The sequence below is a fragment of the Eutrema salsugineum genome, unplaced genomic scaffold (genome assembly GCF_000478725.1).
Source record: "Eutrema salsugineum unplaced genomic scaffold, Eutsalg1_0 scaffold_10, whole genome shotgun sequence".
Lineage (NCBI taxonomy): Eukaryota > Viridiplantae > Streptophyta > Magnoliopsida > Brassicales > Brassicaceae > Eutrema > Eutrema salsugineum.
Window position 1 is genome coordinate 3,711,960 of NW_006256908.1, and position 70,276 is coordinate 3,782,235.

A 70,276-nucleotide genomic window follows, 5' to 3' on the forward strand; every position below is an offset into this window, starting at 1 on the left:
TCCTCGGATTCTTGTATGTCCCGAAATGGTTTTCAATTCAAATTATGAAATGAAGAAAAATTGTTTGAGGAAATATAATTTTATCCTCTTGACTCAATGAATCTTTTGCCATTTATGTAATATGAGAAACTGCTTTATTGCTTCTCACTTTGAGTCAACATATTGATGAGCTAAGCTTAAAAGTTTAATTGTGAATATGGTAATTGAAATTTAGTCAATAGTCAATAGTCAATATTTCATATTTAGGTATCCTCATGCTGAATTTCGAAATTGTTCTTATGAAGTAAATTGTAAAGTCATTGAATCTAACATTCATATTCAATTGAAAACCTTTTTTTTTTAGATTCTTTTGCTTATCTCTGAAAAAATTGATACTTGTTACATGGCTTGGCTTCTTACTCTTGTGTTGCCCTATGATGTGTTTTGTCTAAGCTTAAAAGGTTAATTGTGAATATGGTAATTGAACTTTTAGTCAATAGTCAATACTTCATATTTAGGTATCCTCATGATGAATTTGTAAACTGTTCTTAGGAAGTAAATTGTGAAGTCATTGATTTTAACATTCATATTCAATTGAAAACCTTTTTTCTAAAGATTCTTTTGCTTATCTCTGAAAAAATTGATACTTGTTACATGGCTTGGCTTCTTAGTCTTGTGTTGCCCTATGATGTGTTTTGTCTAAGCTTAAAAGTTTATTTGTGAATATGGTAATTGAATTTTTAGTCAATAGTCAATAGTCAATACTTCATATTTTGGTGTCCTCATGATGAATTTGTAAACTGTTCTTATGAAGTAAATTGTAAAGTCATTGATTTTAACATTCATATTCAATTGAAAACCTTTTTTTAAGATTCTTTTGTCTATCTCTGAAAAAGTTGATACCTGTTACATGGCTTGGCTTCTTACTCTTGTGTTGCCTTATGGTGTGTTTTGTCAATGGTTTTTTTCGACAGAGGGTGACAAATGAATAACGGTTCTTGGTTACCTGAAGAGGACTTCAAGGGTTTAGGGGATAACTTCTTTGATGATCTCATCAATCATCTCGATTTTCCCCTAGAAGACATCGAAACCGGCAGTGGCGATGGAGATTGGGACGCCGAGTTTCAGAACCTCGTGCCTCCTTCATTGGATGTGCTCACGAGTTTGTCCTCTGAGTTCACTCATGGTAGCACTTGCAAGGGACAACGCGTGGGAGTCCAAAAGCCCGTGCCCGTTTTGGTGAGTTCTTGATGCTTGTGTACATTTATCTATGCTTGTCTTGTCTGTTGGATAGTTTTTGCGCTGCATGTAGGTTTGAAGCGTGTGCAAAAGAGCCATGTTTGAACAGGAAACTTAAGCATATTATTTATTAGATTATGCCACAGTCAATAGCACACATTTGATTTAGGAAAGTTGGTCATTTGCATTCAAGCTTTGGTAGCTTTTTAGTGTTGTTAGGTTAGAAAAGAGCGTAAAAAGATAATTAATCACACTTATACGCATCATCCATTCATATTACTTGAATGATTATTTTACACGATCACAGAACATGTTTGATTAGGGACACTAAGTTAGGATCGTATTTACATAATGGTTCTTTAAACCTCAATTGCTTTTTTACACATATGGTTAGAAAAATGCGAGAAAAAGAGAGTTCACTTTGCATCATTTATGCAACTTGATATGTTGTTCATAATCAATTCGCATATATGCATTGGTCAACTAATTTTGTTACACCGCAACAAAACAGTTATTTTGGATTCAAGCTTCAGATGACTTTTATTGCATCGGTTGCTAAATTGCGTTAGAAAATAATCAATCTTATCTGCATTAGGAAAGTGCATCATTTTGGATTCAAACTTCATTTGTTTACGTTTCTTGATCGATCATTCACACGATTACAATAGACATTTGTATAAGGAATAATTTGGTATATTGTACATTATCATTCTTTTGGTTTCAAGCTTTCTTTTTATTGCATCATGTTAGAAAAGTGTGTATAAGTCACAGAATCACGCTCATATACATCATTTATCCTTACTTTTTTAGTTTTTCTATGCATATTCTTATGCTTAATTTATGCATTATTTATGCATCATCTATGCCCTCGTCATGCATCATTTTCACAACAAAACGAGCATTTGTTGGAGGAAATAATTCGGTAATGTAATACATTCTTAGGACTCTGTCTGGTAGCTTAGAATTCGGTAATGTAAGAGTTCTTAGAAGTGTGCATGCAAAAAAAAAAAAACATGTTTACACATCATACACATGTTACTTTGGTAGATTATTCACATAATCACAATACACATTTGCATGAGGAAAAGATATTAGCGTATTGCTTCTATAGGGAAAGCACCTGGAAAAGAATCCCATGGTTATGGTGCAGCCGAGAGTGTATATTTCAAGTCTCTGAAGTTATGAGAATAGGACTATGCTGTGTCTTAGGTCTTTCACTATAGCCTGTTGTTTTGAGTCAAATGGCCATGTATAGGACTAGTTCCCAGCTCAGTAGCTGGAGTATATAAATGGATGTGATAAGAGAGTTAAGTGCGTCGAGTGTTTTTGTGGTGGTTTGGTGCCTTTGTGGCAGGGGGAACTTTGGGATTTTTCTTCAATAAAAGGTAAGTTACGTTGGTTAGTTTAGTGTCTGTATATGGAAATCTGTATGTGGAATTATGCTCTGCTTGTTTTGTTTGTATACTTCTTTATGGCTCTACTGTGTTGTTAAGTATGGATCTCTTAAATCTGTAGAAGTCTTCTATATCTCTTACTTAACTCGTGGGACACAAACCATAAATGGTATCATATCTTGTAAGGATAGGAACTGATAAAGATCCTGTCTTTCATTTTTACCATGGATACGCTTCCTAGTGTTTTTGAATATGTGTCTGAAATTTACATTCACTGGCTTTGTCTTCATGCGATGCAGAAGCAGTCGAGTTCTTCGGAAGTCGACAGCTCCCTTCCTGATGTCAAAGTCTCAAAGCTGTTTCAGTCTTCAAGCCCAGTCTCAGTTCTCGAGAGCGCCAATGGTTCTGTGTCGTTCCAAAACCCAAACCGAGCTCAGAGGCTGGCCCTTCCTGTGAAAGGCATCAGAAGCAAGCGCAAACGCCCCACAGAGCCGAGAATCAGGTCCCTCCTGACATTTGCATCAGGAATGTCTCAGCAGTTTGCTCCAGATGAGTCAGAATCTGAAACTTACCTCTCTTCTGAGAATTCCTCCAAGAAGAGACGCAAGAAGAGCAAGAACCGTGCGGCCCACTCGGTCTCTTACAGTCCAGAGCCGTTTAACGCAGATGGGACAGTCCGGAAATGCACTCACTGCGAGACAACCAAGACTCCACAGTGGAGGGAAGGTCCCAGTGGGCCTAAAACACTTTGCAATGCTTGTGGCGTCAGGTTCAGATCAGGCCGTCTTGTTCCAGAATACCGTCCAGCCTCGAGCCCGACCTTCATCCCAACTGTGCATTCAAACTCTCACAGGAAGATCATTGAGATGAGAAGGAAAGATGGAGACCAGTTTAAAACCGGAAGAATTTATGCGGTTAGATCCCGAGCTTAGAAACTGTGTAACTTCTGTAGACCGAATGAGTTTGGTCTATTTGTGAGGATCCGTAGAATTGGTTAACTCTCTGTAAGACTTTATGTTCTTAAAACTAGGATTTAGTGTGTCTTTGGTTTATAATCTGATGCAGAGAGTTTAGGGGTTTAACTGGAAGATTTAGGGTCTAAGTATTTGTTTGATTATGTTGTTTGGCTGACATCTGTTTTATCAGAGTAGTGTAATGCCATTTTTTCTTTTCTTTGTTGAGCTATTTAAGAAAAAACCATATTATTTTATTCCTTTTCTAAATTGTCATCGTCATATTACTCTTTCTCCTCTAATACATTAGAGCATAAACATTGCTGAGTCTCATTAGGGTCTTTTAATTATTTTTTAATATTAAAGTTGGGTTTAAGACTCATTTAAGAGATTCATTTGTTTTGAATGTCCATTGCTCAAAACCCAATAACTAAATTGAAAACTTGTGTCGAAAAAAAAAAAGAAGAAAAGAAAAAAATTGAATAACCAGTTACATGCTTCTATCTGTCTTTAACAACGGTTTCTTAGTGTTCTAATTTAAGAGACGTTTTTAACATTTTGTTTTTTTTTAAGAATGTAAAATTTTATTCATCAAAAAATCATCTTTACAATGAATGCTTCATAAAATCAGAAAGAAAACATAAAGATTATGCTTTTTTGCTCTATACTATCGAGTATCACTTTTGTAAGCTATCCCCATGTTTGCTTACCCCAAGCTGACGAAGAGAAGATAAGCGGTTTCGAATGCATTTGTCCAGGAACTTAGTGAGGAGATGTGTGGTGGACGGGTCATCACCGTGACATCTCCTATTCCGTTCCCTCCAAATGCAGTGAACTAAAGCCTGAAACGAGTATCACAGAATGAACAGAGTAGTTGCGTCTTGCGCAGACTGTTGAAGGATAGTAATAAGGTTGTTCCACTCTGTTGTAAATCGCCCTCCCATCAGCTTCCTCACTAAATTGGACCAGATTTCACCTGTAAAACCGCAAGAGAAGAAGAGATGGTCTCTTGTCTCTAATGGGTGGTTACAGAAGACACAATTCATGGTGATGGTGTTACTCCAAGAAGCCATGTAGTTAGCCTGTTGAGAATAGCCAGCCACACAAGAAACGAATACTTTGGAGTTGAATACGTAAACCAGACTCCTCCAAACCAGTTCACTTTAGGCCAAACTGTCCGAATGTGATTCTAAGTGTCTTTTGCAGAGAATGAAGGTTTGTATTTATCACTTCGCCCCTTCCACAGAATTCTGTCTTCAGACTCTTTACGCCGAGTTCTCTGATCATGAATGAGCTCCTCCAACTCATTAAAGATGCTACAGCGGTGATTTCGCCTACGATGTGTGTCAAGCACCGAGCCGACTGTTTCCTGAAGCCGAATACCAATGCCAATTCTACCTCCAGCCCCGATTTTTTTTTCAATAAAATCCCTTGAGGAGACCATTGGTCGAACCAGAAAGAAGTCTCGTATCCATTTCCCAACTCAACTCTGTAAAAAGCCCTCGCCATATCTCGATGCTTCAAAATCTTTTTCCACATCCATGACTCCGCCAGACTTTTCTCAGAGATCGACCAGAAGGATAAACCTCGCATCAAATACTGGCGAACCCATGTTACCCAGAGTGACGACTGAGGGTTGAGGATTCTCCATATGAGCTTTAAGCAGCTTACTTTATTGATGTCTTTGGTTGAGCGAATGCCTAAACCTCCTTCATCTTTAGGCCTGCACACTTCTGTCCAAGCAACTTTAGCTTTATGTGAGTTAAGATCGGGACCGGACCAGAGAAATGCAGAGCAGAGCTGCTCCACACTGTCCAGATACTCTCGCGGAAGGCAAAACGCGGCTGACCAGAAATTGATCAAGCTCATAATGACCGATTTAAGTAGTTGCAGTCTACCTGCAAAAGACAAAAATCGGGCTCTCCAAGATCGGATCCGCGAGCGAACCTTCTCCAACAAAAGCAGGTAGTCAGCGCTTGTCATTCTTCGTGTTGTTAACGGCAAACCGAGATATCGGACTGGTAGAGAGCCAACTGCAAAAAGGAAGCGTTCTGCAATCGTTTGTCGTATCGATGGCTGAACCCCTGCCATGAACAGAGTCGACTTTTCCAAGCTGATTTTTATACCGGAAATCTTAGCAAATTCCTCAAAGGTTTCGATAATCCCCTCCATAGGACTAGGCTTTCCATCAGCAAAAACCATTAAATCATCAGCAAAACACATATGAGTGAACCCCAAGGTTTTGCAGGATGGATGGTAACCAACTCGCCAATCTGCACTAGCTTTGTCAAGCAGATTCGACAACACATTCATGCAAATAACAAAGACGTAAAGAGAGAGTGAACAGCCCTGTCTCAAACCTCTTTTACTTTGAAAAAAACTCGTCAATTCACCATTTACTTGCACTGAGAAGGAAGTTGTTGTGATACAGAGCCGAATCCAATGAATAAACTTTGCCGGAAAGTCTAAAGCAGAGAGGGTGTTTAATAGGAAAGACCATTGGACTGAGTCGAAAGCTTTCGAAATATCAATCTGCATCGCACATCTGGGAGACACTTTATCCTTATGATAATCTTTCACCAGCTCTGTAGCTAATAAAAGATTCTCCAGTAACAGCTGGTTCTTTACAAACGCTGTTTGATTCAGAGCAATAAACTTCGGGAGAATCACCTTTAATCGATTCGCTAAGATTTTAGATATCACCTTATAAATCACATTACAGCAAGATATAGGGCGATAATCTTTCATCTGTTTAGCCCCTTCCTTTTTCGGAACCAATGCTAATATTGTTGAGTTCAGTCCCTTAGGAAGAAATTCCTTCGTAAAGAAGGATTGAATTGCCACCGTGAAATCACCAATGACTATGGGCCAAGCCACTTTGAAAAATTCTGTTGTAAAGCCATCGGGACCAGGAGATTTGTCCGATGGCATTTTAAATAAGACCTCTTTCACCTCCGCCTCAGAAACATCCTGTATCAGACAATCCTGGTCTAGTTCCGAACATCTAAATCCAAGTAAATTCCGTAAACTCTCCTCTGATATGCCTTCGAAATCATTCGGCTCATGTTGCAAGAAATCCTGAAAAAACCGGACGGCTTCAGCTTTAATCGCTTCATTACTTGACGTTATATTCCCATCTGAACATTCAATCTCCCGTATAGAATTTCGCATCTGCCTTTCCTTAGCTGCCAAGTGAAAAACCTTGTTATTGCCATCTCCTTTCTTAAGCCAATGTAGCTTTGATCGTTGTTTCAGGAATTTCTCCTCCAAACCAGCAACACGCTCCCATCTTCTGAAAGCTTCAGCCTCCTCCCGAATGGATTGCGGTGATGGATCAGAGAGAGTTGCAGACTGCTTTTCGCATAAGGTAGAATAGGCCTCTGTCGATCTCTTTTGCAAATCTCCCACCTGTTTCTTTCGGAGATCTCTCAGATTTGGTTTAAGCGTCTTCAACTTCTTTGAGAGACGAAACAGAGCAGACGTAGATTGAAACAGAGCAGGACTTCCTTTCCAATGATCTGATACCGTAGGCGTGAAGTCATCCAGCTCAGTTAGAATATTTATGAACTTAAATGGCTTTCTTGTTGATTCTCTCGGAACATCAAGAGCGAAGCGACATCTAAGGTGATCCGAGCACCCTCCAGGCTCAAACACCAAGTACGATCGTGGATAGTGTTGAGTCTAATTATCATTGACTAACACCCTATCCAGCTTTTTACTAATACTCATCCCTCTTGTTACACCATGTGTGTAACGAGCCATGGTAGTTGAGATCCATAAGAGAACAGTAATCCGTTATCCGCTGAAAATCCCTCATACCCGCAGATATACTTGGAGAACTTGCAAACTCCGAGTGCTCGTCGGCATCCAGAAATCTCATTGTAATCCCTTATTAGAACCCACGGTTTGTTTCAAATAATAGGGGAATCTTGGTGAGCTTTTATGTCTGCCCATAACTCTTGGCGCTCAGACACAAAATTTGAAGCATATATGAAAGAGCATATAAACTCTTCCTCCTCTCCTTCGAGCTGAACCGAACAAGTAATCAGCTGTGCACTTTTAAACATAGGAGTAAGTCGTACAGAGGGACTCCACACAATCCATATACGACCTAATCTATGAGTTTCATAATTAGAAAGAAAGGACCACCCTTGAAAAACCGATGTTGCAATCTAAAATGCTCTACTCTCCTTGACTCGCGTCTCAAGTAAACACCCAAACTGTAACGAACTATCCCTTACCCACTTCTTCACCACGGAATGTTTAATAGTTTTATTGAATCCGCGAACATTCCAGAAGAACCCTGTCATCTATTGTTTGAGTTGGGATTTCTTCTTTGCTACAACACTCGGAGAAATATGTGGGATGCTTTGGACGCCCTGTGGAGAGGTGCCCTTGTCGATGTTTCCACATCTTTCTCTTGACTTGTGTTTTGAATATCAGATGTCGAAATTTCACAATCCTCTGGTTCTGTATCGCCTGCTACCGTTGATGGGATTGCAAGAATGGTCTCTGTTTCATCTTGCACATCAGAGATGGTAAAGCCCTCCATGTCAACCTTAGACAAAATATCAAAACGAGATGGAGAGGAAATGTTTCCCCACTGTCTTTCCGCTCGAGAATCCAGCTGACTGCTGGCTTTGTTTGGCGAAACAGTACACCACGCAGCTTCCTCTGATTGCTGATTTGTTTGAATAGCTATTTCGGACACCTTAGACTGTTCTTTCAAAATTATTTGTCCCTGCTGTAAACCCTGTTGCTCCTCACTGCACTGAATTTGTTTTGAAGACTTACTGCCCTGACAAGTCTCAGAGACATCGTCCGCTACCTTTTCCTCCTTTGTAGCTGATTGTCGCACTAGAGTTGCTTTGGTTGGAGTTTTCTGATTTCTCTGTCCCTTAGAACAGACCCTAGATTTCTTTGCAATATTGTTTTCTGCCCTGTCTTAGCAACACAGACTTCCACCAGATGTCCCCATTTCTCGCAGTGAGAGCATTTTGGTGGTAACCAAGGGTATGAAAAGTCCACAACGACCTTCTTCCCCTCTTTCAGTTCAAATTGATGACTTTTGGGTAATTCTTTCGACATATCAGCCTCCACAAAGACCATTGCTTCATTGAAGTTCTTACATAACTCTGTGTCAGGGTGTAGTCTTTTGGGAACTCCTACGACACTCGCAAAAAACCCCAACCCTTTCCAAGAGTACATCGAGTATGGAACGTTCTTCAGAATTACCCACATCGGGATAGTTTTAATTTTAGGTTGAGTCTCCTCTATGATCGGAGAACACTTCGTGACGATCATGGGAATATCAGCAATATTCCACATGCCTCTCCTTAGAACACGAGATCGAACTGTTTCATCTTTGATACAAAACTTCATAGTTGTTGAGTTAACCTCAAACACATCAACTTTGAATGATTTGTCTCCCAACGGCCAAATCTTGTTAACTATCATATGCACATTAGCGATGTGGGGCGCAGTAGATAGAAAACGACCTTCGATTAGATTTTCCCACAGTGGAGTGTCCTTTATAACTTCCATCGGAACCACTACCGTATCCACCCCATCAACCACAGAAACTTGATAATCATGTTTCGACAAACCCTGAACTTTTTTGACGACGTTTGTCCAAGATGGTTGAGAACCTGATTCCTGAGACTTGAGTGTATCATTCGGAATACCCCCCTCCGTCTCCGACGCTGTCATGATGCCGGAGGCGGCTCCCTGAGAGCTAACTTGGCCGAGAATTCTGTAGAAACCCTAATCGCACTTTCTATCGCCCTGACAATGCTCGCTCTTTTGCTATGGTAAAGACACACGTTACATTCTGTCTTTAACTTTCAGTTAATAAAATAATGCTTTTGAATCATAAGAGACGCAGGTGGAGACCGCAATGTTCAGGTCTTATCACACAACAAGCTTTTACAAAAGAGATCTAACTTTTTTTAAAAATACGAATACGATGTTGAATACTTGCACTAATATGTCTTTATTTCACAAAAAGTGTCATTTTAAGATGTGTCATTTTAAAATTTTATTTGTTTTGTAAAAAGTGTCCTTTCGTATTTCCAATGCAAAATATCAAACAAAAATCTAATTTTAAACTTATTGTTTTAGTTTATTAATTAGAAATAATATTTTGTTATGTGTATTGATAAGGGGTAATATGGAATTTTTACTAATTTTTTTATGTGTCAAATGTGTCAAAATGAGACAATCTTTGTGAAATAGAGAAAATACTTCTTAATAACTGAAACAAAACTAAATACACTTCTTTTGTTTTTTTTCCTTATTTTTTTAAGTCAATATGCTCGATAACTGATAACCCATATAATCATGCATTTGGAAGAATAAAACAAGTAGCCATTACATTGCATTTTGGGCAAGAGAGGTCTTTCTTCATTTTTGTACTATTTTTGTTTTGTATGTGTAAAACAAATTATCTGCCCCATTTTCTCTAATTATCAATTGATCAAATATTGCAACCCTACTAAAAACATATATTTCTAGATCTGGCATGATTTGAATTTTTTTTAAAATAGATATCATAGTGGTGATTTTTTTTGTTCCTTAGTGGTGAATATTTAGTCATAAGGAAAGAGAAGGAAAGCACTCTTTAATATTAAGATAATTAAATAAAAAAATTCGGTTGAAAGCTTAGGATGCAAGGAATTGAAGAGAATTTTATAGGAGCAACGAATATACGGCAAAGTTTACCTACTAGGCCGAATTGGAAAGCCAAATTGAAAGCTCTTGTCTAGACTATGCATTGCATGCTTGCAAATCAAAAGTTTGAAGTAGCTTTTACAACAAACTTGGTGAAGATAGTGCCAACAGCAATTGTTTGCCAACATTCCATATACATTTGGATGAATTCATGAAAAGTAAGGAGATTTTTACCTTTTTTATCATTTATCCTACACGCAAAGAACAAAAAAGCATTCAACTTAGCATTTAATTCACTCTCAAAATATATGTAAATCGTTCTAAGTATCTAGGTTGTTGACAGTAAAAAATATAATTAAGTAAAATTTACTTAATATATTTTTGATTGATATTTTAGTCTTTAAAAAAATGAAACGCTCTTTAATATCAACAAAAATTAAGTAAAATCTATATGTAATATATTGTTAATCAATATTTTAGTCTGTTAACAAAAATTCTGAAAAAAAATCTTAATATCATCTCAAAGATTATTTAACAATCATGTTTTTGAAACTTTATATAGGCGAAGAGAATTTATCGCTGAATTTTATATTGACGAAGTGGATATATAGAGATAAGAGCGTACTATTGAAAAATACACAATGTTTGAATAGTTGCACTCCCCTGTTTCCTAATTATGAATAGTGCTAAGACTATCTCGCACATTTTATTTTATACAAAGTAAAAATATCTAATTTTATGTTATAGTATTAAAAATTAATATTTTGTTTTTTTTTAAATAAAAACAAAAAAATTGCTAGATCAATCTTTTATGTCTCGCTTTCATATGAAAATTTAGAAGGTCCCAAATATTTTCTTGGGATCGAAGTTCCTTATAGATCAGAGAAAATATACTACGTCAAAAACAATATGTCTTTGATATTATTTCGGAGCAGAGGTTGGTCTACTTGGTTTTAAACCAGTTAAATTCTATTTGATCAGAATTATTGGTCTTCATCTGCAGTTCTTCCTCATGATCCTATGATATTAACATTTGGTATGACTGTTGGTTTATCTTGTTGAGACATAACCTAATTTTATCTTTAGTGTTCATATCCTATCTTTAATTTATACACGCGCCAAGATAGACGCATTGAAATGTTATTACTAAAGCTTTGTGAAGTTGGCATTATTCATTACCAATTGAGTATTCGAGATTTCCATGCTCTGAAGGGAGGTATTAAGATATATAGAAATATACTATTTAAATCTTATTTGTTAATGTCATTTTTGTGTCATATTCCTTTGTATAAGGGTTCTCACCGTTAATACATGTGAAATAAATACCTTACAATCGCTTGACTTAATCAATACAGAAAACAATCCAAATTCTTGTTTTCGAACATTTTGGCTACCGCTACATCCGAGAAAGAGTGGCTTTTGGTAAAACTTTTTTAACACGTTCTACTCCACTCCAACTTGCACACATCATAAAATTAATGGGAAAATGTGAACTTGGGCATGGTTAATAGACAGATTTAGAGAAATGAGTTGGGCTCAAGGAATGAAGCCCATCTACCGTATAAATCACATGTATCACACGAGCGACAAGGGAGGAGAGACGATCCTGTGATCCTAGGAAATCAATTTTAGAGCCATAAACCAAGAATAGCCAACACGTGTTGGTTGCTCATCTGTAAAGTTTCTCTATAAGCCAATATGTAAATGTAATCGTGGCCGAAACAATAAAGAAAAGGAATAGTAAAATAAAATATCAAGATAAAATATCATATTCTTGTTTTTGCATTCACCATAATCTTTTTTTTGTCATATGAATCACAAACCAACATTCCAATACATAGATTTATTAAATTGAATAATTATACTAATAAACGAGGTTTTAACTTTTAAGGTAAGTAAATGAGTAATCGAGGAGTGGAAGAAAAATACAAATTAAAGAGGAAATAAATTTTTATAATGAAAAAGAAAAGAGGAGAAAAGACAAATGAAACAGAAGGTGTCATCTGAATCTGAAGACATAACGACACAGATTCCTCAGACTCCGTTGTCTTTCTCTTCTTGTGGGTCCCTTCACCCCCACTTACACATCCCTTACCTTCTTTTGTCCTCATCCATTTCTTTTTTTTTTTTTTGCTTTTTTATTTAAATTATTGTTAATGGACGAAAAACAAAATCATTCGAGAGTTGAGTGAAAACAAAAACATCATTGAAGAAAACAAACATCAATTATTATGACCCAACTTATCCTCAATTATTTGAATTGTTTTTCTATATCATCGATTCTTGTTGAGAGCTATTCAACTAATTAGTTTTTTTTTTGTTTGGTAAAAAGAAAATCCATTCAAGCAGTTTCATGCGATTGATCAATTTTTTTTAAAAAAATGCTAACAGAAGTATAAGAAATCACAATTTATTTCTGCATAAAATGGTTTAGATATTTACAAAACATATAAAATGAAATCATCTAAAATAAAGAATACATTTATGTTTATGGTAGAGCAAACATAATGGTTCTTTGAAGATATATATTTTTTTTTTTTGCCAACAATGGTTCTTTGAAGATATGGAAGATAGTTGAGTGTTTTATTCGATGAGCTTCAAAGTTTTTACTAGGTGATGTCTTTTGAAATCTGACTTTTTCCCAGTGCAGAAGTTGTTCGTTAACATTTTTGGCTTTTTGCATGGATATTTTCCTTTGACATATGCTAGTATACAAAAAGTGGATATGTTCAAAACTTATGCTGCTAAAGTTGAAGAAATCTTCAACGATTCACTATTTACAAGGTATAAATTTCACATCAAACATAAATGTTCCAGTGACGAGAATTTGTACAAGCCAGAAGTTAAAAAATAGTAGGTTTATTTGTTTCAGTATCGTTGCGACAGAAAAATTAATAGTAAATGCAATATCTATATACTGCAAGGGATGAAGAAATAGGGATGCAGATGTCGTTTAAATTGGCTCCTGCAAAGAAGCGACACCTATAACAAAAAAAAAAAGTGATGAATAAATAGTCGAGGGAATGTATTACAGTAGTTTTAGAAAAGAAAAAAAATGTAATTTATGATCGCAGAAAGGTGTCTCCGTAACACTTAAACGAACAGATCTATTAAATTATATATGTCAAGTTAAAAGATAATCTATCATATTATTTTAATTTTATGATATGTCTAAATAAATATATATATTTATTAGGAAATAATCATGATATTAAAAAAAAAAAGTTTGTAAATTTTTACCTTACTTGAAAAATATTTTACAAAAAAAAAGTAGTCATATTGTCATTTTTTAATATTAGCGAAGAAAGAAGCTTATTTCATTATTCATATTTCTAGAGACTTGGAATCTTTTTAATCATCATTGGTTGAAACAAAAATAATAGATCAATAGATGAGTTGACAAAAAACATAAAAACAAAAATGTAAATGATATAAATGGAATCAGTTGGCCAATCATGTTTCAGTTTATAAGGTAAAATAGAGAAAGGACATAACGTGGGCGACAAAGCTAGCCGTCACGATTATGCCACGTGTAGATCAAAGTGGTGCCAGATCAGCAATTGCATGTCAACTTTCGTACAAAAACAGACCCACTCGAGACTCGACTCTAATAAAGCATTACAGTTAGTTGTCTTTTGCTGTCACGAGCGTAAGTTAACGACTCGTCAACTTCAAGTGTTGTGTTTCTTAGTCCCGCGTAAGTTAACAAGTCGTCGAACTGTGTATTTTAAGTGCGCGTCTGGCGCAATATAGCCCCGCTATGTCCATGTCTTTTGGGCCCAGATACTTTTCGTTTTGGCCCACTTATATAAATAAGCTACGAGTTTTTATTTTATTTTTTCCCTGTCGAGCGGGAAATAGTTCTTTTCTTCAATGTCCCTAAAGGCCAAAATATGTTATGTACATGTAATACGTATTAATTCTAATATTCCAAAATCTACTTTGTTTATAATCTATATACGGATCGTGATACGTGGTCTTAATGAAAAAGAAAATAGCATCTCGAACTAAGGTTAGTTTAACAAACAGTTTTAATCGTCTCTTGTCTAAGACTAAGATCAGAAAATTTATATCCTTTTTCTACTTTTTAGTTATTGAACCGTATATAAATTATATGGAAAGAACAAAATTTTGCATTTCAGATCCATCTCTTCGCCAACCTTAGACAAGCTGTTGGACACATTTATTTGGGATCGCTTCATATCTCTCAAACCTTATCGAAAGACTCAAAATCCTTACATATATTGTGTGGTCAATATTATGAAGGGTCTAGTTTAACATAAATGTTTTTTCACAGAGATTTATCTAGATATCTATGGATTGCGATTTTTTATTTTTTGCACCCATAGATTATAATATCACTACTTTTTGAAAATGAATGCATGCAATCCAAGAACCAACATCATGGCTGAGGTTCAAACGTTTGCAAGTGAGAAAAAAAAAATCAGATTTTTTATGTTATTGCCGAAGAGACTTCTTTATTTTTTTTTGGGACCAAAACCGAAAAAGAGAGAAATAACCATGCATGCGTTTCGAGTATATAATCTAAATGAATGAAGTATCTTTGAGCAAAAAAAAAAAAACAAGAAAGAAAGAAAATGAAGTAAGTAAATAACATTTAAGAAAAAATGGTGGTCACGACTATGCACATGCAGTTCTTTTTAACTTTTCCTATGCATGATATAGCTTAAATTATATGATTTGATATGTCTCTTGTTTTCATTTGCTTAAAGATAAACGACGAAGGTTAATCATTTAGGGAAAGGTTTTCAATATTCCAATTTTATGTAATGGCCCTCACAAACATTTACTTTGTTTCTTATGGAATTTGTTGGCCAAGAAAGGAATTGTGAGGTAGGCAGGCCACTAATACCCGTTCTCGACTGATTTTCCGAAACATATGCGCCTTGAAAAAAATGTATATGCAAATTTTTAGTCACATAATAGGTATCATCACTTTTTCACTCATGGCCATGGCCATGGGGAAAGGTTATATTACGAATCGACTCTTTTTTTTCATTTCTTTTAACTATATGCCTCTTAACTCGAAAGCACATTCTTATGATATCATCCAACTCATATATATATACCTGTTTTAGAATAATATATATTATTACATGATCAATTTTGACATCATTACATATAATTTTTTAAAAATAAAATCTAATGTAAGAGGAATTGACAACAAATACAACTTTTTGAAGTATCAAATTAATTAACTTACAATATGTGTCTGAATTTTGTAGCTTTTGTATATTTCGATTCTTGGTTAAATATTTTTGATACTATGATTATGCAAGTATTCAATTATTTTAGATGTTTGGATATTAATTAAAATATAAACTTCTGAATTTCGACTCAGGTAACAAGTCGTATTAGGTAACCAGCATAGAGTAAAGTAGTAAACGTTCATTCTTGAGTCGAGTATGGATACCAAAATTCTATGACCCGTAAAAATCGAGTCAGTTTAACAGATATTTCAAATTCTAAGGATATATGGCTTGTGATTGATGGTTGAGGAATTAATTTTATGTTTTGTTTTTTTGTCGTCCGGAAAATCAATTTAAAAACGGGGAAGAAGGAGTTAATGGTTGTATAAGCAGTTGATGGTAAAACATCGAAAGGGACGTTTGGGTGGTTTGGTTTGGTTGTCTGAACGGTGACGCTTCTATTTGATTTGGAAGGTTTGGCGGACAGTGACACAACAACTTAACTACACACCCATCTTCCCTTTTGTCACATCTCATGTCTTTCAACCATCTCTCTCCCTCCCTCTCTCTCTCTCTCTATCTATGTATATATATATATATAGATATAGATAGATATACTCTTTTCAGATTTTCGTAAAATGAGTTATTTAATCGGTGAAATAAAGACTTTGAGTAAGAAACTAATCACAGATTTGTTAGTACTGAAACATAATCATACATAATTAAAATCGTCTGAACTTTGGTTTACTAGCTTTGACATATGCACTGTCTTCTAGTGGCCAATAGACATGACACAGCAGTTCTAAGTTCTAACACAAATATAACTCAAAAAATTAATTTGAGTTTACATTTTTTAAGAGTTTAGAACAGCATGTTATTCCACAATAATAGTATGAGTGTATGACATGAAATGTAATCAATATATAAAACATCTTGCTCAACAATATATTCTGCTATGAAGTACTTCATACAAATCTCTACTTTTAATCATGGAAACGTTTATCTAGAAAGATTTTTGAATAGTAAGTTGACAAATATGTTTGAATGTTACATATATCTATATTTTTATTGTGTACTCTCTGAATCCAGCAAAGATTGTGGTCGTACAAATTGCTTTATAGGTCTACATATAGTATTCATATATTATAATAAAAATGTCTGGAAATTTTCTCATTTTACAATAGTGTGTAGAGTTTGTATAGCCATTCAACATGATGTTTTTTAAAAGTAGTTTCCTTCAAAGTTGCAGGTTTGTGGTGATTAATCGGTCAGAAAAATGTTGACAAAAAACGGGTCAGATAAATATACTCCTGTATGATCCAGTGTCTAATGTTTTCTCTGAGAAGTGTACTAGTCAATCCTGTCTTTATTAAATTCCTATTTAAATACAAATCCGTCAACATATCAAATAATCCCTCAAAAAAGTTCTCTACAAACTTGGGTTTAGAGTAACTTGTATGAGTGATTATTTTACTGTGAGAAATGATAATTTTCTTATGCAGAGACAACTTATAAAATAAGTACGTAGACTGTTGAGAACAAATAAAAAAAAAACTAATGTGTAGAGTTTTTGAAGAAGACATTAAGATATTAACAAAGGGAGAAAAAAGAAGAGAGGAGTTATAAGATAGGATAGGACCATTCATAAATAATAATGTAAGACAACCCACCAACACATTATTTACCCATTCTAATTTTCTGTTGCTTCTTTTTGGCCATGTCAAGTCTATTTATGAATTATATTTTCATTTTATATTGATGTTTATTTATACCTATATAGTGTATATCAGTGTGTAACTCGAGATAAGAAGAACAAAAAAATATATGGCTGAAATACACTAGAAAGACAAAGAAACTGGGTGTCTTGTCGATGGTTTTATGTTTTGTTTCAGAAGTCATGCATTAATTGATCTCTTTGTTTTCTTCTTTCTTCCTCTCCATTTATTCTCTATTAAATATTTTTTGTTTGCTCGTTCCTATTTTCAACTTTGTTTGGTCCTTCTTTGAAAAATGAACTTACTTGACATTTATTTACATTTTATATTAGGATTTTCCTGTGAAGTTTCCCTTAACTAATAAATACAAGTCGGCAAAAAATAGTTTCTTTGATTTATAATCCTATAAGGTTACAAGAAGTTAAGAAAAAAAAATATAATCCCATGTATATGACTTCTGTCTTGAATCTTTGTATAAAATTCAAGGTAGCTATTAAAACGGTAGATCCCGTACTACTGTATCAAGGGTTTTTACCAAATCAAACTCTATATCTGTTCAACTTAAATGAAAAACTTAAGAGGAAAACTAGTTTCAAAAAGTAAGATAAAAAAAACTACTTTTCTAGATTTTAGGAAACTATACTTTGTAAATACAATAATAGCAATATATACCCACAGATAATTATATAATTGTTATAAATAAATGGATTTCTAATAACCAGCCCATTAACCATCAGGTTAATGTCTCATGGCCCATTAGGATTTCTGATACATTAGTTATGTAATGTATATATACATTGCTTGTGGAAACAATAAGATAAGAGTTTTTCCCTTAATACGTTATCAGCACGAAGCTCAACTTCAAACGATCATATCTCTCAAAATACAAGGAGTTAGAAGGCGATCTACATATCATTTTGAAGCCCTGGAAGAGAAGAATCTAGTGGTGAAAACCGCTCCTCAATCCGACACCAGACGCGCCCTCAAGACTCAAAACAATCGGCGCTGTCCCACCTTAGCAGGTGATTCTTTCCAAGCGGTGGTTCCTCCATTGTAGCAGCTGTTCGTCCTCCCTTCTGGCCATCATTCTCAGGAGTTTCCAGTAGATATCTGTGGTCTTTAGCTCCCAGATCATAAGCCGGTCAGAAATCCATTTGGCGAAAAGGTATTATCTAAAACTATAGATCCTAATCAAAGTTTTGGTTTTTTTTTGAAAACCCTAATATGGATCGGTTCTTTTCATGATTCTTCATCGTCTTTTTCGTTTTTAAAACCATAACCAAACCGATCCTCTTTCTTCTTGTCAAAACCCTAATTGGTTTTATTTTTCCTAATCGGCTTTATCATATAAAACCTAAACCCTAATGCTTTGTTCAAACCCTATACCGATCGGTCCTAGCATCATCTAAACCAAACACTAAAATTCCTTGCAAACCGAAACCTAAATCTTTGCAAAACCCTAGATCTAAAATCGTTTTGGTTTGTCTATCGTTAAACCGAGATCGATCGGTTTAAATCCTAAACCGATCGGTTATTTATCTTAGATCCGATCCTTGAAAACCCTAAAACCGGTCCATGCAAGCTCCTAAATCCTAAACCAATCGACCCCTTAAACTCTAAACCAATCGATCCACCTAAACCGTTTATAAACAGATAAATTCTAATCCTAAATCGATAGGGTTTAAGTTTAAACCGATCGGTTTTTCCTAATAAAAATTAAACCCTAGCAAATCCGTTTAGTTTAATCCCTTAACCGATTAATAACCTTAATAACCGGTTTCAAAATTAAATCTAATTTAACTGGTTTTTTTGTTTAATCGATCAATCCGATCGGTTTAAGCTTAATCGGTTAATTTCAAATTAGTTTCTAAAATCAATCTCTAGATTGCCTAAACCCTAAACCCTTTTAAAAAAAAAAAAAAAAAAAAAAAAAAAAACCAATGTTTATCTATTAGAGCTAAATTTGGAAACCCTAGTAAACCGGCTAGGTTATAAACCCTAAGGTTCGATTTTAGAGTTCCCTTATATAGCAAGTTTCCTAAAATAGTAAGTTTCCTGAAATGGAAAGTTTTCCCAAGAATACCTTATATCCCTTATTCCAATGATCATAGTCTCATACTATTGATTATTTAACATAAATTATTATATGTTTCAGATGTCAAACATTCAGAAGGTCGAATATGAGGCACTCACTGTCTCCGGAGATAACTACCTCAAATGGGCCCTTGACACCAAGATCTACCTCAACTCAAAAAGTCTGGGTGAATGCATCAAAGATCCCAACACCGCGACTCAAACAGAACGGTACTCGGCGATATTTATTATCCGCCATCACCTCGCTGAGTCTCTCAAGCAACAATACCTCACTCTTGAGGATCCACTCGAACTTTGGGTGGCACTGAAAAAGCGATATGACCATCAGAAAACGGTCATACTGCCCCAAGCCAAGTTCGTATGGAAGAACCTACGGTTCGAAGATTTCAAATCCGTCGAAGAATTCAATTCCGAACTCTTTCGGATAGTTGCACTCATAAAACTATGTGGCGAGGAGGTCAGTGATAAGGATATGCTAGAGAAAACATTCTCTACTTTTGGCACTCCCAATGTTGTTCTCCAACAACAATACCGTGCCATGAATCATAGCACCTATGAGGATTTGATATCTTGCTTACTGCTTGCTGAGAAGAACAATCAGCTTCTGTTGAGGAACAGTGCCATGCGGCCTCCAGGATCAGCCCCATTGCCAGAAGGAACCAGAAAAGAGTCAAACTTCGTCCAACGTAACAGATCCTCAGATCGTGGACGTGGACGTGGAAATGGACATGGACTGCGCGGCAGAGGGCGCGGTAGACCGAACCAAGATAACCGACCTAACCTCAGTTTTGGTCGGGGTAAGGGTCGTGGTATCAACAAACCGACCCAAAGAGGCAGTTCATCTAGACCAACTCCTTGCTCAAGATGCGGAATGACTAATCATTGGGTCAAGATCTGCCGTACTCCCAAATATCTTGCTGAGCTCTACCAGAAGTATGGGAAAGATAATCATGAGGCTAACCTGGTTCATCAAGTCAATGAAGATGACTCAAAGGATGATAAGATTGATGGCATGGATTATGAGCTCTCCGACCTCCTTGATTGATCTCAAAAATCTGAATTTGTTTTTCATTACTCCTTAAACTTTTATCTTTTGTTTTTTGGGATTTATTGTCTTTACTTTGGATTTTAAAACCTTTTGCTTTTACATTTTAATTTATGGAGTAATGTTTTATTTACATCTCATTTTTGCATGTTATTGAATTATAATTCTTGTTTAATAAAGATATGCAAGACAATATGGATATCATTGTGGATAGTGGATCGAGCCACACCATTCTAAAAGACAAGAATTACTTCATAAATTTAGTAATCAAAACCGCAAACATTAGCACTATAGCGGGTAGTTCGAGCCTAATAGAGGGCCATGGCCAAGCTAATGTGCTGTTATCAAATGGCACATATCTAGACATCTCTGATGCCTTATACTCACCCAGTTCTAAGAGAAACCTATTGAGTTTCAAAGACATAAGATTGAATGGTTTCCATATCGAAACTCAGGATGAAGGGAAAAAAGAGTTTTTAATTATCACTAAAATGATAAATGGCCATAAACAAGTTTTTGAAACTATACCCGCCGTATCTACTGGCATTTACCATGCTAAAATCAGTATGATTAAGGCTAATGCTGCTATAAAAGCACGGTTTTTAGATTACACTATTTGGCATGATCGCATGGGTCATCCCGGTGCGAACATGATGCGTAAATTAGTCCAGAATTCTAAAGGGCACAGCCTTAAACCAAATGGTATTTTTCCTCAGCACCTCAAGTGCACAGCTTGCTCACAAGGGAAACTGATTACCCGACCTTCACCAGTCAAAGTGTCTAAAGAGACCTTGAACTTTCTGGAAAGAATCCAAGGAGACATATGTGGACCAATTCACCCACCTTGTGGGACATTCAGATATTTCATGGTCCTCATTGACGCATCAACCCGCTGGTCGCATGTCTGTCTGCTCTCTTCTAGGAACCAGGCTTTTGCTAGGTTATTGGCCCAAATCATCAGATTACGAGCCTATTTTCTAGACTTCCCATTAAAGACTATACGTCTTGATAATGCTGGTGAATTCACTTCCCAAGCGTTTAATGAATATTGTATGTCCATGGGGGTAAGTGTTGAACATCCCGTTCCACATGTCCATACACAAAATTGATTAGTTGAATCCTTCATTAAACGAATTCAATGGGTTGCTAGACCATTACTCATGAGGTCACAACTCCCGGTCTCAGCTTGGGGACATGCAGTCTTACATGCCGCTGAACTAATACGCATACGACCATCTAGTGAGCACAAATATTCACCATCCCAATTGCTAACGGGTCATGAGCCAGACGTCTCCCATATTAAAACATTTGGGTGTTCAGTCTATGTACCCATTGCACCACCACAGAGGACTAAAATGGGACCTCAAAGGAGGATGGGAATATATGTTGGTTTTGATTCTCCCACCATTATAAAATATCTCGAGCCAACTACAGGAGATCTGTTTAAAGCCAGATATGCAGATTGCCGATTTGATGAATCGGTATATCCTAGATTAGGTGGTGAGACAGACAAGCTGGTAAAAGAACTTTCATGGAATCAAACATCCACACAATGACAAGATCCTCGGACTCTAGAATGTGATTCAGAAGTCCAAAGAATTATACATTTACAAAAGCTAGCTAATCAATTGCCAGATTCCTTTGCTGACCCGAACAAAGTTACCAAATCGTACATACCAGCTTGTAATGCACCAGTACGAATAGATGTCCCCTCAGGGAAAAGTCAAGTTGCTACAGAGTCTGACGCACGTAAGAAACGTGGCAGACCACCAGGTTCCAAAGATAAGAATCCCCGGAAATCAAAGAAAGGTGCAATGATTGAAACCGGGATTCAAGAGAACACGGATACAGCCTCAGCTGATACTTACCCTATCGAACCATCTCAAGAGGTTTGGGACGCCAAAACTCAAGGTTCTGAAGGGATTGATAATAATGAGATCTCAATCAATTTTATCATATTCGGTTCTCTATGGAACAGAAAAGATGTCGACATCAATGAAACTTTTGCATACAAGGTAGCACTTGAGATTGCGCACACGCAAGAGGATCTAGAACCCACGTCTATAATTGAGTGCACTCGTAGATCAGATTGGCTGAAATGGAAAGAAGCCATAAACGTGGAGTTGAATAGTTTAAAGAAACGGAATGTGTTTGGTCCGATCTTAAGGACACCATTCGATGTTAAACCAGTGGGAAACAAATGGGTCTTTGTGCGTAAAAGAAACGAACTCGGCGAAGTCGTTAGATACAAGGCACGCCTTGTAGCACAAGGATTCTCACAGAGACCCGGAATCGATTATGAGGAGACTTATTCTCCAGTGGTGGATGCAACTACATTTTGATTCCTCATAAGTCTGGCCATAAGAGAAAACTTAGATTTGCGGTTAATGGATGTTGTAACCACATATCTTTATGGACTACTGGACAGTGAAATCTATATGAGATTACCAGATGGTATTGAGCTCAAAGATAAGCATGCATCTCGTGATAAACACTGCATTAGGCTGAACAAATCCTTATATGGACTGAAACAAAGCGGACGTATGTGGTATAACTGGTTAAGCGAATATCTCACCAGAGAAGGCTACGAAAACGATCCGATCAGTCCATGTATCTTCATCAGAAAATATCAAAACAATGGATTTGTAATCATAGCAGTATACGTGGATGACTTGAACATCCTCGGAACATCTGGTGAAATCGCCCAAACAGTTGAATGCTTAAAAGCAGAGTTTGAAATGAAAGACCTAGGCAAAACTAAATCTGTTTGGGATTACACTTGAGTACGTCATGACGGATCCTTGTGCATCAATTGGCATACACTGAAAAGGTACTCAGAGATTCATATGGACCAGGCCCACCTATTGACCAGCCCAATGGTTGTGAGGAGCCTTGGATTGGATAGTGATCCATTCGGTCCAAAGAAGGACGATGAAGAAATCCTCGGTCCTGAAATGCCATACCTCAGTGCCATAGGAGCATTAATGTACTTGGCTAGTCACACTAGACCAGACATCTGCTTTGCCGTGAGCCTCTTAGCTCGCTTTAGTTCGTGTCCAACTCAAAGGCACTGGAACGGTATTAAGCACATCCTTAGATACCTTCAAGGTACTAAGGACTTGGGATTATTTTATTCTAACCATAACAAGGATGGTCTAGTTGGTTTTGCTGATGCAGGATATTTGTCAGATCCGCACTGTGCCCGGTCTCAAACCGGTTATGTTTTCACGCATGGAGGAACAGCCATATCTTGGAGATCCATGAAGCAGACTATTGCCGCTACCTCATCCAACCATGCGGAAATCTTGGCCATTCACGAAGCTGTAGAGAGTGTGTTTGGTTGCGGTCCATGACTCAGCATATCCGATCAGATTGTGGTATGGACGAAGATAAGGAGCCTACGGTGATGTATGAAGACAATGCAGCTTGTATCGCTCAACTCAAGGACGGCTACATCAAAGGTGACCGGACGAAGCATATTCTGCCCAAATTCTTCTTCACTCATGAGCTACAGAAGGATGGTCAGGTCAAGGTTCAGCAAGTCCGATCAAGCAAAAATTCAGCCGATCTATTCACTAAATCATTACCGACTTCTACACTCCGGAAGCTCATTCATCAGATAGGAATGCGTAGACTTAGAGATCTACAATGATGCCTAAACCAGGGGGAGTAATGCGTGTTGTACTCTTTTTCCTTCACCATGGTTTTTCCCACTGGGTTTTCCTGGTAAGGTTTTAATGAGGCAACGTTCCCCAGCGCATTATAGAGATCCCGATTTTGTGACAGGAACGGTTACCTTGTCCAAGGGGGAGTGTTATAAACAAATGGATTTCTAGTAACCGGCCCATTAACCATCAGGTTAATGTCTCATGGCCCATTAGGGTTTCTGATACATTAGTTATGTAATGTATATATACACTGCTTGTGGAAACAATAAGATAAGAGTTTTTCCCTTAATAATAATTAGTTTTCTCTCCTAAACACTGTTTGTCATTCATTGTTCATGTGGAAAATCCCATTTAACCCTTTTCTTTTTTATTTAATTACATATCTCATTTTCTCTTCCTTCAATTATTTTCCGAGGAAAGAAAATGAGAAAAAAAAAGAAGAAAGGAAAGAAGAAGAAGGACGATGGAGGATGGGGAAGGTTGAAGTATAAATTGGTGATATTGACAATGAAAACAATAGTAAAGTGGTAACGGCTATAACGACGGCGACTGTAATGAAACAACGGCGACAAACATGACTCCACCATCATGTTGGTTATGCTGGTAGACGATGGTGATGGTGCAGTACCGGTGACATTGGTGATGGTACGATGGTCACCGTATCGTTATAAAGTATTGGTTTTTGTTATTAGCAAAAAATATTTTTATTACCACGTTAACATGTATTAATTTTATTGTTAGCATGTTACAAAATATCATATATTATTTGTTAGCACGTTAACAAATAACAAATAATATTGTTAACACCTTAATAATTAAGCCTCATATCTTATTGTTATCACGTTAACAAATCTCATATATTATTGTTAACATGTTATAGGTATCAGATATTAGTGTTAACATGTTAACAAATAGTTATTTATTAAAAGTTAACATCTTATCTAAATGTAAGCTCGTTGTTGTATTATTCTATATCATATGTATATATAATTGTTATCATGTCAATTATATAAATTTATCGTGATATACTAGTTATCATGTTAAACGAATAGTTAACCATCATATTTTCAAAATGTATATAATTTTTTGATGATAAACAATATATGTCGATAAAAAAAAATGATGAATAGTATCATCAGAAGCTAGTGATGAACAGTATTACCGACATATCTTGTCGGAAAACAAAAATCTCAGATAAATGGCATTTGTGTAAATATGCAATAGAAGAAGGATTTTTTTGTTGTTTTTTGTTTTCTCTTTCCTATATATTTAATTTTTTAGTTATCCATTGTGTTTAGTTAAATTTTTAGTTATCCATTGGTATTGAATTAATTAACTCTTGTAAATAATTGAAATACTTGACTAGAGTTTTTGAATTTTAAACAAAAAAATGGGGCAAAAACTAAAACAGAAACCTTGGCTATCTACACTCAATGTTTTCAAATGTTTTGAGTAATATTTTGTTGGTAAATTAAAAAAAAAGAAAAACAAAAGATACTAGTAAAAAAAAAGGATCAATATTTGAGCTGGGGCATGTCGTGTCAGGTTATAATTGGCTGATGTAAGCCCGACAAAACAAACGAACGAGTACAACTCAAAAATCCGTTTTAACAGTCGCGTATGCATCTGCGGGTCAACCCCTCGCCTTACTCGATGCACCACGTACGTTATATTCCTATTTATGACGTCATTAAGACAACTACTAATAGAGATTCTTGGTTAAATTTTTTTTTGACTTAACATTTTATTAAGGTACAAGTAATTTTTTTCTTGTAACATGTTCTTTTTTTTTGTAGAAATTTATCAAATTATGTTAAAAGATATCTGTTTCACAATTTAGAAGGGAGTCAATTTGATGATTAAAAGAATTGTCTTAACAGTTTAATAAAAATAAAAATGACAAAATATTTACTTTATCCTGTTTGCTAGTTGCTAGTTATAATTAGATGTCTACCAATTACCATTTCCTAATTTTGTATGCAAGTTTTTAACCATTTATCAGTTGAACTCTTTACCTAAAATTTTACCCCAGTGTAGGTAATATGAACTATTCATTTTACCATGGATTTAACATTTTGTAGACTCAATCGCATTTTGGATTCATCGTTGAGATGGGTAAAACCAAAAAGTTTTAAAAAAATAAACAGAGGATAGGTAAATGGTTTAACCAGGGGTAGGTTTGTATATGATTTTTTTAGAGTAGAATTTGTTGGTAATAAATATATCGTGGGTAAAAAACTTATAATCTCGTGATACGATAAATTGCTAATTTTATATAACTCACTTGTTCTGGACCTGATTACTGAGCAATGAAACAAACAAGTTAGTTGCAATATATATTTTGATACTAATAAAATATAAGTTCGAATTTAAAATTTATAAAGTTAAAAAAGATAGTTTAAAAAGTTTGTGTTGAGATAATCTCTCGGGTTGTTTTGGTTCTTGTTCTTATACATTCATTAATATTTTAGAAGGAAACAAAAGAAAAAAAACTGTTTAATTATTATTACTGTGGTCTTGTCCGTACCTGATTATTGCTCTTCTGCGATCTGATCGGCCATTAAAGCTTTTTCTCCCTTCACTATGATACCTCTTTTGAAGTGAAAGAAAGAAGCTTTACTGTTTCTCTGCAAATTTATCACTAAAACCATTAATCTCTATCTCTCTCTGTCTCTTTCACTTCCCTCTTTTTTCCCCTGGAACGGTTTTTTTGTCTTCCTCTTCTCTCTCATCTTCTTCTTCTTCTTCTTGTGTTTGCTTCTTCTCTGGTTTCAGTATCTTCATGCATTGAAGAAACTTTAAATTCTCTTGTCCGAAAAAAGAAGACGAAAGGATTAATTTTTTTTTAATCAGTAAGGAACAAAATTATTGGGATTATTATATTTCTTTCTTCGTCTTCCCTCATTTTCACAAAACTGAATTTTGAATCTTTTTGCTCTGTTTTTTTCTTAGCAGTAAAGAAAAAAAGAAAATGGAGCAAGAGAAAAGCTTGGATCCACAACTATGGCATGCTTGTGCAGGATCAATGGTACAAATCCCTTCAGTGAATTCAACGGTCTTCTACTTCGCTCAAGGCCACACCGAACACGCTCACGCGCCTCCCGATTTCCACGCGCCGCGCGTCCCTCCTTTGATCCTCTGCCGCGTCGTCGCCGTTAAGTTCCTCGCCGACGCAGAAACGGACGAGGTCTTCTCCAAAATTACGCTCCTGCCACTCCCGGGAAACGACCTGGATCTAGAAAACGACGCCGTTCTCGGTCTAACTCCGTCTCCTGACGGTAACGGACCTAACGGTAACGAGAAACCGGCGTCTTTCGCCAAAACGCTGACGCAATCCGACGCTAATAACGGCGGCGGTTTCTCCGTCCCGCGTTACTGCGCCGAGACGATTTTCCCGCGGCTTGATTACACGGCGGAGCCACCGGTACAGACCGTAATCGCCAAAGATATCCACGGCGAGACATGGAAATTCCGGCATATCTACAGAGGAACGCCTCGCCGTCATCTCTTGACCACCGGTTGGAGCACTTTCGTCAACCAGAAGAAATTAATCGCCGGCGACTCAATCGTCTTCCTCCGCTCCGAATCCGGCGACCTCTGCGTCGGGATCCGCCGCGCTAAACGCGGAGGTCTCGGATCTAACGGCGTAGGATCCGACAACAATAACATTCCTTACCCTGGATTCTCCGGTTTCCTCCGCGACGACGAGACAACAACCTCGAAGCTGATGATGATGAAACGCAGCGGCGGAAACGGGAACGACGCGAACGCGGCGGCGGGAGGAGGGAGGGTTAGAGTCGAGGCAGTGGCGGAAGCGGTGGCGCGTGCGGCGCGTGGACAAGCTTTCGAGGTGGTTTACTACCCTAGAGCTAGCACGCCGGAGTTTTGCGTGAAAGCTTCCGATGTGAGATCAGCAATGAGGATAAGATGGTGTAGTGGCATGCGTTTTAAAATGGCGTTTGAAACAGAGGATTCTTCAAGAATCAGTTGGTTCATGGGAACCGTCTCCGCCGTTCAAGTCGCTGATCCAATTCGTTGGCCTAATTCCCCTTGGCGTCTCCTTCAGGTTAGCCACCACAAAACCCAACACAAAAAAAGTCTCTTCCTTTACAAAAACCCGCGTTTGCAAAACGCTCCAAAAAGTCTCTTCCTTTACAAAAACCCGCGTTTTCAAAACGCTAAAAAAAAGTCTCTTCCTTTACAAAAACCCGCGTTTTCTAAACGCTCAAAAAAGTTTCCTCTTTTACAAAAACCCGCGTTTTCAAATCAAAAAAGTTTCCTCCTTTACAAAAACCCGCGTTTACAAATTTGCGGTTTAATGGTTGTTATATACATAGGTAGCTTGGGACGAACCGGATTTGTTGCAAAACGTGAAACGCGTAAGCCCATGGCTAGTGGAATTGGTATCGAACATGCCAACAATCCATCTCTCTCCTTTCTCACCAAGAAAGAAGCTGAGGATTCCACAGCCTTTCGAGTTCCCATTCGACGGTACAAAGTTCCCGTTTTTCGCCAATAACAATGGCGAATCAATGTGTTATCTGTCAAACGACAACAACAACAATGCTCCTGCAGGGATACAGGGAGCCAGGCAAGCTCAACAACTCTTCGGATCACCATCTCCGTCTTTGTTGTCTGATCTCAACAATCTCAATAGTTACTCTGCTGTTAACAAGTTACACCAATCTTCTTCTCCGGCGATGTTTCTCTCCGGTTTTAACCCGAGGCATCATCATTACGATAACATTGTTTTGTCTCGTCAGGGTCGGGATACAGAGTTTAACAACAACAACAACATTTCTTGTTCTTTGACGATGGGGAATCCTGGTTTAGTTCATGACAAGAAGAAGTCCGGTTCGGTTAAGACTCATCAGTTCTTGCTGTTTGGTCAACCTATTTTGACTGAACAGCAAGTTATGAACCGGAAACGGTCTTTGGAAGAAGAGGCGGAAGCGGCGCAGGAGGAGAAAACTGGTTCATGGAATTACGGTTTGCAAGGACTCGAGACCGGTCATTGTAAAGTTTTCATGGAATCTGAGGATGTTGGACGCACGCTTGATCTCTCGGTTATTGGTTCGTACCAAGAGCTATACCGGAAATTAGCTGAGATGTTTTGTATAGAAGAGAGGTCTGATTTGTTGACCCATGTTGTGTACCGGGATGCAAATGGTGTTATCAAACGCATTGGAGACGAACCTTTCAGGTATATATCTCAAAAGAACTATTATTTGAGCTTTAACGGTTAGTTTTTCGATTTTCTCTCATTGATTAAATTGTATGTTTTTAAAAATGCAGTGATTTTATGAGAGCGACGAAGCGGCTAACGATTAAGATGGACATTGGTGGTGACAATGTGAGAAAGTAAGTCTCCCTCAAGTCTCTAAGCATATTTCGGTTTTGTTTTATGTAGTGATTGGAATACCAATTTTCGGTTTGGTTTCTGGTTTATGCGCAGGACGTGGATAACCGGGATTAGGAATGGTGAAAATGGTATAGACTCTTCTACTAAGACCGGTCCTCTCAGCATCTTCGCCTGAAGCATTGAATGGCCTTTGTTTTGATACTAGTTTTATTTTCTTGTCTTCTAATCTCTTTTTCCCTATTTTATCTCTTTTTTTTTGCTTGTATTTTGGGTTCTAATCTTCTGCGTGGAACAAACTATTTCCAAGTTTCAAGAAATTCCTCAAATTGGTATTTGAGTTATTTGTTTGGGTTTGTAAGTTGTATATGTTAATCAAAGAACCTGCCATATCATTTGGGAATACCTAACATAAGCTTAATTTGTTTGAAGAGGATACTATTATAAGCAAAATGTGTGTAAAATGGCTATGGCATTTTGTTTAATAGAAATTATTTTTCTGTTAAATTGGCTTGTTATTGATTCATGACGAAAAGCTTATTTATACATGTGGTACCTTGTAATATCAAATCTTGAAAACTGATTTTTATGAAACAACTTTTTTCTAGTTAGCTAACTTTTTGTGATACGGTTAGCATTTTTTGTGTGTGTTACTGTGCTACTGTTAACAAAGTTATTGTATTTCAAAGCTTCCTTAAATTGTAGCCTATTTTTAATTTGTTTTTCAAATGTTCTTGTAAGATAAAACTCACATATGAATTTTTCAAAGAGATATGTGATCCAATCCAACGGAATTTTCCTGCAAGGAAAAAAAAGAATTAAATTAAACATAAGATTTATTGTCAGTCGGATCTACATGAATTTCATAATTTGGTCTCCCCGCACTCCATATTTAATTAGTTGAATGAACAGCAAAGGAAGATCTATTAAATATTTGGTTTAAGATACCTTCAATTGTACTTAAAGTTAGTTGCTTTGAAAATGAACCACAAATATTTTATTCAACAGTGTTACACACACACGTACGTATGTTTATAACTTTTTGCTGAGATCAAGAAATTGAATCTTTAAAAATCGACAGATGATTAAAATTTATACAATGTTCCATGGGATAATGTTTTAATCTTGATCAATTCTCTTTTTCTTTTATTCAGTTCTTACCAAATCTCGATGGCTGGATATCTAATTCAAACAATACTCTTCTTTTGATCGTTATTTTACAGTTCAATTCGCTGAGACAACATAAGTAGAAGAAAACAAGAAAGTGCCAATGTTATAAGTTTTATTGTTTTTGTTTATAAGTTTAATTATGCGAATAAAAATAAGGTTAAAAAAACAATTAGAAAATAAAAGGCATAGGGATCTGGAATGCGGAAAACATGACAGCAAAAACTTGACTGTCCCAGCGAAGTTGTCGAAAAAGTCAAAGCAAAAGTCATGAGTTCGAACACAGATTAGCCACTGGGTCCCGCAACATGACACTGTCTAGGTCCATCTCACGTGCGGTCCCATTTCTGCCGCCGTTTTGGTGCTTGTGCCCTCTCTCTCTTTCTCTCTACTAATTCAACATTATTATGAGTAGCTTTTTTTTTCCCCTCTTAAAAACACATTTTCTTGCCAATAGCTATTGGCGGCGAGAACTCAAGTTGTCAATGAACGAAGAAGATCTTGTGAACGTGGTTACTCAGATTGAATGGATTCGGCATAGAGGAATCACAATTGAGTAGTTACTTAAAATGGATTTGGGAATCACAAAAGTAGCATACGTTTTAGGAAACAGGGATTACAACCGTTTGTATTGTTGAGTGGTTATACGTTTTATGAAACAGGGATTACAACCGTTTTTGCAAAACAAGTTGAATCAAAGGTCCCTCAAATCTGGTGCCAAGTCTAGTCGAAAATTTGATGGACCAATCTTTTCCCTTTCAAATCATTTAAGGTTTAGTCGAACGGGTTAAGTTGGCTGTGGTTGGACCATATTCTAATCCTAAATCTACTGTTGCTGATCTAGATCACGCAAAATTAGAAATAAAAATAAACAAATTAAATATTTTTTAAACATGTAATTATAGTATTTTGTTTGTTAAAGGACATTTGGTTTTGACAAAAAAAAAAAAGGACATTTGATTTATTGTTATTGGTGTATAGAAATTTTTTACCAACGGTTATTGTTGAAAACCAGGATGCAAAATAAAAAGAAAATGGTGGCTTAGATTTCTGATATCTTTAAAAGTTCTCTCGATCCTATCTAAAAAACTTAAGGAGAATCGTTGGTAATGTTCATAGGAAAGTGGTGAGAACTTAGTTCTAGTAGAAGGTAAAATGTTACTCCACATCTCGGACGAGATTTGTCTTTGTGGTGCCTAAGTTAATTTACCTTACTACTGATGAAGATGTACGTATGACAAGTGACAACTATATATATAGCTCATCAGTGTAATCATCAGATGTGCAAAAGGTTATAGTTCAAGGAAAGAAATGGTTGATTTTTGGACTTAGATCAGAGAGTGATCCCAAGTCAAATATGCTTTTAGTGAAAGCACCTTGAAGCATTTGCTTTAAGTCTGAGACGTTTAGAAATTGTGAATATTCCAATAAAATTCATTCCAATTTGTGGATTTCTAAAAAAAAAATCAAAAACTTTTATAAATTAAAATATATATCATATTTATTTCTGCCATAAAATCACAAATCTGAAAATAAAATAATAATAAGTTGAAAACTTTCCGATTTTCTGTATATACAACACAAAGAAAAACAAACAAGCGAGACCAAAAAAAATATTTATATTGATATTATAAAATGACATCTAAAGCTTTTTTTTGACATATGTATTTGGAACTTAGGCCTCTTTTACCTATATAAGAATTGGTTTTAAATAATTTTATACCTATTTAAGAATTTGTTTTCTTCTAAATAATTTTAGATAGTATCAGAGACGTAACTAAAAACCTAAGTACAACTATACAACCGCTAGGGCATGATAACTCTTTGCACTCTTTCTTTCTTTTCTGATTGTTGCATTTCCTTCGCAGTTGCCTCCTTTAATCTTCTCTACTCTCACCTTCATCCTTTCTTCTTACAATGATCATTCTCGACTTGGACAAGCTAAATATAACACATGGATGGTGAGCGAATATCTCTAAAATGTACTGTATCAGCTTTGGTGTGGTCGGACCTTGATGATTAGGAGATTCAACCACCAGCCATTGAGAGACAGCGTCATGTAAAAGAACATGACCCACAATAGAAAGAACGTGAGGGCTTGGTAAAGATATGGATCTATGGCACAATGTCTGATGATTTACTCGACATGATTTTGAAAGCCAAATCCACTTCACGTAATATTTATGCATACCCATTTCCATGACAACAAAGAAGCACAAGCACTTCAGTTTGAGAACGAACTTCATACTTTCTTGTTTTTTTATATTATTTTTTGCCAAGGGTCCTCCTATCTTGTTCAGCTATTTTGTAAGTATTTGCAAACCTTCTCATTTTAATGAAATTCACATGCCTAAAAGTGAATCTACGTCCACCTATGCTCAGTGAATCCACGTCCACCTATGCTCAGTTACATTTCTCAGCTCATTTTAGTAAGGTCATTTTAGTTATCTTTATCACCAGAAACAACAAAATGGATTAGCTTTGTTATTAATTGAGACAGATATATTTAAAAAACTCGACTACAACAGTTTAATGAACGATTTTACATGGAAAAATGCAAAAATATCTATATTTAAAAAAAACTATATGTTTATTAGATTTTTTTCTTTTCTTATAAACCGTTTATGAAGTTTGATTGTTTTATAAAGTTTTTGTTTCATTTTATTTTAATTTTAATTTCTTTTTAAAATATAAAAAAATATATTTAAAAAAGTTAGACGCGGGTATCCAAATGGATTGACCCGGCATTGCTGAGGAATTAGATATTAGCCAGTACAATAAACTGGTGACATAATAAATAAAATTACACTGATATTTGAAGAAGTCAAATGGTCAAAACATACATGGAGAATAGTGACGAAGAAGAAATACATTAGCAGAAAAGACAACAAAGGGCGAAGTTTTTCGAATCAAACAAAACAAGTTCCCTTATTTTGCTCTCTTCTCTTTCAGTTCCAATCCGATTGCCGTGGGATCTGTTTTGTTTTTACTTCAATTCATTAGGATAATACTAAATTTATGTATGATAGTTTTTTTTAAAAAGTATGTATATTATATGTATTCTTAGGCTTATCCATTTATTTACTTTTTGTTAAAGGCTTATCCATTTATTTATAGAAAATAACAAGAAATTGAACAGCGAGATTGGATCATTGGATTATATTTTGAAACATTAATATTTAGATATATTAAAAAAAATATGATGTAAGAAAATTATCTGAATTTTAACCTTTGGTAAATACTTTTATCTAATTACTAATGTTTTTCTTTTTATAAACATAATAATAATATATGTGTTTTTTTTAGTATAAGTATATTAATAAGTAGATTTATCATCTATTTCAATAACTATTTTAACTGGATATATTAGTTGGTTTTACTACTCCTTCCGTTTCACAAAAAGTGTCATTCTGACATTTTTCATACTTATTAATAAAATTATTAAAAATACTACTTTACTCTTTATTAATGCATTAAATAAATTTTTTTCTCTAATTAATACATTAAATCAATAGGGTCAAAACTGGAAAATTATTTAAAATTCTGCATTGAAAATATAAAACGACACTCTTTGTGAAACAAAAATAAAATCTTAAAACGACACTCTTTATGAAACGGAGAAAGTATTATCATAAGAATACATGCTTAAAAGGTTAGTTAGGCCGATCGAATTTTCTGTTCTTTCACAGTAAAAAAGTGCGAAAAGTTTGTTCAAAACTACTTACATGTTTCACACACATTAAAATCATGATTAATGATTCATTAATTGGTTAAGGTCCCGATAGATCAGATGGTCCCGAATAGTTAATTAAGACATTGAAAACTAGAACAATTGAATGAGTCAAAAATGTAGACACATAGGGTGGCGAACCCAGCAAACTCTGTTAATGACAAATGTTAATTATATATATTTAATTAACCAAAGTGTAGACAGAAAGAAAGCACTCACACAAGATCCAAGACCAATTATCATTACAGTATTAGAAAAAAAAACATTTCGAGTCTCTGTCAATAACATCAAATTCACCAACCATTTAAATTATTTAACATACATAATTCGGTTGGTGACTTCTTCTACTTTCATACAGTATCTGGTTGGTGATTTTGTGGATACACACTTAATTATTCTTTTTTTTTTCTTTGTCAACATGCAATAGTTATTGTTTGATCGTTATAAACTTGGATTTTTCAATTTCAAAGATAAAGTTAGAAGAATATAGGATCGGTCGTAGTGAAGTACTTATTAACCACATGTGAAATATAAAACTAAATGAAAGAATTATCACGGCGATATAGTAGGTTATCTTAAAGAAGCCATATTCTAGATCAAAATTAATAACAACATTTTAAAACTAAACTTTAAATTTAAAAATTAATGAATCGTAAATCCGAATTCATAAACTCTAAACTAATAAATTGAATTCCAAACCCTGTAAACTAAACTTTAGATCTGAAAATATTTTTTGGTTCATGGTAGAAACAACATAATAAGATAATTAAAAAAAAAAAGTAAAGATTGAAACAAAAGCGAAAGAGACAGAGATCTTTGATAATGTTGCACAGACGTCGCGTTCGTGCGGTAGGACCCACATATGTGTTTTGTTTATTGTTTTTTTTTTCTTTTCTTTTTTTGGTGTGGAGCGTCTAAACCGGTCTTGTTAGGTTGACATGGCAGTTACGTGTATGCGTGAGTGTCGCCGATTCTGTGCCACGTGTACGGTAGATTCTACATTTGTGTGAATCGTTCGATGGAGATTCTCTCATTCATCTCTTGATCCGCTTTTACCGGTTTGTCGAAAGATTTTGCGGGCAAGCTAGTTGGGTTTGGTCAACGATATTTTCTAACTTTAGTTTCTCGTATTTTAAATCCCGTTTGAGTGAATATATCGTATCGTGTGTTGTAATAGGCCAATTGGTAAAAACTGTAGGAAGAGTTTTTTTTTTCCCATATAAGCTCCAATTTTTGGATGACGATTATTTAAATACTTTTAATAGAAGTTATAAAAGACAAAAAAATTCTTAGATGTACACAAATAAAATGGAAATATTAAATACAAAAATTTAACTACGACTGGTCTATAAAGTAATATTTTTTCTGTTTAAATTATTTGATGTTTAAAGTTTTGCATACATATTAAAAATTTATTTAATTTTTATTCTTTTTATATTAAAAATATTATTTATAATTTATTTAAATATAATTCAGCCAATAAAATATTTTTTTTAAATATAAAAATAAAAAACAATAAAAATTTATTGAATTTTATATTAAAAAGTAAAAACATCAAATAATTATGAACGAAAAAAATCTTCTATAACATCAAATAATTCTAAACAGAAGGAATATTAATTTAAATTGATTCTTTTGCTTCCATTTATTTGTTTTGCTTCCATTCCTCTTCATGCTGATTAGTTTTTCTTGAGCCGGTCATGCAAATTTTTATCTTTTTTCTGCTGAGCCAATCACGATTTATTTTCAAAATTTGTTTTTAATTGGCTACATGTATTATACGATATTATTGAAGACTAACTCTGCAAACAAAACAAAAAAATTCGAAAACAAAAAGATGTTAAAAGAAAGTGTTTATGACGATATATTCCAACCATAACAGAGAAAATTGCTAAGTTAAATAAAATTATTCGGAGTGGGCAGAGGAGTGGGAATAAAAGGAATGATGGCATGCAACATGAGGTGAAACTACAACTACAATGTCATTAAAAAAGTGTATCAAGTGTTAACAATTAATATAAATCAGATTTTTTTTCTTCAAAAAAAAAGGTGACCAAAGTGGGATGTTTACTTATTTTCTAAAGAGCAAATGACGATTCGTCTTGAATTGTTGTATCGCTATTTGGAATCTTCTTATTATATAAAGTTGAATCAGGACCTTGGTTGTTTGCTTTTATTTTATTTTGTCAATTATCAGGACCTTGTTATTACTGTCATATTATAAACGGTTTCAGTTTTAAAAGCTAATTTCGATTGAAATGTATTTATATATAAAAAAACTGTAATCCGCTGAATAATGTAGCTGAACGATGAAGATGTATGTTCCAAAGTACTCCTTCCGTTTCACAAAGAGTGTCGTTCTGACATTTTTCACACAAATTAAGAAATAAGATAAAATGTCTCTTATACCCTTATTAATTTGCAGAAAATAATTTTTGAAATCATATTTATAATTAATTTTCTAAATTTATTGAGGTTAAAAATGATATTTTATGTTAAAAATTACATTAAAATTTTAAAACGACATTCTTTTTGAAACAAAAAAAATGTCAGAATAACACTTTTTGTGAAACGGAGAGAGTAGTATAATAGCCAAACGAGTAAGTTTGAGACATTTTAAAATTTATAATAATTAGACAAACAAAAAAACAGAAACAGAGCATCATCAAAAACTCTATAAAAAAAAAAAAACAGACTTTCTTTCTTCAGGCTCTCTCTTTGTATTGTTGTTTTTATTGTATACCTTTATATATTTTACTCAAGAACCGTAACTTCTTGATCAACCCTCCAATAATTCGAATCGTTAAACTCTTCCACTCCCGAATTCTCCTTCTCCTGGTTTTCGTTTTCCGCAACTTTATGAACGATACTCCGCTTCAATGGTCCAGCTTCACCGACGATTCCTTCTTTCAAAGCTTGCTCCATTGCTTTCTCTGTCCCTTGTGGTTCCACTCCAACAAACTCCACATCCTCTTCGAACAACGCTCTCACCGCCGGAGGCGATTTCTGACCCGGAGAACCGTTTGGAATCACCGGTTCGGTTTTGACATCGACCATTGGTACGTCGATGATCAATGGGTTTAGACCGGAGCTAGTGACTTCCATTTCAGATGGTTCATCGTTGTTCTTCTCTGATGCGTTGATGGTTGTTGAGTCTGATGTTGATAAAGTTTCGGCAGAGATATTCGGTTTCTCGTCGGTTAAGTCATCGTCTTCTTCTCCGACCAGAACTTCATCGTCACTGCTGCTGCTATTGTTGGCACTTGAGTTTCCGTTCATGTTCACGTCTTCGATCGTTGTGTCTGAGGTCGCGTCGCTGAATCTCTCGTCTTGGAATGAGAACCAGTTCGAGTTTGTGAGCAAACTGCGGCAAATAGTTATCATGATTTCAGATTACATATGAGTCAAAGAACCGATATGAGAACAAAGAAAGAAAGTTTAAGCAGAAACAAAAAAAAAGATATTAAAACGTACCTTCCTTGGTCATCACCAAGTCTCAAGGATGAAATCACTACCTCAGCAGATTCATCGTCGAAGTAAGCATCCTGAAGACAAAATCAGTTTATCATAAAACTGTTTCCGAGAGGGAAAATGCTTTCAGGCTTTTACATTTTATCATAGTAATGTGAAACATGATAAGAAAAGTACTTAAATTCGATTTACAAGGAAGAGTGAAGGACTTACACTATCGTCTCTGTCAAGAGTATTTTGGTCCTGAAACCAGAGAAAACGAAAGGACTTAGTTTGTGTTGAGTTAAATAGTTTTCATAAATAGAAGAACAGTTTATAAAAGCAGAAAAATTACCTCTTCATTATCGTCGTTTCCATAGATTCTATAGTTAAATGCTTGGCTCAAATTATTGGCCAGAGCTGCAACATCGTAATCCCTGTCTTCCTCGTCGCTATCCCTTGTTCTATCTTGTACTGTAGTTGGGCGCCTGTATGCGACATTGCTTTAAAATCATGTATCAAGTGAAATAACGTCACAATGCAAACTACTTCGTTTGCTCATCATGAGAACGGAGAAGTTATAAGACTGACTATGACCAAACGAGATCTATTAACTCTACTCCCATACAAGCACATCAATACGTCTTATATAGAGAACTTTAAGTTAGCAGGTCCTCATGAGCATAGTGCAGAAAAAGAATTAGAAGACTCCAGATTCATCCATCATTATGTACCAATCTTTATGAGGGTTTAAACTAACTATCCTATTAGCATCTGAAAGTATGCAATGACAGAAAATTTGTTGGTGACTATATATAGTGATAAGGGAGAAAATTTTAATGAAAGTACCCGCATGCCCATCTGTACACATTCTCAACAGTGTTGCGCTCCTGCAGAACACTACTTTGCCACTCCTTCCATTCACTGTTTTCCTAATGATTTGAGAGAATAAAGTCTCGTCAGCAACACGCCGAAAAGTAGAAAGAAGAGCACTCTTGCGCTAAAGCCTTATGCGTGCAATTGATGAATCTATTTTAAGAACAAATTACTGCGGAAGATTGTTTGGTTGTAATACCAACCTGAAGAGATGCCTTTATCAGGCCATTGCTATCACTCAGCTGGACAAGTTTATTCAACAGTCTTGTGATATGTCCAACATATCCAACCCGTGGTGGTTTTTTCCCAGTGGCAACCACGGTAGGCTACAACACAGAGAACAAGTGGCACACGAATTTGTTCAATAATGATCATCCGAACAAGAAGACTACAGCTCTAATTTGAGTTTTTTTAGATGATAGCAAAACATATATCGAGAATCATTTAAATCCGTTGTAAGAAAAAACGCAGATGGTATACCAGGTTATCACCGGAAAGAACCGAGTCTTTGTCTGATGAAAGAATTTTGGAAATCAGATTGCATTCTTGAAGGATATGGTTAACCATTGTTTCGCTCTTATTTTCCAAACAAGAAAGTATTATACTCTCCACTTGGTGATGCAGAGCGTTATTGTATGGGTACCTTCATAAGTTGAAAGTATTTGGTTATTTAAAATCTCAAGGAAAATGCAACATCCAGATGAAGAGTTCGAAGTTTAGTTAAACCTTACTCGAAAAATAGTTCAAGGATCCTTTTAATTGTTCCAGAGCTCGCTAATTCTTTACCAGCAGCTTCATTTCCAGATTTCAACAGAACTGCAAAGAATTCTACGATCTGGAAAAAATGATCAGACTGAGTCCAACATTCATAAAAGATTTACCATATAAAACACAGTACACATCCCAAAGTCTACAATTCCTTCTCAGAAATGCTTAAATTTAGGATCTGACCTTCAGACGATGCTTTCCAAGAGGCGGCCTCAGCTCTCCATACGATGTTGGTAAAACTTTGCTGTCAGACGCTACACTGAGAAGCATAAGCATGTCACCTGCAGCAGACGACATAAAATCTTGTTCATATGAGGACTATGAAGAGACAAACCTTGATTTGACAAAACTTGCAATAAGACATAAATCCTACATATGCAAGGAAGTCTGGGAAGGAATTCCAACAACCATGGAATTCACGAACTCCCCAATTTCTCATTATCCACATAAATCAAAATGGAACAGACCAAATAGATACAATAGAATCATTAGTCAGCAGAAACTGAAAAAGGAATCACAAAAATGCGAGCATTGCCCGTGTGATAACTTGATGTGCATCTAGCACAAAGTAAAATCGAAGAAGAATAAAGATCATGTTGTTTCATGGGAAGATTATATTACAGGAAACCAGCTTACCAAGTTTAGGTAGCATAGCACCAATAGTCTCCTGGGTAACTGGTATAGGAGACTCAAACATATGTTGACCTCTATAAGAATTGAAGAAAGGCGATGACACAGCAGATCTCCTCGGATCTAACAGAGAGATGCATACAGTAAGTGAATGAACTAGGCCAGATTTTGAATGTGAATCTTCTATAGCATGACCAAATATCCTAGAAACAAAGCTGCAGAAAGAATATAGAAGTTTTACCATGTCAGACTATTGCATATATCCGCAACCAGTGAAACTCAATTATGAAAGCAAAGGTGACAAACCCATGGCTAGAGAGTTTTGTAGCTAAAGCTGAAGGCGCATTTCGAGTGATTGCACATAATGTTTCTGCTGCATTTGCCTGAACCTCAGGAGGACTCTGATTCAAGTCACAGAAGATTGTAAGACAATGGGAGCATAAAAAAAAGACTGTAAATGGTAACGACAATATTGTCAATGACAATGATAAATCCCTGTAACCACCTTTTTCATTTGGTAGCCTCGCACTATACTAAAATTATAGACAGCCGAGATTTATCAAAAATAAAGCATTTTTTTTATTGGGAACAATCTAAACTTTTATTACTTACAGATGGATTTAGCTTGTCCACAATCATTTCAAGTAAATCGCTATCAGCCAAGTATTGCATCACATCCAGAAAGTTGGGATAGACATGATCGTCAGCCCCAACCAAGCGAACCAAAACCTACACAACGTCACAAGAAATTCATTTATAAAGATGAACGATGAAGTCACACCAAGTTGCACCGGGTCTCAGACAACCATTTACCTCCATAATGGATGTAATTCCAATTAGATCAACCAATTGGCTAAAAAAATTTTCATGCCCCTGAAATCATCAAAAGCAATCTTTAGAAACATAGCCGGTGCAAATATCTCAAATTAATCCAGATTTTGACGATAAAACCTCAATTGGAAGGTGATTCAAATGGACTATTTTCAAAAGTTGATTTAAACCATTTAGTCACATCAAACTGATCTCATCACAATGTACTTACAACAGAAACAACCATCGTTTCAAGATTACAATAAAGAGTATGTTCTAAAAAACTACTGACTAGCTAGAAAGAATCATTTCAGAGAATTCCATAATAATAATTATAAAAAATTGTTCCTTGATCTAAGTTTCAAATCAGAACTCCCATTAGATATAAATCATGGGGAAATAAGATTTGCAATAATGCAAAAAGATAATCTAAATGCTGATAAGGAAAGAGAAAAGAGAAAAATGTTATAAGCAATTTTACAATAAAGTGGCATTACTTACTTTTATATAGTTCATAAGTGCTGCAGTCTTTCTGACCATAAGACATATGACAACCTAAATCAAACAGAGAAAATGTAAGATCACATCTGGCAGACGCTAAAATCAGTTGGCTTTTACACATACTTCTTATCACTAAAAAAGAGACCTTGCCGAAATAGCCTGCCAGCAACGCACTATGAGGACGATTCGGTTCTAAGAAGGCGAATAGCAAATCCATCAGCTGCAAAATAATATTAGACCCAACAACTGAGATCAGCTATATTGATTAAATTTATCAAATATCCAAATAATGTAGGTAACACAATGAATGAAAAATTACCTTCTCATCCTCCACCAAAGTCTTAAGAATAACATCAATTTCACATGTGAAAATCTCGCAAGAGATGAATGGAAACCTAAGAGAGGAAGAAGAAGAATCCATCACTAGCTGGAAATAAAGCCTTGCCAGAAACATTCAACAGCTAAAAGCAAGGGCAATGAAAAGACAATTAAAGGAGAAATGCAGGACAAACGAAAGGCCATGGAAGCACATATTACTTGAAAGCACGTTTGCTATCAGCATCGTCCTGAGGTTCTTCAACAACATACCGCAACAGTTGCTCCACTTGAGCTTTATCCCTCAGACTGCAAAACACCAAGAGATACGAATGATTTTTATTTTTATTTTGTTGACTACAAGGAAATCAGCAAGATATACAAGATGAAGCCCCTACAAATTTATGAGTCGGCTATTCAAAGCTTTGCATTCTTGGATAATCTCTTCCTCGTCAAGAAGCTCTTCCAACGTGAAATGCTCTTTGTCTAGTATCGACTCCACCTACATTAGCAACAAAAGGTAAGAACATCAACTCACAGAATATGTCTCACGAGATAGGATCTCTCTTCACCACAAAATCAGCTGAAAAATCGCAACAGTGACACAAGTTTTCAACAAAACGCAATCCAAAACAACGATAAATTCTCCAAGTAATTTCCCCGAAACCTTCCTCACAGCTAATCTATTTCAGGTCAATCTCGTCTTTCTAGACAATCAACAAAATGCAAACGAAGAGACATTCCAACTTTCTTAATCACGGAGGATCAACAGAAATCGTGTTTTCGAAAGGAAAAGCAGAAGGCAAGACTAGATACACTGAGAAAAGTAAAGGAACCTCTTAAAAACTCACAGGAGACGATGCCGAGAGAGACGCAAGCTTCCAGAACATGGTGGCGAAAATGGAGAGGTGAGGAAGGAGGGAAAGTGTGGGTAGATCCTCCAAAGATTTCAGAGCCCTAAGCAAGCGGAATCAAGATACTGGCGATGGAAGAGTGGCGATTTTGGGTGGGAGCTGCGAAAATCGATCAGTCAATGGTGATTTTGGAGATCCAGAGAAGAGAGAAAGAGAGAATGGGATCGGTGTGTTTCTCAGATATTTTTTATTTTTTTGAAAAATTGCAATGTAAGGACAAAAGTTTTAAATATCTAAAATAAAATACCTAAGAAAAACAAATAAAGATTTGGTTTGGTGGGTTTAATTAAGGTTAATAACGTTTTCGTTTGGTTAATTGTTAAGCCAAATTTCGTCGAGTTCGGTATATTCCTCCTTCTGATCGAATGACTCACTCTCGCATAGACCTTCACTTTTCCACGATCTTCTTCTTCTTCTTCCCCGTAACAGCTTAGGGTTTCCTATTTTCCTCTACTCAAGCTCCATGGCTTCCTGCGATTTCTTCCTCTCTGCTTGATTCTCAGGTAACAACACAAACACACACAAATCTCTTACCTTGCGCCACTCGATCTGCTTGCTCATTTTATTGGATCTCGTTCTCTCTTTGAACAAATCTAGTTGAAATCAAACCATAGAATCTGCCTTTCGAGACCTTAAATTAGATTCTAAGTCTGTAAAAATAGTGGATTCGAAAGTTTTAGTTTAGTTGGTTTTCGCCAAATTTTTAATTAGAGAAAGCTTCTCGAGAGCGTTAATTTGATTCATACATATACGTTTCTCCATTTCCATCGATTCCGGGTAATATAATTTGATTCATGAAGCATTTTAATCTCTCCTTGAGCTGTTTACTGAGAAGAACCTAATAGCATTAATTTTGATTATCATTAATTTTGGTATGAATTGAAGCTAATTTGGTTTTATCTGGTGAATGATTTACATTACAGGAGGTGGATATTAGCAGCTATATTGTAAGATTTTGTAAATCAATCCATTGGTAAAGAGAGAAGAAATGTGTTGAGTTTGAGTGGTGGAGGAGAGAAGAGAAATGAATGTGAGCCATGCATCGGTTCATCCTGTGGAGGATCCTCCAGCTACGGAAGTGGATAATCCGCCTCGTGTGAGGATGGATGATATTGAAGGCATGCCTGGAACTTTACTCGGCCTTGCGCTTCGTTTTTTCCAGTTCTTGTTTGCAGCTGCAGCACTGTGTGTCATGGCTAGTACTAGCGATTTCCCTTCCGTTACCGCCTTCTGGTAATAGACTTTTCGAAATCTAGTGCTTTTGAATTCGATGGACATGAATGCTTCGATAACCTTTCTTAAGCTTTGGACATAATGTGATGGGTAGTATATTGGGTTATATTTGTATGCTTTTATATGATTAAACCAAAGTGTGATGACTATAAGATTTTGCTAAAGACGGTTTACTGTTTTTGTTTTTTTTGCTTAATCAGCTACCTAGTTGCAGCTACTGGTCTGCAGAGCTTGTGGAGTCTTGCACTAGTAATAGTTGATGTCTATGCCATTATGGTCAAACGGTCGCTACAGAACCGTCGACTTGTGAGCTTGTTTGCAATTGGTGATGGGGTGAGAAGATTACCACACACTCTATGAATCATCCATCCTTTTCAATTTATCAAAATCGTATAAGAAAAGATGTATATATTTAGCATAATTTTTTTCTATCTTCAGGTGACATCGACGCTAACTTTTGCAGCGGCTTGTGCATCAGCAGGCATAACGGTTCTGATAGACAACGATCTGAATAGCTGCGCACAAAACCACTGTGTTCAGTTTGAAACATCAACAGCATTAGCCTTCATTAGCTGGTTTGCTGCTTTACCTTCTTTTCTCTTCAACTTCTGGTCTCTCGCATCCCGTTGAAACAAAAAGACTGAATAGAAGAAGATGCGTTTCCATGGTGTGTTAAAAATTTGTGGGGTTTCTTTCGGTGTATAGTGACTTGTTTTTTTCTTCTTCGTCTTTCTTATTTGGGGTTTTGGATCCAACTTCATTCAAACCCCAATACCGGGAAACTGGGAATTGTTTTGTAGACCGACCTTATTCATTTTGTTGAACACTGAACAAGATTCGTCGGCTTTTGGATCTATTATTGAAAAAAAATTTCAGTTCTTGTAGCTTTTACCATTGTTACTATAACACATATGGTTTAAACTTTATATGCAAGTGGTTATTAAAGGAATTTGATTCTGATGGAACAACGAGATGTATAGAAGAGAGACAAAAAGGTAAGAAGAGGACACAAACAAACTGAATATGAAAGTGAAACAGATACAAACTCTAGAATTCGCCAGTGCCATCTTCTCCTAAAATCTCCCAATATATTACAAATCCTTCTCATTATCATCAAACTACTCGATCCACCGAGTATAATAACGATTACTACAAGTAACAAATTCTTTCAGAAACCAACCCTCAAAAAAATAACTAAACCACAGAGAAATTTTCTTAGCAGATTTTGAGATTCTCAAGCCGCTCTTTTGCCGTCTCTGGTTCTCCTCCTTTCGTATCCTTTAATGCTGCTCCTCTCTCGGTTTCCTTCTCACTCTCTGAAGTTGTTTTAACACTTTTTTCTTCTCCGATTTCAAGAGTATCAGGCAAAACTAGAGCACTCTCTTCCTTTTTCCGGGTTTCTTCTACTTGAGTCACAGGGGTTTGGATATTCACTTTTCTAACCGGCGGAGCAGAAGCAAAAACGGGAACAGCGGTTCTGATCGTGACAGGAGGAGCGATTCTGACCGGTGCAGCACGCATCATCGATGGAACATACACAGAAGGTATCTGAGTAGTGTTTGAAGCTTGTGTAGGAGGAGGAGGCATTGGAGGTGCAGAGAATACAGGTACAGAGGTTCTGATCGTGACAGGTGGAGCCATCCCGTGACACTGCGATCTTAAATGCCTCATCATAGGAACATAAGGAGGAGGAACTGCTGTTCCTGTTCCTGTTCCTGTTCCTCCTGGAGTTGCAAATCTCTGCTGTGGCCTGTAGCTACGGTTTTCCATGGCTCTTTCAACGGAAGTTGCTGCTAAGGATCTGGTTCTTGAAGAAGGCTTTGTGCAAATAAAAGGTAAGATTCTTGATGTGGTTGCAGGGGAAGGCTGTGGACTTGTTGGTCTAGGGTTCTGCATGAAAAACTTCTTTGCAAATGGAACCGGACCACTCGAGGAGCTTCCCATGCCGATGTTTTCCTTGATACGATAGTTTATCAAGGCTCTTGCTATAATCACTTGTTCTAGCTCGTCAATGTTCTCAGGCTCAGGCATTGAACTTGAAGTCTCTTTTGCCACTAGAAAAAGCACAATAAAAGATCGAAACAAGTCGCGCACTGTGAGCCAGAGAGTTACATTTTGGATAAAAACCATTGAAACAAATTGACTCACATTGTTTTAAGGAAGACCAAGCAGCCATAGCAGCATTCTTCTCTGCTTGCTTCTTGTTCTTAGCCGGATCTCCGGTGAATGTGATTCCAGCTAATTCCACTGTACCAGTGAACACGGGCTGGTGGCCAAGACCAGACCTGAAGGTAGTGTATCTCGGTAATGGAGCTCCTACTCTTTGAGCTATTTCTTGCAACAGATTCTTGTACACACCCGTCTCATCCTACACAAAACAGAGCCGGGACAAGTATGATCAATCATGCAAACAAGAAGAATCTGAGTAGTTCAATGCTCTACTCAATGTCCCTGATCAATCAGAGGCCAAGAACAAGGTCTCAAACTCTAGATCAATAGATCATTTCACTAATCTAAAAGCATCCAAAATCCCAAATAACCTAAACCACAGACTAAAACTCTGAAAATTCACATGCAGATTCTGACACAAGACCAAAATCCAAAGCTCATAAGCTCAGAGTATAACGCAAGAAGTGAGAAAGTCCTAAGAGAAAGGTGAAACTAACCAAGATCCTAGCGGCAAGAGAGTGAGAAGGGCCACGATTAGAGAGAGCATTGAGAGCGACTTCAGCAGCAGAGTGCTCAGCTTGACGGAGAGTAGAACAGTACTGAGGACTCTCGAAGATCTCGCCGTTGAAGTTAACCGTAGCCTTGAATCGCGGCGCGTGGTCTGGACCTTCTCTTATACAAGTATACGAAGGGAGATTGAAGCAGCTCCTCTGCGCAAGCTCCTGTAGCTGATTCTTGTACATTATTTTGCTCTTCTTCAAAATCGAAACAAACAGCTTCTCTTCCTCCTCTCTCGATTTTTCCAAAACTCCGATTTCGGAGAGATCAAAGCTTCGTTTTTAGGGTTTTGTTTCCATCGTTTGGCTTATCTTTCTTCCAATCATTGAAAAAATCCCAAACTGGGTTCTGGGTTCTGCTTGGTATGGCCAGATATGGCCGGAATGGAGATGAGGAAGGCGAAATCGGAGGAAATTTAGGGTTTTTGCAGAGAAAGAGGAGAGAGAGAAGAGGGAGAGGAAGGAGAGAGAGAGAGACAGAGGTGTGTGTGGGGTTTTTGTTTTAATGAAATATAATTAATGGAGAATTTATTATCTGCTTTATTTGCTGGTAGTCAACTGAACGTTAGCCTGCATGGATGTGATATTTTTTAAATTATATATATATTTCTTTATGTTTTACTTGTAGGAATGTATGTATCTCAAATTAGTAATTGTACATTACTTAAAAAAGGATGTTACCGATAAAATACGAATTTTAATTCCGGACTAGTCCAAGTCCAATGTTTTAGATCGGTGGTTAGATTTGGTTTCTATAAATACAAATGTTGTTAAACCAGATAAAATTTTATAAAAAAATGAACAGCTACTACTATAAATGGGATAATTCAGATAAACTGGTTAATTCTAGTTCAATTAATTCTGCTAAATTTTTAAGTGGTATTTTTCAAAGTTTCTCTCTTTCGAATCTAAAAAGTTGCTAAAAAATTGAAACATTATAGGACTTCAAATTTGAGGTTGGCCAAACTTCAAGTTTAAGGTTTGATGGTCTATCACAAAATTTAAAATATTGTATTATAGTCCTTACTTTTAATTATTATTAATAAAAATCATATAACTTTATAAATAACAAAAAAATATATTAAAAGTATCATTTACTAAAATTACATTATAAACTTTATAATAAAATAAAAATTACATTATAAAATAAATTTACATAAACAGAATTGTTTAGATTAAAATGATAAACATAAAAAATAAAGTAATTATTTATAAAATATATAATTATAAGGACTAAAATATAAATAAAAACTGTAAACCTCAAATTTGAGGTTTTAAGGTTGCTTTTGGAATGAACAAAACCTCATATTTGAAGATTTAAGGTTACTTTTAGAGATGTCCTTACAAATTATATATCTATAGTGATCGAGTTTTTTTTTCAATGTAAATTATATTTAAATATAATTTGAAACAAAAATATTTTGATTACATTATTATATTTTTTGTATGTTTTGTCTAGGATTATACTATATTATCATATTGTATGATAAATATATTTATTATTACAATTCATATCGACTGAAGCATTGGAAAAAAATTCTCAATGACCTGACAGGCTCCTGAGAACATTTTGCTTATTAACAAGATAGATAGTTATAATTCGTTTAATTTTTTTTCCCAATGATTGTAATTGATAGTTGAAACATTGGAACAAATTTGCCTAATGCACAGAAAATCGATGTACATTTTGACTCGTCCAATGTCTTTGATGATCTTTCAATAAGATTTAATTATACAATTTGACACTTTCTATTACAACAAAAGGACTCTCACCAAAATTAGATATGTTTTTTAAAGCATTTTAACGGTAATATTGTTTTCGACCAATATTACAGTCTGCACTACAGAGCTAGTGGAAAGCGGTACTCCAATAAAAAGGAATATGAAAAAACTCAGCAAAAAAAAAAAATTAGGAAGAAAAAAACATACAAAAACAGCTGCGAACCTAGAAGAAGTAGTGCGTGCTTTATTTTTCTCTGGTATTAAATTAATATGTTCACACATCTCTAAAGAATAATTTTTGTTTTTCTAAAGAATACTTTATAGCTTTTGATTTAATTTTGAAATATGTCCACACAAGTCAATGCGGTGAACAAATGAGTGAATCTTGAAATTACCATAAAGGCCTACTTCGTTTAAAGAGAAATAAGGGGTAGTCTCGTAATAAACAGTCTGAGTGTTTTGCAGTAATAAAAGGTGGGATTCATAATCATAGTTAAGCTTAGTGGCCAACATTAACTTTTTAATTTGTTTTTGTTATTAATTTTAATCTTCTAAAGTTGATGAAGTTTGACTGATCATTTATCACTTCACCACTCGGCATTAATTTGTACGAATTAGTCTTTTTCCTTATATTGAGTAGTTTTATTGTCACGCAATGCACATAACTTAGGGGATAATGGATACTAGAATTTAAGAGAATGTAAATGAATTTAAAATTGTTGTGAAAACTTAGAAACTTTATTAATCACTGGAATGTATATATAGAGTACATAGGGAATCTAGGTTAAGTACAATGCCCTGATGGGCCTAATGGGCCGGTATAAGAGTCCATATATGATATGTGTTATAACACTCCCCCTTGGACGAGTGAACCGGGTCAGCTACTCAATCGGGATCTCGATAATGCGCTGGGGAATGTTGCCTCATTAAAACCTTACCAGGAAAAACCCAGTGGGACAAAACCATGGTGAAGGAAAAAGAGTACAACACGCATTACTCCCCCTGATTGTAGCATCACTGCAGATCTCTAAGTCTATACATTCCTATCTATTTGACGAGCTTCCGGTGTGTTGAAGTAGGCAATGATTTGGTGAAGAGGTCAGCTGAATTCTCACTGGATCGGACCTGCTGAACGCTGAGAGTGCCGTCCTTCTGCCAGTCTGAGGTTGAGAAGAACTTCGGTAGAATGTGCTTCGTCTGATCTCCTTTGATATATCCTTCCTTGAGCTGAGCTATGCATGCCGCGTTGTCTTCATACATCACCGTGGGTTGTGTGTCTTCGTCCATACCACAATCTCTGCGGATGTGCTGAGTCATGGAGCGCAGCCAGACGCATTCCCTACTAGCCTCATGAATGGCTAGGATTTCAGCATGGTTTGATGAAGTGGCAGTGAGTGTCTGCTTCATTGATCTCCAAGAGATGGCTGTTCCTCCATGCGTAAAAACGTAGCCAGTTTGAGACTTGGCAGTGTGCGGATCTGATAGATATCCTGCATCGGCGAAGCCGACTAACCCATCTTTATTTTGGTTAGTATAGAAGAGTCCTAAGTCTTGAGTACCTCGAAGGTATCTTAGGAGATGTTTTATACCGTTCCAGTGCCTCTGAGTTGGAGATGAACTATATCGAGCGAGGAGGTTCACGGCGAAACATATGTCTGGTCTAGTGTGACTAGCCAGGTACATTAACGCTCCTACAGCACTGAGGTATGGCTTTTCAGGACCAAGGATTTCTTCATCATCCTTTTTGGGACCAAGAGGGTCATCACTTAAGCTTCTAACTACCATTGGGCTGGTCAATGGGTGAGCTTGGTCCATATTAAATCGCTTGAGTACCTTTTCGATATAAGCCGATTGATGCACAAGGATTCCTCCTTTGATGTACTCAAGTTGTAATCCCAAACAGTACTTTGTTTTGCCTAGGTCTTTCATTTTGAATTCTGCTTTTAAGCAGTCGACTGTTTGGGAGATCTCACCAGATGTTCCGAGGATGTTTAGATCATCCACGTATACTGCTATGATTACAAATCCTTTGTTTGAGTACTTCTTGATGAAGATGCATGGACTGATGGGGTCATTTTTGTAGCCTTCTTTGATGAGGTAATCGCTGAGGCGGTGGTACCACATACGCCCACTTTGTTTCAGTCCATACAAGGATTTGTTCAGCCTGATGCAGTATTGATCTCGAGATGCTTTTGTCTTTTAGTTCAATGCCATCTGGGAGTCTCATATATATTTCGTTGTCCAGGGGCCCATAGAGATATGCGGTTACAACATCCATTAACCGCAGATCAAGATTTTCTCTTATGGCCAGACTTATGAGGAATCGGAATGTTGTTGCATCCACCACTGGAGAATAAGTCTCCTCATAATCGATTCCGGGTCTCTGTGAGAATCCTTGTGCTACAAGCCGTGCTTTGTATCGAACGACTTCACCGAGTTCGTTCCTTTTGCGCACAAAGACCCATTTGTGGCCCACTGGCTTGATGTGTGATGGGGTCCGGATGATCGGACCGAACACGTTTCTGAGTTTGAGACTCTTTAACTCCACGTTTATGGCTTCTTTCCATTTTAGCCAATCTGTTCGATGTGTACACTGTGTTATTGACGTGGGTTCTAGATCCTCTTGCGTGAGCGCAACATCAAGTGCTACTTTGTATGCAAAGAGTGCATTTAAGTCGACTTCTTTTCGATTCCATTGTATTCCGGACATATTGTAATTGATGGAGATCTCATTGTTATCTTCTGAACCTGGAGATTCGGCGTCCCGAACTTCCATTGAGGGTTCATTAGATTGACTCTCAGCCGCGGCTATGTCTGATATTGCAGGAATCCCGGTTTCGGTTATTGCACCTTTCTTTGATTTCCGGGGATTCTTATCTTTGGAACCGAGAGGTCTGCCCCGTTTGAGACGTGGTGCAGACTCTGTAGCAACTTGGGTCTGTCCCGTTGGGACAGCTATTCGTACTGGTGCATTACAAGCTGGGATGTACGATTTGGTTACTTTGGTCGGGTCAGCAAAGGAATCTGGCAATTGATTAGCTAGCTTTTGATAATGAATAATCTTTTGGATCTCTGAATCACATTCTAGAGTCCGAGGATCTTGCCAATTTAATGATGTTTGATTCCATGAAAGATCTTTGACCAGCTTGTTTGTCTCACCACCTAAAGAGGGATATACCGATTCATCGAATTGGCAATCCGCATATCTGGCCTTGAAGAGATCTCCAGTGGTTGGCTCGAAATATCTTATGATGGTGGGAGAGTCAAAACCAACATATATTCTCATCCTTCTTTGAGGTCCCATTTTGGTTCGATGTGGTGGAGCAATGGGTACATATACTGAACACCCAAATGTTTTGAGATGGGAGATGTCTGGCTCATGACCCGAGAGTAGTTGGGATGGGGAATATTTGTGTTCACTAGATGGCCGGATGCGTATGAGTTCAGCAGCATGTAATACTGCATGTCCCCATGCTGAGGCCGGGAGCTTTGATCTCATGAGTAATGGTCGGGCTATCCATTGAATGCGTTTAATGAATGATTCAGCCAATCCATTTTGAGTATGGACATGTGCTACAGGATGTTCCACGGTTACCCCCATGGCCATACAGTAGTCATTAAACGCTTGTGAGGTAAATTCACCAGCATTGTCAAGGCGGATAGTCTTTAGTGGGAAGTCAGGGAAATGGGCCCGCAATTTTATGATTTGGGCCAAGAACCTAGCGAAGGCTTGGTTCCGAGAGGACAAGAGACAAACATATGACCAACGGGTCGATGCGTCTATAAGGACCATGAAGTACCGGAATGGTCCGGAAGATGGATGTATAGGTCCACAGATATCGCCCTGGATTCTTTCTAGGAAATGAAGTGTTTGTTTAGAGATTTTAACTGGTGAGGGCCGAGTGATCAATTTGCCTTGAGAACAAGCTGTGCACATGAGGTGTTGAGGATAAGCTCGGTTTTCTTTGAGGGTATGCCCTTGAGAGTTTTGAATTAGTTTACGCATCATATTTGCACCGGGATGACCGAGCCGGTCGTGCCAAATAGTATAATCAGTAAACCGGGCTTTGAGAGTGGTATTAGCTTCAATCATACTGACTTTAGCATGGTAAAGTCCAGTAGAGAGCGCGGGTATGGTTTCGAGGATTTGTTTATGGCCGTCTACGGTTTTAGTGACTAGGAGGGATTCTTTGTTCCCTTGACCTTGGGTTTTTATGTGGAAACCATTCTGTCTTATATCCTTGAAGCTCAGAAGATTTCTCTTCGAACTAAGAGAATATAGAGCATCTGGTATTTCAAGTTGTGTGCCATTTGATAGCAACACATAGGCATGGCCATATCCTTCGATAAGGTTTGAGGGACCCGCGATGGTGCTAATATTTGCGGTTTGATAGGTTAGGTTTATGAAGTAACTTTTGTTTCTTAAGATAGTGTGGCTGGATCCACTATCTACGACTATGGTTTCCAGTTGCTGGTGTACTTCATTATGAATAGAAGATAGAATTCAGTATTGAGGAATTCAGAAAATGTGATAAATCATAAAGTAAAGCAGTGTCTGAGAATAAAGGCAAATGGAAAAAAAAAAAATGAAACAAATCCCAAAATGAAAAAAATAAAGAACAAAATCAAATTGTATCAGAGTTTCAGATGATTGAATTAATCGAGGAGATCAGCTGTTTCATAGTCCATGGGGTCGGTCTGCTTGTTTGTGGTGTTCTCATCATCAAGGAGGTCGTCACCTTCCAGGTTAGCAGCATCGACTGGCTGAGTCATGTTGGCTTCAGCAGGAGCTTTTCTGTACTTCTGGTATAGATCGCAGTGGATTTTGGGGGTGCGACATTGCTTTGTTGGGTGGTTGAACATCCCACATCTGGTACAAGCAGAGTGATCGGGGTTGGTGTGGCGGGTCGGCTTGGTGATGCCTCGACCACGACCAGGACCATAACTGAGGTTAGGTCGGTTGCCACGACCATGTCCGCGTCCACGTCTTCCACGTCTATGTCCTCGGCCATTACCACGTCCATTACCACGTCCACGGCGGTGATCTGAGGATCTATCGGGTTGAACATGGTAGGACTCTTGACGAGAAGCTGGGACAGGAGCCGATTCCGGGGGCCTCATAGCACTGTTCCTCATAAGCAGCTGGTTATTCTTCTCAGCGAGGAGAAGACAGGACAACAAGTCTTCGTACAATGTGTGTTTCATTGCACGGTATTGTTGTTGGAGCACAACATTCTCTGTGCTGAATGTGGATAATGTTTTCTCGAGGAGATCATTATCTGTCACATCCTCGCCACAGAGTTTCCGGATGGCAACAATACGAAAGAGTTCGTTGTTGTAATCATCTACGGATTTGTAGTCCTGGAACCGAAGGTTCTTCCAGTCGAAATCTGCCTGAGGCAACTGGACCATTTTCTGATGGTCATATCGCTTTTTCAGCGCTTGCCACAATTCAAGTGGATTCTCAAGAGTGAGATATTGCTGCTTAAGGCTCGGGGCCAGATGATGGCGTATGTGACATATCGCCTGAGACTGTCCCTTACGGGATGCGGTGTTACCGTCGGTAATACACGCATCGAGTTCTTTCGATGCAAGGAACAAGCGCATGTCTAGGGCCCACTCGAGGTAGTTATCCCCGGAGACGTGAAGGGCCTCGAATTCACATTTCTGAATGTTTGACATCTGAAACATGAGATTGATTTTGTTAGGGATTGTTTTGAGAAAATTTTGAATGCTGATGATGAAACTTTCTATTTTGAGAATATTTCTATTTTAGGAAAGTTTCTAAATTTGGAAAGTTTCTAATTTGGGTAATTTTCTAAATGAGGAAAGTTTCTATGTCGGGAAAATTTCTATATGAGGAAAGTTTTTATATGAGGAAACTTTCTATTAGAGGGAACTTTTTCGGAAATAGTAAATTTTAAAGGGTATGGTTTTAGTTACCTCGAACATGATGTCGGTTTAATAGCTGTGATTTAATCGGTTAAAGCCGAATATAATTTCGGTTAATGAGAACCAGGTTTAGCCGGTTTTAGGCGGTTTAGGAGGAACCCTAGGGGAGCCGAATATGATTAGGGTTTTATCTAGGGTTTTAACGGTTTGGAAAACATATTTTGGATGTGATTTCGAGATCTATAGGATCTGTGGTCGATGGTTTTAATAATTTCACAAAGACAACAAAGAAATCACGTGAAAAGGACTAGGGTTTAAGCATTATGACTTACGATTTTGAAGATTACAAAATCGTGAATCAAGCTTAGGATTTAGGGTTGATTTTCTTAGTTTATTCAATCAAGTGTTTCAAGCAAGAGAATCAACAATCAAAATAAGCTGCAACAAGCTTATTAAACATGAAGAAAATCGAATAGGTTTATGCCATAAACATGACCAAAAACGGTTGTTAGGTTTTTGTAGATTAGGGTTTTATAAAACGAGTTTAAAACCTTTGAACATGCATAAACTTGTAATTTAAACAATCAATCAACAAGTTATCAATCAATCATCAGAGTATCAAACACTTTCAATCAATTAGAGATCGATTTTTTTTTTTTTTTTTATAGGGTTTTGAAGTGTTTAACAACAGGTTCTATGGCTCTCAGTTTTAGAAGATACCTTTTCCACCTTTGGATTTCTGACAGGCTAATGAAACTAGGAGCTAATAGACCTCAGTTAGCCGCTACAAATTCCAAGGATTGATCACCAAAACTGGAGAAGCTGCTGGTTGAAGAAGGAAAAACTCGGATCTGGTTTTTTTTTTTTCGGTTGATCGTCGTGTACTGTAAGTGTGCGTGAGGGCGCGTCCGACGTTGGATCGACAAACGGTTTTCACCAGTAGATTCGTCTCGTCGAGGGCTTCGATTTGATATGTAGATCGTCTTCTGGTTCCTCACGGTTTGGAAGATATGCGTCTTTTAAGTTTCGACTTGCTTTTAGGGTTTTGGTGGTGACCGGATTTATTAGGGTTTTTCGCTCAGAGAGTCTTATCGTGCTGATAACGTGTTGTGAAAACTTAGAAACTTTATTAATCACTAGAATGTATATATAGAGTACATAGGGAATCTAGGTTAAGTACAATGCCCTGATGGGCCTAATAGGCCGGTATAAGAGTCCATATATGATATGTGTTATAACAAAAATCAATTAATTTAAAATTTTTGTTGGGATTTTACTGAATTCTATCAAAATAACAGTAAAAATGTTTGGAATTGGTTTTTTGTATTTTTTAGAGTAATTCTATTAAATTGTTATCAAATGATGACAATATCATAAATACTGTTACAAAATTGAATAACACAAACATTTGATAGAATTAAGAAATCAATAAATTGAATAACACTAGAATTTAAAGTAATTTGAAAGAATGATTAGAAATATATAATCCAATAACACATGAATTTAAAAGAATTCATGACATACAACTTTGAATACAGTAGAATTTTATAAAAAGTCTAATTCATTCTAATTCAATTAAATTCAATACCTCCCCCCAAACTTTTCTTAAATTATGAGTATTGTGCTAAACTTAAAAGATTATAAAATCAAGAAAAAAATGATTTTTAATCGAACTACGAAAGATCTTTGTGTTGTTTATCAAAAAAAAAATCTTTGTGTTATGTTGTTACATACTCATATTTAACTTATGTCATTATTTGAAGTCTACGTTTAAAAATTTATTAGGTGCTAATCAAATGATCAAACATAGGTCTAAGACCTAAAAAAATTGGTTTCCAACATAACCAATTGACCACTTAAAACGCGTTTTCCAAATTTGGGTAATGCATTTTTTCTGTAAACACTCATTCACTACTTGAAGATGGACAAAAAGATAAAACTAATGAATGAAAATTAGATGATCAAGGCCTTAGAAATCGAAAGATCGCAATAGTTAAGTCATCCAAATGCTAATTAATGTGTTCTTGATTTCTGATTGAGGCCTATTTGTTTTGTCTACAAAACTATAGCTCATAGCCACACGTATTATAAAACCGAATATGGATCGATGATAGAACTAATAGAAATCAGCAAACTACAAATCCTAGTTATTCAGATAAATTTTTGATTAAAAAGAACAACGATGCTAACAATGTGTAATACAACTACGACGATAAATAATGACAAATGTGAAAACAAACAGATATAGGAAGAGCATAAAGAGGGTCAATTAATTTCTAATGCGAACCCCAACGCTCTAATCTCGCTAACCTATTTAATGACGAATTAAAATATCAGTTTACTTCGTTATTAACGTGTAAAACTATATGTATACACTATATTAATGGATGTAATAAAGAAAAACAGGTGCATTTAAGCAGAGCATTTAATTACAAACACTGTATTAACCCTACTCCATCGGCAATGTCTAGATAAGATAAAACAAATTCAATTTTTGTTGTCCGAAGGGCATTTATCTGACTTTCTTGGATTCGTTTAAGAGTTACAGTAAAATCATAAAGAATTAACAGCATATCTACGGATAAAGATTTGCTGTTAATTTTGGTGATGAACCCAACACTCTCTACAGAAGAGGATGTTGATTCTTCTAAAAAGTAAATTAATTTACTATCATTCGTTACAGTATAAACCAGTAACTAATGTTTTCAAATTTACTGACAGAGATGTTAAGGTAATAATTTGTCATTAAAAGAGGAAAATAAACATTTTATATTTAAGATGTATAATTAAATTGATGGGGGCATTTAAATTGAAAACCACACAAACATAAACAACCCACACACTTGACTACCGACTCCAGTCTCCATCCAAACCTTAAAAGGCTTTAAACTAGTAACCTCTGTCTTCGATTATCAATTTTGTCAACATCATCTTAATAATATTTGACTATTCAGTCTGATAATTAAAACATCATTAAAGAATAGAAGCATCACAAACAGCTTTCTTTCTCAAGGGTTTTCTGGGTACACAACACACCAATGGAAAAATTACATTATTGCCTTTTATTATTTAAGAGTGAAAACAGTAAACAAATATTCACCAAGAGAAAGGGCTAGCTCCTTGCAAGAACACTTCATTCTCCAATTCTTTTACCCTTTGGCAAACCTGATTGCACATCTTTATCGCCATCGCCTGCCAATTTCATCAACTTCACCATCAAAAACTGAAACCTTGTAAGAGTATAACAAAGTCAAAAAAAGAATCTCACCTTGTCTGCAAGTGGATCAAATGCTGCATAGAGTTCAAAATCTGGTGTAACCCAACATAGAAGAGCTGCATTTATATCACAAAAAGGCCTATTTTCATCATTTTGCAGCAAAATAGTTTTTAAATCTTTCGTCAAGATGTGCAAATTCGAACTTACAGTAATTTTCATCTCTTCTATATTGAGTCTTGTGAGGTCCCAATCCTTTCTCGTGCATTGAAGCATAAAGTTTCTGGTACGCTCGATATAAACTGCGACACAAAGTAAATCATTATCATCATTTTGGGTTACGTATCCCATGAAGATTCATGAGCTTTTTTTTACCTTTTCTGCTGTCTGTGAGTAGTTACTGGAGGTGAAAATTCAGAGGAAATGTATTGATCCAAGTATATACTACGGTACATGAAATGCCAAAGCCCAAAGGGACCTCCAGTTCCCACAGACACGTCCCTTAATCTCTCGGGACCAGATGTATCTTGTCCCTGGTTAGATGTAGATGACGGTTTCTGTCTAAGCCTACGGTCTATTGGCAAATCCTCAACACGCATTCCACCTTCCGCGATTGATCTTTGAACCGTACTTAGAATATTCGACTTGAGAAGAACAGCCTCAATGCGAATCCTAACGGATACAAAGTTTGTGGACTTCAAAGATCAAAACAGTATTTGGTATTTCATCATGTAAAAAAACAAAAGTATCTTTAATACCTGCAATCTTTGAGATGATAGAAGGCATCTGAACGTGTGGTAAGCAACATAACGTATGTATCATCCTACATCACCGAGAGTAAGTTAAAATTTTACTAACTTTGGATGAGCTTAATAAGCTCTTTGCAAAGTTTTACGTTATGACTCACATCGAAAAAGTGGACATAGGCATGCAAAAAGGCCTGAGGGTTGTATCTTGGTAGGCAGATTGGTGAGAAAGACTCTGATGTCCTGTTAGCACAAAGGAGGTAGTGAGATTAAGCAACACAAAACAAATGTATGGTTCAATGTATTTAGATGGGCAAAACATTTAGCACTTGCCTGAATGATTCTGATGACATGACAAAATTTGAGAGTAGAAGCAAGTCATCGGGATGAAGTGAAGCTTTTTGTGCACCGGAAAGACTGACAACCTGCAAGTAAACATACGCTCATTCAACTACGATGGATTTCCAGGCTGAAAAACTTTGATCTTTTGAACGAGGGCTTTTACCTTGTGTCTGCACATTAGTAGTGCGAACAAGACACCAGACGCGCAAACGTCTTGCAATATTGACCCTGTAGATTGTCTTAACGCAAACGGAAGGGGAAGACACGTGTAGGCATGAAGAAATGTAGCTGGATTCCTAAAATCGGGAAAATCATCTCGAAGATTGTCAGAACTTTTTCTACCTGAAGCTTAGAGGTAGATCGAAAAGAGAGATGTAAGGTGTAGAACAACAGTTCTACAGCTGTGGGAAGGACAATAAACACACTTCAACATTCCACTAAATTTTAGAGGCTTGTATGTTAAACGTATATATTGTACTATGTATACTTCGATAATAACTAGAGTATAGACTTTTTGTTAAACTATGTCTATCTTCAATTGTATTGTGGGTTTTTAACAGTCAAAACTGATCCGTGAAACGTGCTCATTATCCTAAATTTTCTAGGGATCAGATCATAACTTCTAACATAAAGATAGATTAGTATACATTTCCCTCTAGATTAGGAAGCCATGAAGTTCAGGAGACAAGTAGAACTTCAGCAGTCTCAATCTCCATTTTAAATATTCAGAAACAAGATAAGAGAAAAGCAATGTGAAAGGCGGTAGAGTAAAAGAGTTGCAAATCAGAGACAAACCAGCTAAATGAATGGACAAGAGATGAGAAGACAGCCTCTGTCCCTCCAAGCAAGGGTGTCATATCGAACTTTGCATTCTTCTCGAAACATCTGTCTATTGACTTTGTTAAAATTAGTATCATCTGCATCGCCAATATTGCATTTTCGTTATTTAAACTGTTTACCAGAACATGAAAAAGTTCAAAAGAAAGGTCACAGAGAAGCAGTCTCTAGTTACCTGACCATATAGAAGATCCAACTGCCCCCTCAAATATTCATATGTTTCATCTGTACAGCTGATGCAGACCAGGTATATTGGCCCCTTCACGAGAAAGACAACCTGAATTTGACCAGGGAAATCATATTTAATACTCTTGTAATCTTCTTATCAGAAAATGACTTTTAATCATAATTATACACGACATATCTCTCTAATCAATATCTCCAATGATAATGTAGATGAACAAAACACATATCTCATTTCTATGCCAAACAATATAATTGATAGCACACGGGAATATTAATCACCTGGTGTTTTCCTGCCTTGACTAAATTCACACGGTCACCACTAAACCCAAAAAAAAAAAAAACAATAGGTTAAGCGATCAAACATTAAAGACAATAATAACCATTAAAAGGAACCAACAAGCAGACAAAGCTAGTGCATTTTACCCATTCTCCACAAAAGAAATTATAGCTTGAAGAGTAGCTGAAAATCCAGCAAGCTTATGTTCATCTCCATATCTGAAAGATTCAAGAATTGAAAAGAAGAAAAAAAGAATGCAACAACAGTAAATCAACTAAAAGGATAAAACCTGGTGATTCAATATAAGGAAACGGCCAAAAACCTGGAATATATCGGTTTGCCGGAGTTACTCAATATGAAGAAATGCTTCTTCCTCTTCCTCCATGAGATAGAAGCATCATCCTGCGTTTTCATATTCAAAAGTGTGTTCTCAGAGTTCCATTGATGAGAATATATTATACTGATCACACTCACCTCGTCGACGTGGCGTTTTCCGGGAAGCCACGCGGCTTCATGCTGCGAGGCGGTGTCACCGTCAACATTGGCTTCCCTAATCTCATCCTCGCTCGCGTCATCAGCTTTGTAAGTAGAAGTAGCTCCGCCGCTGCTCCCTCTCTCCCCGTCGTAACCACTGCTCGTCGGACTCGGCGGCTCCTCCCCTGCCTCCATTTCCACCGGATGCTCCGCCCTTGACGACGACGGCTCTACTTCCTCTTCTCCGCTAGCTCCCGCAAGGCCGTCTTCACGCACTGAAATTCCATTGCTGACTCCGCCTTCGTTTCCGTTGGCCGATGCAACCTCCTCCTCCTCCTCCGCGTCGTCATCGCCGCCGCCGTAATCGGTGTGACTTCCATCAGAGACTTCGCTTGGTTGAGACAAATTCATTGACTCCAATTGACTTTGAACACGCTCCGAATTCGTCCCCGGATCGGAACTAGGGTTCAGATCGGCGGATTCGGTGCCGGATGATGAAGGAGAAGAGCTCGAATCTGAAGTCGTCATTGTTGAATACCGTAGAAAATTCGAAGGATATTTTGTTTCAAGGAAGAGAAAGCGAGAGCAGAAAAATTGGTCTCCTCCAACGGCAAGTCGTGTTGTTCATTGAATCTCTCTGCAAAACTCACTTTGTCCACTCGCATTGAGGTAGGAGATGATTCACGATTCACCATCGGATCCAGATTTGAGTCGGATATATTTGACCCGATTTGTGACCCGTCTCGTTGGGCCTTTCCTAATATAAAATACATTCGAAGCGAGAGGGAGGACCTTGAATTGGGTCTCGCTGCTTTTCATGGGCCTTGGGCCTGCTTTCAACATTAGTTCATCTTTGTATAAATATTTGGGAAATTATTAACGGGAAAAAGTCAATTTTGCAAATTGCTTAACGTCCACATATTTTTTGAATGTCACAACGTTAATTAAAAAAAAAAAAAGTCTCTCCACGCATAGTGCACGTTATAAACCTATGTAATTCGACAAAAAAAAACCTACGTAATTATATTAAAATCAAACACGTGAAAGAGACATGCTTTAAAAATATTATGTAATTATTTAAAAAGAAAAAAATAACATAATGAAATTTTTTTTGACATTTCGTCGTTTTGGTAATAACTAAAAACTAAAGTTCTGAGTCTAATAATGCCTATTAGAATAAATAAATAAATAAATAGTCATCTTAATATATTAATCACTCTAATTTTTTTTGTCGAGTATTATTCACTCTAATTTAGTTTAGATTTATCATCAATCAAATTATAAAAAACAGCAGAAAAATTATTCAGCCAATTATAACTATAGTTTTTTTTAATTCTAATTTTGATTTTAATTTTGGTCATCTTTATTCTCCTCACTTTTATTCTTCTAATCATATAAACCAGTCATAGCGGAAGGAAAAAGACAGGAGTGCAAAACGACAATACCAACGCACATAAAACGACGAACGACTCGTTCAGTCATCACTTACGTTGGGAAATACTACAAAAAGATTACGACATCTGTTGGGGCCCACCAGAGAGATACCTTTACCCGAAATTACAGCTATGCCACTGCTTTGCTTACGCCTGAATATTGACATTCCCATCAATCACCAAACTAAATGCCACGCGCTTTTGTCTTCTATTCGACAAAACAAAACAAATTAATAATACAAAATCTAAAACCATTTGCTACTGAAAGTTTTTTTATCCATAATTATTTTTACTTAGGTCGAAATTCATACACATTTTCCATCAATCTTGGTTTCTAGAGTTTTTTTAATTATCGCAAGTTATATAAATTCTGAATTTCTTCATGTATTTTTTAATAGTTCATTCCAGTATTAGCAACCAATATTCATTTAACTTTCAAAATCAGCTTAAAAAATATTAACATTTGATAAATTTTTATTAACAGTTTGAACCTACAACAAAAAACAGTTATAATGGAGTGATTTCTTTTTAATAAAAAATTCGACTATGTGAGTTTAGGCTAATGATCGAATATAGAATCATCAAATTAACTTTTAACCATTCGTGGACTACAAACTTACATGAAACTAACTGAGACATATATTTTCTTAATATGTCACATCCTTCTATTTCATTTTCTTCTTCTTATATATCTGGCATAGTATTAGAGCATCTTTCACGTTTCATGGTTTATTGCAATTTCTTTGTAACATTTATTACTTTCTTCACGGATTAAACATGTAAATTTACTTGTACAGTAATGCTCTGCCAAGTGCCATGTGTCAAACGAATGTTGGTAACTGAAACAAGAATTCGAACTTCAATAGAACAAGTGGTACAAGTTAGTACATACTACTAACATGCATTTTGTATTGGTTTGATTTTTCTCTTTAGATATGAAAACAAATTGTTATGTTTTTCAAGATTATGTACAATTCGTTGTTTATATCATATTGTCTGCTATAAGCCACGTAAATTGTAAAGGCAAAAATTACGTTTAAACAATAATGTTACATGTTTGTTTTCAATACAAATTTTTAAAAGTTTTATTTGAAATTCATAACATGTATCTTTCCAGGTTATCTGTTTTTTTTTTTTCGACAAAAGACTATTATATTAATTAAGAAGACATTGAAATTACATAGTTTTTATGGAGATAAGGGGTTAACCAGTGAGGAGGATTAATACAACCTTTAGAAAGGAATGAGATTATTATGGTTCTTAGCAAGATGATGGGCTGGTTCATTATACTGACGATGCACATAGTGAAAGTCCACGCTTCTGAATTTTAGTGCCCATTTCCTAATCTCCTTGCATAGATTATGTATTCCAAAGTGATTTTCTTCTCCTTTTAGGGTCCTGATTAGGTTCCTGCAATTCCCTTCAAAGATAATATGTTGATAACCCATCATAAAGGAAGATTGAAGAGCAGCTAATAACGATTTTCCTTCAGCCTCTAAAGCAGAAGATGCTTTACCCAAAGACATTGAACCCCAATATTTAGCCACTCCAGCGTCGTCTCTAAGGATCCATCCACTTGAAGCTTCACGGGTAACAGGTTGATAAGCAGCATCAAAGTTACATTTCAAGACACCCAAGGGAGGACGAGTCCACGACTTTATATGTAACGAAGTAGATCCTGGAGTATTGGAAGATTGAACATGACCCGGATTAACTTCTAACCATTCCTTCACCTCAGTAGTAGCCATCAAAACCTCTTGAGATGGTCTTGGTATCTGTCTGTTAAAGATTAGATTATTCCTTGACTTCCAAATGCGCCACATGATCCAAAATGGCAACAGAGCCTGAGAAGATGATAAGTTTTGAGCTCCTTGGGCGTCAACCAGAAGTCTAACATTTTCTTCACAGTCTGCAGAGGGAAGCAAAAGAGTCTGCAAAGGCAAATTTGATAACCTCCAAATCATTTTGGATACAGGGCATTCGAAGAAAAGATGATTTATGGTTTCATCTACTAGACCACATCTTTGACATTTTGGATCCAAAATAATGCCTCTTGTTTGTAATCTAGTAGAAGTTCCCAGGGCCTTAGAAATAACTCTCCAAAGAAAGTGTTTGAGCTTTGGCACAATATTTAACTTCCAAATCTTAGCCTTCAAGGTCGGATCACCATGTGGAGGAGGGACGACATTCATATCCGGATCAGCTAGATGTCTGGCTAGAAAATACCCTGTTCGAACAGAGTATTCCCCATCTATAGAGTAATGCCACATCAATTTATCAGGTTCTTCCTCTTGAGCCAAAAACAAAGACTTCACCAAAGCCTTATCTTCTTCCACTAATACTGTATTCAAAAGGTGATCATCCCATTTTTGAAAACCTGAAGCTGAAGAGATGAGATCCTTTACTTTCATGTTTTCTGGATACATCCCTAATGCAGACCTCGGTGGCTCAGATGGAATCCAATTATCCGAGAACACTTTCACATCATTCCCAGAGCCAATGTTGAACCTAACGCCTTTTTTTAGCAGATCAAGACCAATCAAAATTGATGACCACCCAAAGGATTGTTGTCTTTGTGCTTTAGCATTAAGGACTGAACCATCTCGATAATATTTGGCCTTAAATAACCTTGCAAACAAAGATTCTGGGTGACGATATAACCTCCAAGCTTGTTTGGCTAAGAGAGCATCATTGAACATTGCCAAATCTTTAAAACCAAGTCCACCCTCCTGCTTAGTTAATTGTAGCTTCTTCCACGCTACCCAAGGAATTCCACGATGATCTTCATTTTTCTCCCACCAAAAACGAGAGATGACACTAGTAATCTCATCCACAACTGTAAGTGGAATCTTAAAACAAGACATAGAGTAAACAGGCATAGAGATGGCCACAGATTTTAGCTAGATTTCTTTCCCAGCAGGAGACAGGAACTTTGATTTCCAAGACGAAGTTCTTTTCTTTACTGCGTCAACAATATAGTTGAACATTTCTGTCTTCTTACGGCCAAACTGTTCCGGCAATCCTAAATACTTTCCTCCACCACCTTGGTTCTGAATACCAAGAGTATTCTTGAGACGATTTTGTAAACTTCCAGGGATCCGTGAACCAAAGGTAATCATAGACTTAGTTTGGTTTATCATTTGACCCGAGTTCTGCTCATACAACTGGAAAATGCGTTTAAGAGCTTTACAATTCCTGATATTTGCTTGACAGAAGAAGAGGGAATCATCTGCAAACAAAAGATGAGTGATCGGCGGAACTCCATTTCCAATTTTGATGCCTTTGATCTTGCCTTTCTGAGCTCCAGACTTAATAAGATGACTTAATACATCTGCACAGAGGATGAAGAGGTATGGGGACAAGGGGTCACCCTGTCTCAAACCACGTTCTGGTACAATTAAACCTTGGGGATTGCCATTGATCAAGACTGAGTATGAAACAGTTGTGACTGTAGCCATAGTCCATCGGATCTAGGTTTCAGAGAAACCAAAAGCTCGTAAAGTTGCTTCCAAAAAGGCCCATTCAACCCGATCATAAGCCTTACTGACATCCGTTTTAATCGCCATGTACGTCTGAGAAACACGTTTTCTAACTTTGAGAGAATGCATTAGCTCATTCGCTATCAACACATTATCAGAGACCATCCTTCCAGGGATGAAAGCAGCTTGTTCTTCAGAGACAATCTCGTTAAGGAAACCCTTAAGACGTAGAACCATCAGTTTGGAGATTATCTTGTAGAGAACATTACAAAGACCAATAGGTCTATAGTCCGATAACGTGACCGGTTTTCCAATCTTGGGGATCATACAGATGTTCGTGTGGTTGACTCCAGCTTTCATAAGACCAGTAGAAAAGAATCGCTTAACCTCTTTGATGACATCTTCCCCGACAATATCCCAACATTGTTGATAAAATCTTGCGGTAAAGCCATCTGGGCCAGGGCCTTTATCAGCTCCTATAGAACAAACAGCATCATATATCTCCTTATCAGAGAAATATTTTGTTAAACTGACATTGATATCATCGGAGACTGATTGAGTAAAGCCTGAAAAAATATCCATGTTGACAGGTTGATGATTACTGGTGTAGATCTTTTTGAAAAAAACTTCAGCGTGTCTACCCACAGCTCTGTCCCCTTTGAAAATTTGACCGGTATCATCTTGAATGATGTGAATTCTGTTCCTAGAGAAACGAGCTTTAGTGCAGGCTTGGTAAAACCGAGTATTGCGATCACCTTCTTTTAACCATGCATTTCTGCTTTTTTGCTTCCAATACACTTCCTCATCTCTGTAAGCATTCACCAGTTCTCTTTGGATATCGGGGATCCTTTGACGATGAACACCTGAAGATAAAAGTGCATTTTCCAGTTCCAGTTTCAGTTCTTCAATCTTCTTGGCCGAGTTAAGTTTAGAGTTCCTTCTACAAAGAGCTAAAGATTTTCTGCATTCTCTTATTTGATCGGTAATTGATCTTTCTGCAGAAAGATTTGGTGAGTTCCATCCTCTTGCAACATAGGTTTTAAAATCTTGTTGTTCGAGTAGTCTCTTATCAAAGTGGAAACGCTTGTGACCACCAGGAGAGACGAAGGCAATGTGAGTGATAACAGGTCGATGATCTGAACCATAAAGACCTTGAAACTCAGCTTCAGAAGCAGGATAACTCGCCAACCATTCAGAGTTGACAGCAACTCTGTCTAAACATTCTTTAACAGTGTGATTATACCTCTTTCCAACCCAAGAGAATCTGTCACCGCGAAATCTCAAGTCATGGAGATCACATGAGTTATATAAGTTTCGAAAATCTTGGAAGCTCCATTCCCCTCTCACTTGTCCTCCAATCTTTTCCTCATTAGACAAAATCTCACTGAAATCTCCTACTAACATCCAAGGACCGGATCTGGAAGTTCCAATTCTTTCTAGTCTCTCCCATAGTTCATGTCGATGTTGCTGAACAGGGTGACCATACACACAAGACAAAAAGAACTCCATTCCATTAAACTGAACAAACAAATCGATTAACCTTACATCTTCATAAAGACTAGACACCTGAACATCATCCTTCCAGAAGACTGCTAAGCCTCCACTTCGACCCAAAGGAGGAACACAAATAACATTAAAATAACCTAAAGACACTGAAACATCCCTAACTACATCTGAGACATTCAAAGTTTCAACTAAAAAGAAGACATCTGGACTGAACTTGCGACACAAATCCTTCAAACACAGCTCCGACAAAGACCCTCTCACCCCTCTGCAATTCCAGGAGCATATCTTCATGGGGGAAACAATGAGGGTACCGGGCCCCCATGCCTCTGTCTATTCCTTGGTTGATCGAACATGAGTCTTGAGATTCATCATCACAAGCTCTTTTCTTGACCAGGCACACGTCCGCCTGACCACTTTGATTAGGAAACTGCAGCATTTCCTCTATTTCTTGACGTTTCCTCTTGTTGAAACCCACACCATCTGTAGCATTCCTTCCAAACCCGTCAAAAGATTCATCAGAATGAAACTTTCCTTTTGCCCTCCTGATTTCCTGTAGTCGAAGTTCCTCTGCGTGAAGAGAAGCATCTTCAGAAGAGTGAATCAAACCTGCACCTTCATTGACTCCACTCGCAGCTTGAGAGTCTGAGGGACGAACTGGATCTGGAGTTGTTTGCTGTGGAGGAGCTTTCTGAACAATCCCATCTCCCAAGTTTGGATCATTACCACCATCATCATCATCATCTCCCTCTGACCCCGAAAATGGATCTTCACCATCTTCCTGAAGTGGACATTTCTTCCTCTCATGAGAGAGCATTCCACATCTCTTACGAAAGTTTCGCAGCCTCTCGTACTTGAATTGAATCACCGTGTTAACACCAGCTTCAAATTGAAAGTTCCTTTGGAAACGGAGAGGATTGTCAATGTTCCAGAGAACACGGACTCGAACATAGTCAACTCTGGTTGAATTTCGTCAAAGTCGACCCCAACCACCTGTCCAAAGAGGTCTCCGATAAAGGCTATGGTTGGTCTGGAAAGGAATTGAAGAGGGATCCCTCGGATCTGAATCCAGAAGGAAATCACTTTGCTTGCATCTTCAGGAAGATTTGGTGACCAGCGGTGCACAGTAACCATCCAATCTGCGAAAGACCAGGGAGTACGACGGAGAACCAGATTCATAGTTTCCTCTGATTGGAACATGAATTGGATTTGATTATGACCGATGATTCGCCCCGAAGTAGCATTATCGAGACCCCACAGACGGGGCATTTGGGAAATCATGGCACGGAGATTCTGTTTCCTCGGGTTAAGAGGAATCACCACCAGGGAGAATTGGTTATTGACCACCACATGATTAATGATTTCCGGAGGAAGAGCCACCGGTTCATCATTGATTCCGAGGTTAATATTTTGCATCCTTTGACGGAGATTCTCACTCATTTTTGAAATTGTTTGAAAGATAAAAGATTTGTGAGAAGTATGAAGTTGTAGAGGATACCCGAATCGCATTATATAATGACATAGCCATGGCGGTTTCCAATCGTGCAAAAGGATGATGCACAAAGAGTGGAGGAAACCGCAAGAGAACGTGATCCAATTTGGGAAATCGGAAGACGTGGGCCGCGGAGAGAAACCGGCACGATGTCGCCGAGAAAATTGCAGAGACGTGGTCGGACACAAACTCTCAAGGAGAGAAAAGTAACCGTTAGAAATTGCCCTCAAAGACATTTTTTTCCTAAATAGTTAAATATTTTCCAGGTTATCTGTTTATTGAGTTAAAATAAAAACAAAAAAGATTATATCAAAAAATTTGGTTGTTTTTATAGGTACATTACATGGTCTAGATTTTGATATATAATAAGGACGTCTATCTAATATTGGAGTAATTGTTACGGGAATGAAACGTTAATGTGTAAAAGTAACTAATTAGTCTATTATCCAGATCTTATCCAAACAAGTGATTTGTCCACATAAAACGCCTGAAAATATGTTGTGTGAACTTGATCCAAGACATTAAAATATACTATCGTCTCGTCTACTTAAATCTGCAAGTAAATAAATTAGAACATCGCATTACTCAGAAGAGTATTAATAGTATAACATCATAAGATTTTGCCGTCTTGTTAGGAAACACGAATTCATCATATAATCAGAATGGACCAACCATATCTGCGTGTGTTTACACTCATAAAATCATATATCACCATTACGAACATTGATAATTATATCTTCTTTTTTTTTGGTCAGATGACTTTTTATTGTTGTTAATAAAACAGCCATTTTTATTGTTCTTTATAAATCAGCCAGTTCAGATTTCGGGTTTTTAAAAATTTGATTGTGTATAATATGACTAGTATCATTGTTTTTTTTAAAAATTAACATCAATATCTCATCTTTTATGATTCGTTTATAATTACCGGTCGATATATTCTTGTATTTCTTAAACATAATTGGGTTCATCGATAAGAACATATGCCGACTAACATTGTATGATTAAAGACAACGCATCATGTCTCTCCATCTATACGAATAATCCCAATAGAAGCCACATGATTAACAAATAATTAGATTAATCCATTGTTAGCTACTCAATAACAAGATTAGCCCCTCGTTGACGAAATAATAATGCTCTTCATTCTTCTTTTTTTTTTTTCAAATAACAGAGAGAAGATAAAAAAAAAATCTAAGGACTATAAAAAATGAATTAAGCTGACAAGATGTAAGAAATTATTAAAAGAAATACCGAGTCAATTTTCTTATTTGGTGTCCCAAAATTTCAATACAATCTTTAATTAACACTCTCTTTTATAATAATCACTACTTGTCCAAATTCGTAGCCGCAACAATAAAAGAAAAAGAAGGAAATATAAACTGGAAATGTGAATCCAGAAACTAAAAAATAAATAAAAAACAACCCCTTAAAATTTTGATTCAAGCCCTCGTATTTTCAATTTAATAAAAAAACATTTAGTCTTCGATCCCTCTAATTTTAAAAATAGTATTTCGCACCCTACTCAGATCTCTCCCTTTCAAAGTCCTCCCAGCACCTTCGTGAACCGAAAACGACGCCATCCTCCGACTAGCAAGCAATTCATGCGGCGGAATCCGCCGTGTTCCTCCGCCGCATGAAGCAATCTCGTCACCGTCGACTTCCTCGTTCGAAACTTGCCTACGTCGACTCTCTTCTCCGAGGATCTTCGACCAATCCGGGACGTTGACCGGAACCGAAGACGCAGCTGAACCGGAAAATGTCTCCGAAACCGAACCACCAAGACTTTTCCGGTTAACTCCGGTTCGACTTGAGTTAATTGTAAGGTCAGAAAAACTGAAACCGGGAGCAGAATCTGAACCGGTATTGTAAAGATCCCACTCGTCGAGCTCGAAATCGGAAGCGGAAGTGACGTTTTGTTCGGTGGAGAAGAAACGGTGGCTTACCCGTGGATAGTAGCATTTGCTCGTCGCCATTTCAAAGAGGAAGAAGAAGAAGTTAATTAATCAACTTTTCTTTCGTTAATTTTTTTGTTTGTTTGAGTTTTTAAGATTTTCTTTCTCTTTTGGCTTTGGTTTGCTCTGGTTTTTATATAGAAGAGAAAGGTCAATGGATAGACTCAACCTCCTCCTCGTGCGTGTTAATTTTTGTTCGCCCACCGTTACACACGAAATTACAGAAATGTCCTTGGAAATTTCGTAGAAATTTAACTTTTTTTCCCGATTTATCCAAACGAA

The 70,276-nt window shown here is 36.6% G+C and overlaps 8 protein-coding genes across 10 annotated transcripts in view; 4 read left to right on the forward strand and 4 right to left on the reverse strand.

The window, feature by feature from the left end:
* Nucleotides 1-3,822, forward strand: part of LOC18028037 (putative GATA transcription factor 13) — a 4,178-nt gene extending 356 nt beyond the window's left edge. Inside the window, exons 2-3 of the mRNA XM_006409796.2 lie at nt 954-1,218; nt 2,912-3,822. Of these exons, the coding sequence (XP_006409859.1) occupies nt 964-1,218; nt 2,912-3,544 (888 nt within the window). The 5' untranslated portion in view covers nt 954-963 and the 3' untranslated portion in view covers nt 3,545-3,822. The remainder of the gene's footprint in view (nt 1-953; nt 1,219-2,911) is intronic.
* Nucleotides 3,823-19,314: 15,492 nt separating this feature from the next.
* LOC112081522 lies at nt 19,315-20,298 on the forward strand. Its single transcript, XM_024148276.1, has one exon. It carries the CDS (start codon nt 19,315-19,317, stop codon nt 20,296-20,298), a length of 984 nt encoding a protein of 327 aa, XP_024004044.1.
* A 6,276-nt stretch (nt 20,299-26,574) lies between these two features.
* Nucleotides 26,575-29,686, forward strand: LOC18028038 (auxin response factor 10). 2 transcript variants are annotated; one of them, XM_006409797.2, is made up of 5 exons: nt 26,575-26,818; nt 26,919-28,032; nt 28,304-29,169; nt 29,262-29,327; nt 29,422-29,686. In XM_006409797.2, exons 2-5 carry the CDS (start codon nt 26,938-26,940, stop codon nt 29,501-29,503), a joined length of 2,109 nt encoding a protein of 702 aa, XP_006409860.1. In that variant the 5' UTR covers nt 26,575-26,818; nt 26,919-26,937; the 3' UTR covers nt 29,504-29,686. The 2 variants fall into 2 exon arrangements, with proteins under 2 accessions (XP_006409860.1, XP_024003967.1); XM_024148199.1 differs by having other exon boundaries at nt 26,922-28,032.
* A 7,049-nt stretch (nt 29,687-36,735) lies between these two features.
* Nucleotides 36,736-42,650, reverse strand: LOC18028039 (serine/threonine-protein phosphatase 6 regulatory subunit 3). 2 transcript variants are annotated; one of them, XM_006409798.2, is made up of 19 exons: nt 42,424-42,650; nt 41,971-42,074; nt 41,795-41,881; nt 41,577-41,652; nt 41,403-41,477; nt 41,258-41,311; nt 40,760-40,819; nt 40,559-40,675; nt 40,253-40,347; nt 39,953-40,161; nt 39,500-39,597; nt 39,280-39,383; nt 39,029-39,191; nt 38,752-38,874; nt 38,522-38,604; nt 38,028-38,160; nt 37,907-37,936; nt 37,697-37,767; nt 36,736-37,586 (listed from the first exon to the last, which is right to left on the reverse strand). In XM_006409798.2, exons 1-19 carry the CDS (start codon nt 42,460-42,462, stop codon nt 36,977-36,979), a joined length of 2,331 nt encoding a protein of 776 aa, XP_006409861.1. In that variant the 5' UTR covers nt 42,463-42,650; the 3' UTR covers nt 36,736-36,976. The 2 variants fall into 2 exon arrangements, with proteins under 2 accessions (XP_006409861.1, XP_024003727.1); XM_024147959.1 differs by having other exon boundaries at nt 42,409-42,649.
* Nucleotides 42,651-42,804: 154 nt separating this feature from the next.
* Nucleotides 42,805-44,598, forward strand: LOC18028040 (CASP-like protein 5A2). Its single transcript, XM_006409799.2, has 4 exons — nt 42,805-42,989; nt 43,410-43,719; nt 43,920-44,052; nt 44,158-44,598. Exons 2-4 carry the CDS (start codon nt 43,511-43,513, stop codon nt 44,347-44,349), a joined length of 534 nt encoding a protein of 177 aa, XP_006409862.1. The 5' UTR covers nt 42,805-42,989; nt 43,410-43,510; the 3' UTR covers nt 44,350-44,598.
* A 115-nt stretch (nt 44,599-44,713) lies between these two features.
* LOC18028041 (double-stranded RNA-binding protein 2) lies at nt 44,714-46,939 on the reverse strand. Its single transcript, XM_006409800.2, has 3 exons — nt 46,386-46,939; nt 45,868-46,087; nt 44,714-45,773 (listed from the first exon to the last, which is right to left on the reverse strand). Exons 1-3 carry the CDS (start codon nt 46,629-46,631, stop codon nt 44,935-44,937), a joined length of 1,305 nt encoding a protein of 434 aa, XP_006409863.1. The 5' UTR covers nt 46,632-46,939; the 3' UTR covers nt 44,714-44,934.
* Nucleotides 46,940-56,952: 10,013 nt separating this feature from the next.
* LOC18028042 (vacuolar fusion protein MON1 homolog) lies at nt 56,953-60,796 on the reverse strand. Its single transcript, XM_006409801.2, has 14 exons — nt 60,136-60,796; nt 59,984-60,063; nt 59,808-59,879; nt 59,664-59,703; nt 59,374-59,475; nt 59,157-59,278; nt 58,525-58,657; nt 58,353-58,444; nt 58,181-58,262; nt 58,032-58,096; nt 57,649-57,945; nt 57,484-57,575; nt 57,328-57,392; nt 56,953-57,251 (listed from the first exon to the last, which is right to left on the reverse strand). The coding sequence occupies exons 1-14, from the start codon at nt 60,661-60,663 to the stop codon at nt 57,156-57,158; spliced, it is 1,866 nt and encodes a 621-aa protein (XP_006409864.1). The 5' UTR covers nt 60,664-60,796; the 3' UTR covers nt 56,953-57,155.
* Nucleotides 60,797-69,277: 8,481 nt separating this feature from the next.
* On the reverse strand, nt 69,278-70,112 carry LOC18028043. Its single transcript, XM_006409802.2, has one exon. It carries the CDS (start codon nt 70,013-70,015, stop codon nt 69,518-69,520), a length of 498 nt encoding a protein of 165 aa, XP_006409865.1. The 5' UTR covers nt 70,016-70,112; the 3' UTR covers nt 69,278-69,517.
* Nucleotides 70,113-70,276: the final 164 nt, after the last annotated feature.

What these genes read in the sequence shown, in the direction of transcription:
- LOC18028038 (XM_006409797.2), top strand. Translation starts at nt 26,938, where the DNA reads ATGGAGCAAGAGAAAAGCTTGGATCCACAACTATGGCATGCTTGTGCA. An exon ending in CCCCTTGGCGTCTCCTTCAG is followed by an intron (nt 28,033 to 28,303) that starts GTTAGCCACCAC and finishes TTATATACATAG; the next exon opens with GTAGCTTGGGACGAACCGGA. An exon ending in GGTGGTGACAATGTGAGAAA is followed by an intron (nt 29,328 to 29,421) that starts GTAAGTCTCCCT and finishes GTTTATGCGCAG; the next exon opens with GACGTGGATAACCGGGATTA.
- LOC18028042 (XM_006409801.2), bottom strand. Translation starts at nt 60,663, where the DNA reads ATGACGACTTCAGATTCGAGCTCTTCTCCTTCATCATCCGGCACCGAA. An exon ending in TCAAGGCAGGAAAACACCAG is followed by an intron (nt 59,476 to 59,663) that starts GTGATTAATATT and finishes GGTCAAATTCAG; the next exon opens with GTTGTCTTTCTCGTGAAGGG. An exon ending in ACTCACAGACAGCAGAAAAG is followed by an intron (nt 57,576 to 57,648) that starts GTAAAAAAAAGC and finishes TTTGTGTCGCAG; the next exon opens with TTTATATCGAGCGTACCAGA.
- LOC18028041 (XM_006409800.2), bottom strand. Translation starts at nt 46,631, where the DNA reads ATGTACAAGAATCAGCTACAGGAGCTTGCGCAGAGGAGCTGCTTCAAT. An exon ending in CTCTTGCCGCTAGGATCTTG is followed by an intron (nt 46,088 to 46,385) that starts GTTAGTTTCACC and finishes TGTTTTGTGTAG; the next exon opens with GATGAGACGGGTGTGTACAA. An exon ending in TTGGTCTTCCTTAAAACAAT is followed by an intron (nt 45,774 to 45,867) that starts GTGAGTCAATTT and finishes TGCTTTTTCTAG; the next exon opens with TGGCAAAAGAGACTTCAAGT.
- LOC112081522 (XM_024148276.1), top strand. Translation starts at nt 19,315, where the DNA reads ATGTCAAACATTCAGAAGGTCGAATATGAGGCACTCACTGTCTCCGGA.
- LOC18028040 (XM_006409799.2), top strand. Translation starts at nt 43,511, where the DNA reads ATGAATGTGAGCCATGCATCGGTTCATCCTGTGGAGGATCCTCCAGCT. An exon ending in CCTTCCGTTACCGCCTTCTG is followed by an intron (nt 43,720 to 43,919) that starts GTAATAGACTTT and finishes TTGCTTAATCAG; the next exon opens with CTACCTAGTTGCAGCTACTG. An exon ending in TGTTTGCAATTGGTGATGGG is followed by an intron (nt 44,053 to 44,157) that starts GTGAGAAGATTA and finishes TTCTATCTTCAG; the next exon opens with GTGACATCGACGCTAACTTT.
- LOC18028039 (XM_006409798.2), bottom strand. Translation starts at nt 42,462, where the DNA reads ATGTTCTGGAAGCTTGCGTCTCTCTCGGCATCGTCTCCT. An exon ending in CTTTGGTGGAGGATGAGAAG is followed by an intron (nt 41,478 to 41,576) that starts GTAATTTTTCAT and finishes ATTATTTTGCAG; the next exon opens with CTGATGGATTTGCTATTCGC. An exon ending in CACTTATGAACTATATAAAA is followed by an intron (nt 40,820 to 41,257) that starts GTAAGTAATGCC and finishes TGATGATTTCAG; the next exon opens with GGGCATGAAAATTTTTTTAG.
- LOC18028043 (XM_006409802.2), bottom strand. Translation starts at nt 70,015, where the DNA reads ATGGCGACGAGCAAATGCTACTATCCACGGGTAAGCCACCGTTTCTTC.